General features: G+C 39.7%; 1 protein-coding gene across 1 annotated transcript; it reads right to left on the bottom strand.

The window, feature by feature from the left end:
* Positions 1-1,234: 1,234 nt before the first annotated feature.
* On the bottom strand, positions 1,235-18,075 carry LOC117420473 (neuromedin-U-like). Its single transcript, XM_059012969.1, has 11 exons — positions 17,907-18,075; positions 16,170-16,424; positions 12,418-12,458; positions 10,739-10,786; positions 10,570-10,629; positions 8,200-8,229; positions 8,045-8,095; positions 5,124-5,198; positions 2,546-2,599; positions 2,163-2,201; positions 1,235-1,428 (listed from the first exon to the last, which is right to left on the bottom strand). The coding sequence occupies exons 1-10, from the start codon at positions 18,073-18,075 to the stop codon at positions 2,166-2,168; spliced, it is 819 nt and encodes a 272-aa protein (XP_058868952.1). The 3' UTR covers positions 1,235-1,428; positions 2,163-2,165.
* Between the last annotated feature and the right edge of the window lie 54,014 nt (positions 18,076-72,089).

Raw genomic sequence — 72,089 nt, forward strand, 5'->3', positions numbered from 1 at the left:
CCTTGTCTCCTGTACACCTTTGGTACAGGGGTGTGGCTTTGTGGGTTATGTGGATGTGGCTTGAGGGGTTATGTGGGTGCATCTTCCGGGGTTACACTGGTGGCCCTCTCATTTCTCCCCTCCCCCCCCCCCTCTTTTGAACACATCATAGGAAACGTGGCCGTTTAGGTGTTTTTACAAATTGTCAACATATACAAAAAAATAAAAAAGTGTGCTGTTAAGACAAAAAATTATATTTATGTGAAACTTGGACACATAAATGCATCCTGCATCCTGCTACAGCGCTATCTGAAGTGACCTGTTCATACTTGTGGCAGAGCAAGAGATCTGCCTGTAAATAGTGTAGTGTTTTATGGTGTTTTGGTGGTGGTTGCCAGGGATAGGGTTAATTCCTGTCCCTGCCAAAAACATGTGAGAATGTGGCTGCTCCTTAATTGAATGATTACGTGCTAATTGGGAGCAGCCACATCACCTAAAAGGAGAGCCCAGGGCTCTATTTGGGGAGAGGAGTTTGGTGAGTGTGTACTGTGTTTTTGCACAGTTTGGTTTTGTGTTTATTTATTTATTTAGCAGATGCCTTTATCCAAGGCGACTTACAGAGACTAGGGTGTGTGAACTATGCATCAGCTGCAGAGTCACTTACAACAACGTCTCACCCGAAACACGGAGCACAAGGAGGTTAAGTGACTTGCTCAGGGTCACACAATGAGTCAGTGGCTGAGGTGGGATTTGAACCGGGGACCGCCTGGTTACAAGCCCTTTTTTTTAACCACTGGACCACACAGCCTGTAGTGAAGGCGAATGCCCAGCCTACATTGTTGTATTTTTTTAAAATCTTTTTGTATACTATGACTGTTAATAGTGATATTTTTTTCCCACAAACACAACAATGAATCTGGTAAAAAAAAAAAAAAAAAGAAAAAAAAAACTTTTATATATTGACAGCCCCAAAGCCAGATCCCTGTACCAAAGTTGTGTCCTGTAATAAGACCCTTGAAGCACGGCCTAATGCATTTTAGACTTAAGACTGACAAATGATAGAAACATATATGAGCTGGAACAACACATGGATAAGTATAACTGTATATTGTTCTCCTCCTACTAACATTCTCTTTATGCCCATCTAGATTAGTTAATCACCATAGGCTTTTACTTCTGTTCCAATAAAAATAGTTTTTAAGTGCTAAAATGTGACAGGCACAACACCACTAACAATAAAAACAGAAGGTTTCAGGATGCTGATTTTTAATTTGAATAACAGATTATATTTAAACAATCAATACTTGAACCAAAATGTATTTATTTGATTTTGTTTTATATTCAAAATGGATACATAACAAGTCTAGAGAACAGTAAAGCTTGTAAGGTCCATTTGCATTGTATTCTTCTCCATTCATTTTATGTACAGGTGTCCAAACGGACAGAAATCTGTGAAAACAAAAATATATAGTTTTCATTGAAAAATGTATGTGCTATTCAGTACTAAATTGAGGAATGTACAGAACATATAGAGGGTGGTTGATGGTGTTACTGATATTAAAATGGAACAGTTAAAAATATAAAACTAAAATGCATTCTCAGTAATCATGGCACAGGACACTGGAGTCTATTATAATGATCTAAAGAGTGGTGGATCCAAATACTGCCACACTTTATATATTAATCTAGCTGGGGTTTGCCTTAGAGGTTGTTTATTGATACACGTTATTGATAACTGTGCATAAAAGTAGGTTTTTTGTCTTTTCCCCATTTAGTAAAAAAGATTGCCACTTTTGCCTGTTAGTCTGTATTAGAACTTTTGTTTCAATTAAATTATACTATCACCTTATTCATTTAAAATTTAATTTAAAATGTAATGTACAGTAATTTCAAAAGGGACCCCACAGTCCCATCCCAGGCCTCAGTGTCATCATATAATTTCTAATTACACATTTAAAATGCAATATATTTCGTATCCCTTAGAAGAAAAAGCAGCTGTGTTTTGAAGCAGGCACTGGCTAAACTTGGCCACAAGGCCCATCAATATATCAACATAAACATCTCCCTTACAAAAGTTAGTTTAAAATTTTAGGTATAATGAGGGCAAAATGTTTGCCTAATTGATATAGTTTCTTCTAAATGTTAACTTATAGTCTGTAACTGAGTTCAGGACATGTCTGTACCTTTTAGTCAAAGGTTGTTGACCGCTTTCCGTTCCTTGGCTGTAAAACAGATTTCATAGCATTGATTACAAACTAGTTGACAGTGTATTAAGCAGTGCAATTATTCTGCTTTTTTTTTTTTATTTAATGATCATATAGTCCATTGTTTTTAAACCTATTTTCATTTAGGCACTTTCAGTATTGGCCTATAAGAATACCATTATGGTCATTTAGGTAACCAAATATATATTCTGGCAGTGACAACAAACATTACATTAGATACAATTATTTAACTGTCAGATGTGTAATCTATAAAGGGGTAGGCTAGGTTGCCTTACCCCCCCCTTTACAATCCCATACACATTATTCAAGACTACCATTTAGCATATACTACAGTAGCATACCCTAAATAAGAAGTATCCTCTGCTTTGAATTCCTCCAGGTCCTTGAAGATCATCCTGAAATGGTAGAACATATTTTAATACATTGTGCTATCACTGGTTGTAAATGGAATACAACTATTTGCTTTCCACTGAGCGGTTCTAAATTCAGATTTTGAAAAGCATATCATTTTCTAAGGCCCACAATTCAATATGGCAAGAATAAATGTAAACTGCCAATAATCAGCTTTTTAGCAGGACGTTTTGGTAAATCTTTAAAACTACCATAAAACAAGGAATAGCAGAGAAGCCAAACTAATATATTGTTGTACAATACCATCTTGCAATCAAGTAAACTGACTCATAATAATCACTATCCTTTAAAGTTTACACTACGCAAACAAAACTCAAAGAAACTGAATTCTATCTTATTACATTAAGGACAGGCTCAAGAATGCTTTGTTAATTCTGAACATGCAGACCACAAAAGTAAATGATCAGTGTTTTTATCAAGCTTCCCACACCAAGTTAAATTGGTTTAAATAAATCAAGACACTCCCAGACAGCACGATTTAAGACAGACCACTCAGATATATTCCTACAATTGCAGATTGAAAAATACACTCAACCAAAGTACGGGTTAACCCTTTCAGTTTGACCTTGCAGGCATTTGGTTTTCTAAGCAAGACAATCCAGCACCATCAAGATTTACAAATTTGCTCATGAGTTCTATTACATGTAATAATATCCATTGCACCAAGATGCATTATCTTCCCTAATGCCAACACATAATGAAACAGTCAGTCAGCCCTAACATATACAAAGGCCCTCATAACACAGAATTCAGTTAAGTGGAAGTTAAACCTGACTGGGAATGATGTGTACTGCATTGTTTGGTATTCATGTAAAGAAAGTGGCATTACATGATAAAATATCAACAATGTAATGTCATTGTTGACATCCTTGTGTTAAAAAACAAGTAAACAAATAGTTTAAAAAATTGGTTGGGAGAATGGGCAGCAGTGTGGAGTAGTGGTTAGGGCTCTGGACTCTTGACTGGAGGGTTGTGGGTTCAGCCCCAAATGGGGGACACTGCTGCTGTACCCTTGAGCAAGGTACTTTACCTGATTGCTCCAGTAAAAAACCCAATTGTATAAATGGGTAATTGTATGTAAAAATAATGTGATATCTAACAATAACATTTGTTACAAGATATCACATTATTTTTACATACAATTACCCATTTATACAGTTGGGTTTTTACTGGAGCAATCTAGGTAAAGTACCTTGCTCAAGGGTACAGCAGCAGTGTCGCCCATCTGGGATTGAACCCACAAACCTCCGGTCAAGAGTCCAGAGCCCTAACCACTACTCCACACTGCTGCTCAGTATCATCTTAGTAAGTGATACTGAGTTATGGAAAAAGAGAACTGAAAACAAATGGAAACTGCATGGCCTTACAAGAAAAGACAAATTAATGTAATTAGTTAACAAAGAAAAGTAAACATTTATTCAAACATCTTTGTACTGGTCAACACCAATGTCACGCTACAGTATTAGGTCATTTTCTCATGTATGCCAAATATTTTATTATAAGTATGATGACATGTGAAATAGTGGAGAGACTGAAAGACATAATGTTAAGATGAGGGAAATTGCTCTCTTCGCTACTTATTACTGGGGCATCATTTAAAAACAAAATTACAAAACAGTTTAGGTTTTCAAGGTGTGTTATTTGGTGACACAGCCACAGGTATGGCATCATTGAGGAAGTCAATGACTTTTGTGTTATGTTGTTGTTCCATGTTATCCTGTCCATTTCACTAATCTTTGCTACTAATGTCTAATTGAGAACAGACATTACTGCTAATGTAGGAGCTCCACTAATGGCATATTGGAAAAATTTGCCATGGTTTAAAAAAAAAAAAAAGCCTTCTTTATATTGTAAGTGTAAATGGTTGATCTGAAATTTAATTTAATACTGCCTCTCTTACTAAAAACTCTTTGCTACACATTGAACTGTAAAACTAAGAGTTATACACAAAATCATATTCTGTAGCTAATATCGCTTCCCTTTTGCCTTTGCTTCTGTTTTTACTTTTATTGTATTGTTATTCCACTGGGAAAGTTCAGTCCAATTCAATACACACTACTAATGCTGACTAAACTTTCTCAACCAATGAAAAAGGTGTAATAAATTGATCTCCAAGATTGAAGCCAAAAATGTGTTTACACTGTAATTAACTTCTTTAGTTTGCCTACTTGTTTCTAAATATTTTTTAGCACAGCTCTCTACCTTTTTGATACATTATTAAAATCAACACCTGATTAAGTGAGACTACCATATGAATACATTGTCTCCCTTCATAAAATAGACATATTTGTGTATAATTACATATATCTTGTTGTTTTACACCAAAAAAACATGTATGTATTGAATCCCTCATATTGTATTTTTAAGGAAACAAATTCCTTCACTGTCTGCTGTTTTTAATCAAAATGGATACATTTTGTTTGGAAACACATTACTGTAGTCCGACGATTTATTGAGATTTTACCTTGTGATGACATAAAAAATGGGAGCATGCATAAGGTTACATACGTCATCTCTGAATCTCTTCAGTCTTCTCACATGGAGCTGGGGAACAAGTTGCAGCAAAGGATGCAGGACAGACGACTGAGAGGACATGAACACAGACACATGAACAACCATGAAGCTACTGCTCAAGTGCTGTGACAGCATCACTCTTCATATACCACAGGGACATTATGCAAGGGACAGAACAGGGAGCTCAAATGTAAATCAGTGAAGTTGCAGCTAGACCTTGGAATTCTTGTTCTACTAGACAAATGCATTAACCCTTGCAATGCTTACCATGGCAACAGGACATGGTAATTAGGTAAAACATGAACAAGTAAATCCTCACCTGAAATGGTATGGTTTCTAACTGTAAATTATGCCTATTTTTGATCACATCTTGGACTAAATTCTCAGTTATTTATTCCAAATTGTCATTAGCACATTTTTTTCTGAAATAAACTATTTTAGACTAATCACAAGCCCCTAAATGAAGTGTCAGAGTTATTTATTTCTGGGTTGGTGACTTTATTGGGTGTGTTTCTACTATGTAACAAAATCATGTTTTGGAGTAAATGGGTTTGAGAATATAGCCCCACATGTTGGGGGTTGTAAGTAATGGAGGTTTCTGGAGGTTTATGAGGTTTATGGATTAGAAATGCCATTTTAACAACTTTTCTATAATAATTCCATGATAAAACCAAAAAAGGCCTATTCCCAGGTTCCAATTAGTTTGGATGAGAGAGGTTTTGCTCTGTCTCACTAGATGTGCAGTTTCCCCTTTAAGTTAGTGATGGCTAGAGAATATCTAAAATGCAGTTTTGCCCTATTTGCACAAAACAACAAATTGTTGGTCAAATTCAGAATTTTTAAACACCAAAGTTCATTGCTGACTTTAATCAGCATATTATACGGCACATATCAAGACTGTTTCATGTTCAGAATATGAAAGGTCAGGTTTCTTTAAAATAAATGTGTTTTATTGAAAGCTACATACTTAAGGTTCACATTGATTACCTATGAATGTAGGATTATTTTAAAAAATATTTAATTCAGTGCCACCTTACATTTTATACACCTGCAGGTGTAGTTATTGCAAACATACATCCAAGATACAACTAAAATTTTAACAAAAAAGATTTTCAGTGTTTGTCTTTTCCATTAAGGTGGTATTAGATCATCCATAACTACTGAACACTCAAAACTGTTAAATGACATTAAATGACAAATATTTCAACATTTCAACTCTAAGACATTGAAAGACTTGTAGGCAAAACATTTGCCATTGAATTTATTATGGTTCTTTTAGTGTTTCTAAGATGTTATTAGAATTGTATATAAAGACTATAAAAACAGCTTTAAATAATTTAATTACTGTGTCTTCCTCTCAGCAAATTTGTACAATTAACAGAAATATTTAGAAAAAAATAAAATCTGTCCTTTTTAAAGAATTTCTAAGGCTCATGTTTGGCAGTAGCACATTTTGTACTGCAAGGCATGAATTCAATAATCCTTTAACAAAACACTGTTAAACTACACAATAAAGTGTTTTAGAAATTGTATTTTTTTTTTTTTACAAATAAATGTAAAAAGACACTGGACAATTATTCCATAATTGATCTAAAAGCTCAATTGCTCAAGTAAACAAATTCACAGCTGAGTATGACAAGGTTAGCACATATTATTATTATTATTATTATTATTATTATTATTATTATTATTATTATTATTGTAATAGAAGATTTTGCGAAACACTATGTTTTGGTTTGAAAACATTTTTGCTAAATCTATTGATGATGTTTAAGTTTATGCATATTTAAATGTTTTTTTACAGACTACAAACACAATTAGCTGAACACACTTGACCCTTTCATGTTAGTACACAGAGCTCTAGCAAAGCAACACCAGTCATGCAATTCAGGTATTCATGCTTTTTTAGTGAAAAGGAAATAAACAGCCACAGCATAATGGCAAAGCCCTGAAACATGGAGCATTGCTTCAGCTGACAAGTAATATATAGAACTACTGTACTTTAACTACTGTGCTGTTGGAAACAGTGGCAGTTCAACTATGGCTGTATTCTTTTCACGGTTATCACAGATTTCACGATTTCTGTGAAATGTACCCATTGCCGTGTAGTGTGTAGTTCCCTGTGAAAACTTCAATTTTGGAAAGAATAGTGTAAATAAACATATTTTTGTATCACTTATTGACACACTACCTGTTACATCACTGCATTTAGGACCCTGGCAGTGTGTTTAGTTTGTTTCCACTAAATGATTGAACACTCTGCATAGAGCTGCACAATTCTTTAAAAATGTCTTCAATGAAAAAGACACCAGCTGCATCAAAGATCAGAAATATTTCTGCTCTGTCCAGTGAAAGAAGGGGACATTTCACATGTCTGTTTTTTTTTTTTTTTTGATAATTCACTGATGGTGAAAATATAATTTATTTAAAATGTGGACATAAAAAATAAATATTCTACAGTTTAGCACTTACTGTTTTTCAGGTAAGCATCTAAATATTTAGGATAATTTGTTATTACATATTATTACATAATTATTATTACATAATTTGTTATGTAATAACTGATTTTTAGACCATGAAATGCAGTGAAATAAGCAATTTTTACAGTGAAAAAATACAGCCCTAGCTATGGCTAACAGTGGCAGATGAGAACAAGGAAATAGGTTATTTTTTTCTGTAAAGCTACAGTGTTCTCTTGCACAAACTAGAGTCAAATGACTACAAAAAGTCCAATAAAAATCGAAATAGATTTAGATCAAACTATTTCATTTATATAAGAAAGTCATATAAGTAAACCCGCTGGAACTAAATGATCACATCTGAGCATCTGAACAAGTTAGCAACTGCAAAAAAGATACTGTATCTTTAAAAATTAAGAAAGGGACACACTGCCGAGCATGAGCGTCACAACTTACCATAAAGTCTGAGTTGCCCGAGTCGTGGGTCTTAGAATAATGAAACAAGAACTGTACAAAAAAAGTAGAAAATTCATTTTACTACAGCATTTCAATGGCATTTACTCTCAAATGCCTTATACACATTCATATTATGGCATGCCATGTTTGCTTACCCTTTTTGGGTGATCTTTCCCTTTTAGATCCTGGAAAATAAAAAAATAAAAAAATATACAGTATATATTATATATATATATACTGAGCATCAAAAGAAACGTATCACTTATATTTGGATAAAATTCACTAGATGTAATCAAAAAATGACAAAGTCTGTTTTAGAGCAGGTGCAGTGACTAACAATTCTGCTGATGCTGCAAAATGATCTGTCAATCTTGGGCAGGTGTTGTGACTCTTGGTCTCCCAGATCGTGGCCTGTTATTGACAGAGTATGTCTGGTTATACCGTCTTGCCGGGCTTGAAATTGATACTATTAATAATAGTGATATGTTTCTTTTGATGCTCGGTATTAATAACTAGGATGTTCACAAACTCAACAGGATCCTCTGAGAATTCTATGCTGCAATGAGAAACTTATTTATGTATTTGTTCTGTAACAGCTATATTTAAACAAAATATATAAAATCATATTTAGTACACAACCTTGTCTCACTTACTTTCTTGACTAAATCATAAAACATATATGGACTGCAGACATCGGCTCATAGTTGGAAACTAAAGGCCCCTAGGGAAGAACTATAGTTACCTCTATGTAGCATTATAGTCCCCTGTTGGTAACTATAGTTCTTCCCTCGGGGGCCACAGTTTCCCACTATGAGTCTCCTCTCCAGTCCATATTTACTATATATAAAACTGTTACAGTACAGATACATATTTCTATTTGCCGTTACAGTATAGTTATGTTAATACAGTATTTCTAATTGTGCCATTTTAATGCATTTATATTACCAATTATTACCTAGTGCTACTGTACATAGATATAGTTAAAAAAAACTGATAGCTCAAATACAGACAAACAGATAAACATATGGATTGATCTTTGGTCATTGAAGAGTAAACTCTGTGGTTCCTATTTTGAAGCAAATAAGTGCAGATTTTCTGTTAGGAGTGCTGCTTCAGCTCTCTGATAATTGTATTAGAGGTAGATAGGGCCCTGGGATATATAACAATGATAATGTACTAGTAGCCTAACATATTAAATTAGGTCAAGTCCATGGAACACGCTGTTTTATCAGCAGGTTGAGTGCAAAACATTTTATTTTTTCCCCTGTTTTCAAATGTGCGACTAACAGTGGTGGTTAATGGCCAGCTTTGTGGGTAATTACAGTACCAAGTGGCCTCTTTTGGTTTTTAATTGTGCAAAGAGTTAAGTTCAATGCTAGAAATAATAATCTAAACTGGTAAAATATAGAAGCTCAGAGTGAAGATTATGACAAATTAATTCAATTAATTAATGATTTTTTTTTTTTTAAGTAATAATTAGCAGGTGCTGTATGTGCATTAGCAAAAGTCAGAAAACAGGAAAAAAATAATAATTGTGCCAGTGTTAAATATGTTTTGTTTTTTATCAAATAAAGACATTAAGGAAACCAAGAAGTAGGAAGGAGTCAGATAGAGCAAAATGAAAGAACACACAAAGAAACAATATGATTAACTTGTTTCCACTGTCATCTATTCCCTGTTCTACTTATAGTCATTACCATACCCAGACAAGAACACCAGTTCTCTAAATATAATTAGTGGAGAATAACTGTTAATTCCTTGAAGGCATATTTAGTTGGAGTGATAAAAAATAAAAACCTATCACCAAGCCAGGTACATTTTCATTGCATTTTGCATAAATTAGAGAATAATTAAAATCTGATGACTTTGTAATACTGTAGGCATATTAAAATTTTAATAATAATTATGTCAGTGACAAACACCCCCCACCCCAGCTGTAAATACAGAATGTGAGCTAAAAAGGAAATTACCATGACCTACACCAACCTATATGTATGTGTAAAAATGTACTGCAAGTTGACATAGAGCTTCTTCCACATACTAATGTAAATCTATAAGAAACAAACAAAAGTGGACTACGGTTTTGCTAGTTCCGTTGGAACAGGTAGTGTTTTGTGATGTACTCCAGTTATGGATTCTGACTCCTGCTGATGATATGAGTTTAAGAGCTTTATAGCCATGAATGCAGATGAGCATGGCTGTTTTGCATAGTAGTTACGACGCTTGCTTGTGTTGTGCATGGTCTCCAGATCATGCCTCAGCCCAGTTACACCTTCTTCAGTGTACTGGAACTGTAGTGGAGTGTTTTGAAGTTATGGATGCTTCCATTTACCCCCAGATTCTGCTCAAGAATAACTTCCTCAGATTGTTGAAGACTTTCCTGCACATCATCCCTTACAATACCCTCAAGGTGTGACATTATCCAGTACATGTCCTGGTGTGCCTTAATGATTCATTCTAATCTGGCTGGTGTTACAACCATACTTCTAGATTATTACAATAAAGTTTAATTAAATAAAATGTACCTGAGACTTGTTTATAATTCCCCAAACCATGTAGCACAGTTCTTCAATTGCTCTGGATGCCTAGCAACAAGACACAAAACAGGAAAGGGATCAAAGAAAAGCCTATCACTGACACCTTTCGAAACAGAAACACATTTTCCATGACAGATACAGTTCTAATTTAACTCACCTGAGACTGAGGGTCTGTGGAGAGAAAAGACGAACACACATCCTCTATCTACAAAAGAAATGACCCATTAATTCATTCTCAAGAGGTACAGTATGAGGAAGCTCTTATGAGCTTTGGGGTATCAAACCTCAGCAGACAGATGTAATTCCAGTTAGCCTACTGTAATTAACCTTGGTTAAAATATCACTTGAATATTCCAAAATGTTTTTATTTAATGGGTACAGACATAAAACACATTGCAATGACACAATTTTCAAAATGTACACAGTACAGTACACATCTACATGGTATTCTGGTATAGGTAAAATGATTACAAACATCATAAAAGGTACCATTTTTCGTATACTAACATGAAACAGTTCAGCTTTTTGAAGTAATACATTTCCATAACGCACTATCATCTTGTAAAATCAGTAGGCAGAAAGAGAATGTAAAATTGGAACGGTGAAGTTTCACATAAACCCTTAAAGACAGTTGTAATGACAATTGTTTTGCTTACCGCTTTGATTTACCATGTTTGCCTGTGCTTTACCATGCTGTCACTATGCATTTAGTAAACTTTAACACCTTTGATATGTTTTTACTAAGCTTTGATAAGGGAAGTTCTTTAAAACAATAAATCAATAGGTTTCTTTCATACGTTAACTGAATACTGTATTCCTTCGAATTTAAGATGCCCTCGAATTTAAGATGCAGCCCAAATTTCCCTCCCTCAACTTGAGAAAGAAATTAATCAAATAAAGATGCATTTAAAATGATGCCTTTACTCATATAAGAAAACAACGGAGGCAGTTTGCTGCCGTCTGCTGTCACACAGGGCATTACAGTTATGTGCTGCTTCTCATTTCCAGTGGTGATTACTCACACATGTTTTTCTCCCTTTTTGTGAACTGTGGTATTGCTTGGCAAGTAGAAAAATATGGGGGTCTGATCAGAATGGAGCCTAATAATGAAATACTGAAATTGTAAAAGCTTCTCTTCGAATTGTTCAGGAAGCTAATAACAGGAAGCTAATAACACTTTGTAACAGGGAGGATCCTGTCGCTGGTTCATCTGTGCTGTTGCTGTGGTAAACAGGAAGGCTTGCCCACTGAGCTGATTGGGAGATCCTGATTTGCTGGGGGCCATCCACTCTGCAGGATAACAACTACGGAACTCTTCAACTGTTAGTTGGTTACGTTTCTGTTTGTGTACTTGGCCAGTCAGATCTTTTGATGGCGATTTTAATACATGCATCAATATACTGTACTTGAATTTAAGACGTGGGCCATTTTTGAGAAGAAAAAATTGGTTTCAAAAGTGTGTCGTAAATTCAAAGGAATACGGTGTTTGGTTTGATAACATTTTGATAAATGCATTATTCATTTGATTAAGTTGGTTCCAGCATTATTCTAATTATTACTAGTTATTTAACAGGTATTTAACATCTCAACAAGAAGCCCACACTGTGCTCTGGGTCAGTAGTTCATCTGTCCTTGGCTTAATTGGTGATGATAAAATATTTATTGATTCACAATGTCTGACCTTAGTGTTAGGTTTATTTCCTAGGAATAAAATCTGGGTAAAAAAAAGGATTCCTTTCAATTGAAGGATGCATCTTGTAAGAACTTATTTTTCATTCAGTGCAGTAGCTGCTAGGAGGTTCTCAGTTGATTAGGGCTGTAGAGATTCACACTTACCTCATTCCAGACTTGTAACTCCTGTAGTGATGCTGGAGCACCTGGAATGGGAAATACATATTGTAGCAATCTCGGTTAATGCAGGCAGACGCATCACACAGGGCGAGGCAATCCACACACGGCGTGATGCGCCTGCCTGCGTTAACCGAGATCGCTACATTGGTATAAGAAGTGGCCGCAGGTACCCCGGCACACACTCGTTGGACTGTAGCCTGGTGAGCAAGTCCGGGGCAGACTTGAGGCTGGCAGGGGAGAGTGTAGCGTGCACGGGGGAAGGCAGCAGCAGGGCTGATAGGTGACATAATCACTCCACGCACAGGCGGATGGGCGGGCGCAAATCCGGGACCTCTCGCCCTAAAGCATAGAGCAGATACCGCTGTACAAAAGAGCTGCAAGAGGTCCTGGGTTCGTGCCCACCCTCCGCCTGTGTATGATTACATCACCTACCAGCCCTGCTACTGCCTTCCCCTGTGCACGCTACAATATGTAACACTAAATATTATTATTTTTATTATTATTTTATTTCTTAGCAGATACCCTTATCCAGGGCGACTTACAACTTACACTTGTTACAAGATATTATATTATTTCACATTATACAGATATCACATTTTCATTATTAAATACATATTTTTTACATACAATTACCCGTTTATACAGTTGGGTTTTTACTGGAGCAATCTAGGTAAAGTATCTTGCTCAAGGGTACAGCAGCAGGGTCCCCCACCTGGGATTGAACCCACGACCCTCCGGTCAAGAGTCCAGAGCCCTAACCACTACTCCACACTGCTGCCCTACAAATACATATGAGATTGTTATATCCTCTTGCAACCCCATTGTAAAAATATATTTTTAGGTTAAAATGAACAAATTCCTCTGGCCTGCAGAAATAAAAAAAAAGATTTAATTTAGAATGGGACTTTGCTCCATGAAATATAATTAGGTGTATTTTGAAATGCTTTCAAATCGGCATGACACACATACATTAGTAAATAATTTAACTTCACCCTTGAGGAAAACTGGGTTGCGAGTTTATCTAACTCCTGAATGATTCAATCCTTCCTCGAAAGTAGCACCATCATTTTCACAATAAGAGATGTCTGAGTGATGTCTGAGTTGCCTGAGCGGTGGGTTAAGAATAACTAAATAAGAACTGTACCAAAAAGCTGTAAATCCTGAAGTTGTGTGTGTGTGAGTTCAAGTACAGTGCAGTAAAAGTACTGCAAACCAGCATCTGCCTGTATCAACATTAATCCGGTCCATGCCTCTGCTATGTGATATTTGATTTAATGCAATGAGAAGGGTCTGCATGGTAGAAAAGTGGATATTGACCTACACCTTCGGGAGTATGTGTATTGTGTATAAAAGCAACATTATTATTTTATCATTAGGTGTATCATTATGATTTATTATACAATATTATGTAAAATAAATGTGTCCCGTCATTGGACACATGTAGTGCTGAATAATATAATACCTAATATTTTAAATGGTGTTTTAATACTAACATGTTCTATAGTTTTTCAGCTACATTTCTCAACTTGGATAAATAAATAAATAAATAAATAAATAAATTAATTAATAAATAAATATTTGCCTGTATAAACAGGTTCAAACAAATTTAATGTAAACTTCTATAATTCAATGAAATAAAAAAGTGAGAAAACAAAACTGCAAAAATATGAACAAAACCTAAAACCCACCAGGTGTGACTCATATATACAGATGTCAAAGTCTGGCACCATTCCAGGTTTTGTTCCAACCTTTTCTGAGTCTTCAAAACACTTCAAAACTATTTTCAGCTGAATCATCTTTAATTGACTATACAAGCCCAAGTACAGTACAGTCATGCTTAATTGTTCTGTTATGCCATTATGCACAAAATATTGAACCAGAGAAAAAAAATATTTTCAGAAAAATGGTTCAGCAACTCGTACAGCCAGCCAGTGACTCATACAAAATGGTGCTCAAACATGGCCATTCCAATGGAAGGCATTAGTATTCTTTAATAGATAATATGACCCATTTTGTCTCACTCTCTTTTAGGTGATTTTTTACTTGTTGTTTAACTTTAAACATCACTTTATCAACCATATTAAAACTACAGTGTGTGGCATTTGCTTTAATTTTCTCTTAATTTTGACAAACAATGTAGTGTTTAGGTGAGAAGACAACCCAGTTTTTCATTAGAGATACTTTTTTTTACCTTTACATGAGCGAGGACATTAATTAGACGTGAACAGAGGCACTCTACACAAAGAGCCAATGAGCAAACACACCTCAAATCTATATGTCTTACAGGGCATATTTTTTTGCATTACTAAAATGTCAACAAATTCTGACATTTTGATTTAAATATGTGCATATTAACATCATATTTTGTTCAAACTTAAAAATTTCTTATCACTTGTATTTAATAGCCTGTCTTTGATAGACAACTTCAGAAATATAAATGTCAAGAATCCTGATTTAAACCCAGTATCAGATAAACCAATCAGACTAATATCTCACAGTAATATTTCATTATTTAATTTCTTTGCTTCACAAAACAAAGTAAATATTTATTATAAGTACTTATTGTTGACATGATGTAGCTTCCAGGAGAGATACTACAATGAAGTGCTATAACATTCAGTGTCCTACCCAGTTCCACCTGTTATATCATTGATGCATACTTGTCTGTGTACAGTACTTAAAATGTAATTTTTTATTAAAATCTTCTAAAGCTACAAAAGGGAAAATTGGGTTCCATTTGGGATTGTGGGGTGGGGGGTACTTTGCATAAAATGATTAACTATGACTATTTAACAAAGTAATGTTCTATGCATGCAGTTACTTTGGGATATATTGCCTGGATTTCTCTGAATTAATTTGCATTACTGGAGAGAATGCAAATAAATTAGAATGCCATACATTTATTTCGTTTTTTACTTTAATTTAAGTCAGTGAACCTGTACTTGACATACCAACCAAATTACCAAAAAAATATAGATTTAAACATAATCAGCTTTATACAAGGTCCATATTCAACAATTAGAATCCAGCTGTCCCAGAATAAATGTACATTATGTGAGACAGAGGTAGATATATTTTCTTTAACCCTATTTATTTTCCTGGTGGATTATAATGTTTTGTTACCTTTGGAAGAAAATTCCAATACAGTAATTTGCATAAACCTAACTGACCAAATATACGTTATTTATTATTCATTAGAGATAACTCAATGTACACGGATTTATGTGTAATTGATTGTAGGCCATTATTACCATTATTATGTGTTTATTACAGTTTGGGTATCGCAACAGATGGGAATAATCTGTAAAAAATACATTTGTGAATTACCTTTCAATCTGTCTTTTAATATGTGTTATATGGAAATGTTGATTTAAAACAAGATTAACATAGAGATGAACCAAGGAAAACGTAAACAATATTACTTTTCACTGTGTCAAACTTTGTTTCTTGCTTACTCAATCCAAATAATTTCTAAAACTGAGTTTTTAACAAATTGAGTGACTTTAGAAACTGTATTAGAACATAATAAGGGAAAAATAAAATATAAAAAGTCTTGAAACAGATTGAAGTTTTTTTTTTAATGCATTACCATCAATAGTTGCGTGCATTGAATTACGCAAGTTCATTCCTAATAAACTAATACAATTCCCAACATTCAACTAGTGTGTAAAATACAATAATGACATGAAAGTTAAAGCACTGCATGTGAACCGCTGCTGGATATATTGTAAACTTACCTTTGCAGGTAGGTGTCGTTGAGATGAGGATGAGAAGAGTCAAAGTTATAATACAGTGCGGATTCCTCATTGTGGTGCTGCTGCTGTTGCTGCCGGTGTGCAGAGGTCTCTGCTGACAGAGAGTGGAACTCAGCATCATTAATTCTCGTTTAGTGACAATCTTCACTGTCTCATCAAATCTGCTGGCTCCCTTCTCTGTTTCAGTGTTGTTTCTTACTATCAGACCAAATTTAAAGCTCCTGGCCACACCTTCGACTCGACAGCAGCACCAAAACGCGTCACATCAATTACAGAGAAACTCCGCATGGAATTTTTTTCACGGTTATCTGACCAGTGATTCAACATTCACACGTAACATTTAATTATTTGTGTATTACCGGTATGAAATAAATGCAGATACACAGTAAAAAAACAACAAAAAACCCGTCATGAAAACAATTATTTTCTAATTTTAAAGCTTGGTAGTTAGTAATTGCCAATGGATTTTTTAAGTTATGTATTACCATATTTTTATATTCATACCACGTTATTTATAAGCAATACATTTTAACGTTACCTGTTTGCTTCTAAGTTTCTCTGAAGATGTTGGATACTGAATACAGTACAGTATTTTAATTTGATCAAACATAAGAAAGCTACAGTTAGCAACACGTTTAAGGTCTAAGTTGTGTTTTTAATTGATCGCTTGGGTTGAAAATTATTTTCGTCCAAAAAAACGTGTATTCTAGATTACTTTTATTTAACATAAAATCAACAATCTTATTAAGAAGATTGCATAGAATCGCCAAATATGTAGGAATATAGTGAAGATAACCCAAAGAACAATACAGTACTTTAGTAATAACTTAAGAAGCATTGCAACTTCAAAGCAAATGTATATGTATTATAACACAAGGTGGAATGAATATAAAGCATAATGAAATGGAAATAATATACTTCAGAATGGACAAAGCTTTGCAATGAAATGATATGCAGTAGAAATAGCGACAATACATACGCAGTATGCGCATTACAAAATAAGAATGATATGTGTAATGGGGGTACAAACCCAAAATTAGGCACTCTGTGAGCGAGCATCTTTATCAGTGTACAAAAGAGCCAGTGTCCCTTTCACAAGCAGTTACAGAGCCAACTCATATCACCTATAGGGGTCAGAAACAGAACCTGCATAGATTCATGCACTGGAATAGATGCAGCCTGTTCTGATAAGAGTAAAGCTATACCGTTCCATACTTGGTTTGCCAGTTATTTGCAATGGTTTCACTATGCCTTTGCTATGCTTTACTACACTTTGCTATCTATTTACAATGGTATACCACAGTACAGAGATGAGGGACAATGTCGGTTAATATAGTCTGGTTTGGTGAAAAGGTTCCCCTCCCAGTTCTGCATGCTCACCTGAGTCCTGACCTGAACCCCTCCTGCCTTTGGGTTCTGGGCTTCTCTCCAGCAGTCTAACTAGGGCATTGTATAATCTGAGCATAACCTCTCTAGACTTGTAATCCACGCTTTTTTGCAATATAGCCTAACACTATGTTTGCCTTTTTAATTGCCTCACCACATTGGCAAGATACTTTTAATGATGACTTCAGTATAACCCCAAGTTCCTTTTCAAAGTCCTTGTCTCCTATTTCCATCCCGTTCATTTTATACTTATAACATGGATTTTTATGACCAATATGCAATACTTTCTATTTCTTAACATTAAAATAAATGTGCCCAAGTTTGCCCAGTTACAGATAAGGTCCAAATCCCTTTGGATCATCTGGGCTGCGGATTCAGAGTCCACTACTCCCCCAAGTTTGGTATCATCTGCAAATTTGACATTCTTGTAAAGTGTATCTTGGTCCAAATCCTTTAAACTTGGTCCAAATACTGGGACTGTCTGGCCCCAAGGAGCCCCCATTAACAAGTAGAAAATGCATTAATTTACCTGCACAGTATTTGGCTAATTTACAAACCATACTGTGCACACTACATGTATTGTGAACGATAATTTAATGTGCACGATAATGTCAGACCACAGTGATATCAAAAGCCCAAGCAGTCCAGGCATATCTTTTGGTCTGTAGCTTAGTGTGAAGGTGGAGGTGGCTTACATTGACCGAAAATGAGCGATAAACAGACACAACATTCAGCAGGGGACAGGCAGAGGCAACTTAAAATGAAACTGCACTGCTTACCTTTTAATTTTAACATGTATTCCTTGTTTGATGTAATAAATAAATAAATAAATACATTAAAAAAAAGCCTTTCTCCTTTAATACATATACAATAAAAGTCATGTTGTGCAATGGCATATTTTTCTTTTTGTTCTGCTTACTTGAGAAATATTGACTGATGAGACGTAGCCTCAATTCTCTTCCTTGTTCGCATTGTCACCCTGCAGAGCAGGCTCCATGGATCTGGGTGCCAGTGATATGTGAGTACAATCAAGCCTACTTTCACGTCCTGTAAACCTGTCCTCTGTGTTGGAAATTTAATATAATTCCCTGTGAACTTTAGCAGGGCATGTTGTATTATACACATGAGTAGCTACAGCTTTAATGGCAGGGAGCATGTGAATCCAACTAAACACAAGTGTGCAGTTGAGGGCCACCGTCAGGGGGGGGGACAACCCTTTCAGTTGTCCTGGGCCCGAGGTCTGGGGATGCCCGGCCCAAACTTTATTTATTTATTGTTTTAATTGTATTGCCAAAACACATTTCCTTACAAGTGCTGGAAATATGTTCTTATTCTACACCAAGATTCTTTTGCATTCAAATCATACCACAGGTTTGCTCGTGAGCATGCGACAGACATAGCACACATACGTACCGTCATCGCATATGCATTATGCTCGTGCTCACTCAGTGCTTAAAAATTATGTTTGACTGATTCAAAACATGTACCATCATAAATCGCGAAAAGAGAGAAAGGAGAAAGAAAAAGGTAAATAGGAGCTGAGAAGCAGGAACCCTATCTTAAAATATTTTGTAAGTGATGTAAATAAGACAAAAACAATGCGCTTTCACAAGGAGAATGTGCTGGTGGGCCTGGGCCTAACAGCGTGGAGGTAAACACTTTGTTGGAATCTGACACTGCTCACTCACCGCAAGAAAAAGCTCACTAAAAGAACATCCCCAAAAGGATGCAAATGACTTGTTTTACACAAATGACTCAGGTATGTGGCCAAAGAGAGAATAACTGATTTTGAGAGGCAAAATATCGTCAGGTGTTGTCAAACAAGCCATGTTGACCTTACGGAATTAGCTAAATCTATACAATTATAGATTCTGATGGTCGGTCATTCCCTGAGTATCTTCTATATTCAAAATTGCCAAATGGTCGGGAGAAGGTAAAGAGAGATTGGTTAACATGGAGCAAGAGTAAAGGAGCCTTATTTTGCATCCCTTGTTTGCTGTTTTGTAATGAGCTAGAGACAAAAATCTTGTAGCGCACTGTGCAAAAAAGAAGGGTTCAACATGACAACTAGCAAGTGCCGCAAATTATATACTGTATGACAAACTTCCTGAGAAGAGAACATGAGAGGAGTAGTCAGCATCAGCATTGTTACTGGCAATGGAGAAACCTGCAGCAGGCTTTACAGGGTAGAGGGATCGACAGCCAGAAGCAAATACAATCAGAAGCAGAAAAGAACAAAGCTTTACTAGAGAGACTTTTGGATGTAATGTTGTTTCTAGCATCTAGAAATTTGGCATTTCGAGGAAGTAGTTCCACAATTAAGAATGTAGACAATGGCAATTTGCACTATGACCCTGTAGCAGGGGGAGACCTGTGCTGACTCGTCTGGTGTATTCGAAGTGCTGCAGGAAGAGGGCAGCAGCCGTTCAATATCTGCCTGTTGGTCACAGCAGTGACACGGACAGGTGGGAGAGAGGGTGTGTGGGCTTTCCTTCTCTCTGAGTGGCTGAGAGGCGGGTCTTGGGGGGATTGCTGACCCTATAAAATAATATTCTGCTGTTCCCTCAGCTCTGCCCTTTTACGAGACGTGCGGACGCTCTGGTCTGGAACTGTGACACGGCCGGGAAGGAAAATCTGAAAAGAAAAAAAAGAACACAACGAAAGAGAATAGGGGTAGCGGGGAAAACCATGGGCAGACCTCAGTGCAGCACCTTTTATTTGTAGTTTTGATTACTGTGTTTTATTTTCCTTTTTTCTTTCGCCTTTTGCTTATTCTTTTGTTGAGCACCTGTGAGTGCGCCTCCACCTGTAAACTGTACCGCCTCTGGTATAACTGTGGTTCTGTCTACCATCGCTGGTAGACAGACCATGGTCAACAGCGCCCTCTGTGGGCTGAAAAGGGGAATTACCCGCCATTAATAAGACTGGGCACCTGTGTGGTGTTTCAAGTTCACCTTTTGTCTCCCCTGTGTCAGTGAATTACCCACCACCCTTCCACAGACCCCCTTCTGCGTGATCACTTACAAATGGTAAAACAAAGTCAAGAAAAGGGAGAAAAAATGCAAGCTCATTATCCTGGGAAAGTCAGAACGAATGTATTGAATTATGTGGTCAGCATGTTTTGAACACGATTCTGACAGAGAGTAATGAATTTATTTATTTTTCTGTGATATGTGATGCTACTCCAGACTTCTCCCTACAGAGCAAAAATGTACTTATCCTGAGGTACATGCATAATGATAAAGAGGCCAGCGAATGGAAAATGTACGAACATTTTATTGAGTTCACTGATTTTGCAAAAAAAGAGTGTGCCGGAAATTGCAGAAATGCTGCAACAAGGATTGCAAAAACATGGCATTGACATCGCTGATTGCAGAGGACAAGGTTTTGACAACGGATCAACTATGTCCGGAAAAGTCAAAGGTGCACAAACTCATATCCGTGAAAAACACTTGCCACATATTCTCCTTGCACTTCTCATTCTCTGAATCTAGTTGGAATGCATGCTGAAACGAGGTGGAGCGCTCGAATCAAAGCAAAAGCAAAGCACCTTCCCAGCATTATTGCAGCTCTAGATAGCATCGTCGAATCTAGTAAACTGTCTAATGAAGCTGTAACACCACCGCTGGTCCTGGCTCCCCTCCTGCAATCGCCTCCTGAGGGTCCGCTGCCGCCGTCGCCTCCTGAGGGACCACTGCAGCCCTGTCGTGCATCGCCTGGGGATGCCAGTTTGCCATCACCCGGGGATGCCAGTTCGCCATCGCCTGAGGATTCCAGTTCGCCACCGCTCAGGGATGCCTGCCTCGCACCGCCCAGGGATGCCTGCCATGCACCGCCCAGGGATGCCTGCCTTGCACCACCCAAGGATGCCTGCCTTGCACCGCCCAAGGATGCCTGCCTTGCACCGCCCAAGGATGCCTGCCTTGCACCACCCAAGGATGCCTGCCTTGCACCGCCCAAGGATGCCTGCCTTGCACCGCCCAAGGATGCCTGCCTTGCACCGCTCAGGGATGCCACGCCCGCTCTGCTCCGGGATGCCACACCTGGATTGCCTGGGACTGTCTGTTGCTCCGCATCACCTGGGGCTGCCTGTTGCTCCGCATCACCTGGGGCTGCTTGTTGCTCCGCATCGCCCGGGGCTGCCTGTTGCTCCGCATTGCCTCGGGCCGCCTGTTGCTAAGCACCAGTTACAGGGTACGAGGGAGAAGTGGAGCTCCCGCTGCCGTCTCCATGGCCAGGGGCTCCCCTCCCGAGTTCGCCTCCCGAGGGTCCGCCGCTGCTGCCGTCACCTCCCAAGGGTACGCCACTGCTGCCGTCGCCTCCAGAGGGTCCGCCGCTGCTGCCGTCGCCTAGGGTCGTCGCCAGCTCTGCTTCTCCTCGGGTTGCTGCCTGTCCTGCTTCACCTGGCATCGCCGAGGGTCCTGCTTCGCCTTGGGTCGCCGGGGGCTCTGCTTTGCCTGGGGTCGCTGCTGGTCCTGCCATGCAGCAGGAGGTACTGTGGCTGGAGCCCCATGAAGGTGAGCTGCCGGCCATGAAGAAAGGGGGAGGAGGTCAGGAGACCAGCTCCTCCAGCCGCACTTTCGCAGCAGGAGAAATTGTGGTCGGAGCCGCATAGAGGGGAGCTGCCAGCCATGAAGAAGGGGGGGGGGGGGGTCACCCCCAAAATTTCCTTGGCCGGAGGAGCCGGCCTGTGCGCGGTGCACCGGGACGCTAGAGCTGTTTGGGTGGGAGGAGGACGTCCCGCCGTGGCCGCCCCCGGAGACACCTTGCTTCCCCTGTTCCTGGGCCGGGACTGTTAGCCGGGACTTTGGGACTAAGGGGGGAGGTGGCCATTGGGGCATGTGTGCTGCGCACAAGGGGGGGATATGTAACAGGGCGATCAGCCCTATACGTATTATTTATTTATTTATTTTTAGAACGGGGTTCCCCCCTCCGCCCCTGTGCAGATCATTGTTTTGTGTTTGTTTGTTTTATGATTTATTTGTATTTATGACGGTGAGGCACCGTGTGTTTATTTGTATTTATTAAAAAATGTATTTACGGCGTAGTCGTGTGGGAATGCGTGACTGTCAGCTGGTGATTATTGAATTAGCTGGCAGTCACGCATAGTAATGCAACCTGTGCAGACTGTGGCCGAGGGGTAATGAGAGAATTGATAGCCAGTTAACCCCTCGGCCAGGATATAAAAGACCTGCTGTTTTAGCTGCGGGGGGGGGGGGGGCGGGGGGGGGGGGTGGGGGGGTATGAGGAGCGAGAGTGGAGAGAGCGAGCAGAGAAAAACAAAACTAAAAAAAAATGATACAGGAACATTGAAGGCTACAGCCCAGCCTGACCTGTATGGTTTATTTATACTTTGTGTTCGTGACTTGTTTTTGTTTACCTGTTTTATTTTTCGCTCTGTGAGCAAGTTTCTTTTTGTTTAAATCTTTTATTTATTTTTGTTATTTAAAAATAAAACAGCGTGCCACGTCTTTTTCTGTTTAAAACTACAGTTTGTAGGGGCTCCTGAGTGGCGCATCCAGTAAAGGCACTCGCTAGAGTGCAGGATGCGCTCTATAGTCTGGACGTCGCCGGTTCGAGTCCAGGCTATTCCACAGCTGACCGTGGACGGGAGCTTCCAAGGGGGCGGCGCTCAATTGGCCGAGCGTCACCCGGGGGGAGGGAGGGTTAGGTCGGCCAGGGTGTCCTCAGCTCACCGCGCAGCAACGACCCCTGTAGTCTGGCCGGGCGCCTGCGGGCTTGCCTGTAAGCTGCCCAGAGCTGCGTTGTCCTCCGACGCTGTAGCTCTGAGGCAGCTGCACGGTGAGTTTGCAGTGTGTAAAGAAACGGGCGGCTGACGGCACACGCTTCGGAGGACAGCGCGTGTTCATCTTCGCCCCTCCCGAGTCAGCGCAGGGGTGGTAGGGGTGAGCTGAGCCTAAAAAAATAATTGTGCATTTCAAATTGGGGAGAAAATAATTTTTTAAAAAAAAACTAATTGGCAACAACTAAATTATTAAAAAAAAAAACAACAAAAAAAAAAACTGCAGTTTGGTGTCAGTGTTTTTAGTTCCTGCTTCTGTCTGACATCACCACCCAGCCATCCTGTCACAGAAGCCCTGTCCGAAGCACAACTTGCTTCTTCAGTCTGCACTTTTTCGTTAGACACAGAAGCAGACAACATAAATGATCTACAAGAGGAGATGCTGTTTTTGAGAAACGAGTGGAATGCCATTATTTCTGAGTAATGTATTTACTTTGCGTTAGTGAATCAGACAAAACAAAATTGGTTTGATTCACTAAACTGAATGAATCAAACGAATCAAGTCAGTAAATTGAATCGAACTGCACATCACTAGTTTTCAGGCCAGAAAAAGAGGTTTAAATAGCGTGCTGTGGAAGGGCGTGGGTATTCACTAACACGGGAGACAGAAGGGTGTACTTGAAACACCGCACAGGTGCCCAGTTTTATTTATTTTTTTTTATTATTTTTAATTTTTTTTTATTTTCAAGTGCGTGTTCTAGCCCGCAGAGGGCGCTGTTGTCCGTGGCCTGAATACCAGAGATGGGAGACAGGACCACGGAAATACCCACAGGTAAACAGTCCCGCTGATGCACTCACAGGTGTCCTCAAATAATAATAACACCAAAAGGCGAAATCAAAAAGAGAAAATAAAACACATGAATCAAATCTACAAAGAAAAGGTGATGAACTCAGCAGCGTTACCCTGACCATCGCTACCTGCACGGCCCGGGTCTCCGTCCTACACTTGACCGCTCCCTCAGCCTGCATGCTATACACTTATGGGGTCTGTCCAAGGTTTCCCCGCTATCGTTATTTTTCTTTTCTTTTCTTTGGGTTCTTATGTTTTTCTTTTCCCGGCCATTCTCGGTCTTGGAACAGAGCTTCCGCTAGCTCGTTTGTTCGTCTTTCAAGGGCAGACCTGAGGGAACAACAGAATGTTATTTATAGGGTCAGTAAGCCCACCAATGCCCGCCTCTCAGCCACTCAGAGAGAAGGAAAGCCCACACACCCTCTATCCCACCTCTCTGTGTCACTGCCATGACTGACTGGCAGATATTGCAAGGCTACTGCCCTCTTCCTGCAGCACTATGAACGCACCAGAAGAGTCAGCACATATATCCCCCGTTACACGCGCTTATCAGTGGTTAATGTCTCATAGTTTCCATACATACTAATAAATGATCACTTTAATGCACACACTAAAATTAAACGTCCTTTAGTAAATATGGGGCACAGTTTGTGTCATGCACTGTTTTGTCCACGAAAGGGCTTTTATGCACAAAATACATTACAACATGCATTTCGTCCCACAATATGAAAAACAAATGTATTTAATTTCGTCCACAAAAGGCAAAAGACAGTTTTCAGTTTGTAGACCAAAAGGTAAAAGAGAGTTTTCATTTTGTGGATGAAATTAAATAAAACTTTTTCATTTTGTGGATGAAATTAAATAAAACTTTTTCATTTTGTGGACAAAACACACTTTTCCTTTGATAATTTTGTGGACATAATGAATAGTCAAGTATACATTTGTCCACGAAAAGCAAAGTTATCAGTTTCATCCACAAAATTATTTAACATAACATTGTCATTTTGTGGGATGACGTGCATATTTTGTGGGGTTAGAACTCATTTTGTGAGACAAAATACACATTTTGTGCACAAAATACAATTTTGTGGGACGAATTACACATTTTATGGGACAGAATGCTAATTATGTGCGCAAAATACCATTCTGTGGGACAAAATACACATTTGGTGGGACAAAATGCTAATTATGTGTTCAAAATACCATTCTGTGGGACAAAATGCTCATTCTGTGGGAGAAAATGCATTTTTGTCGGACGAAATGCACTTCCGTGGGTCACATGACTATTTGTGACATCATCATGGCCAAAAGGACAAAATGTTTGTCTCACAAAATGAGTTCTAGCCCCACAAAACATGCATTTGTCCTACAAAATGATAATGTTATGTTAAATAATTTTGTGGACGAAACTGATAACTTACTTTGCTTTTCGTGGACAGAATGTATACTTGACTATTCATTATGTCCACAAAATTATCTAAGGAAAAGTGTGTTTTGTCCACAAAATGAAAAGTTTTATCTAATTTCATCCACAAAATGAAAACTGTCTTTTGCCTTTCGTGGACGAAATTAAATTCATTTGTTTTTCATTTTGTGGGACGAAATGCATGTTGTAATGTATTTTGTGCATAAAAGCCGTTTCGTGGACAAAATGGTGCATGACTCATAAGTAAATACCATGTGAATACAACTCATCTCATTATTCTGAGCTGGATGCTCATTTAAATACATCAGCATGCATTACCATAAAAATCACATATTCATTTTGATTTGTGTGAAGCACTAAATTTAGTGCTCACCATAATATGCCAAGTATCGCACGCGATAATGAACAAAATTGCAATAGTAAATACGGAATCATTTGCGTGCACACTAATGGCAATTATGATACACCATAAAGTTTAGGCCCTTTAGTAAATGAAGCCCAATGGGCCTCATTTATCAAGATCTTTACACCAAAATGCATTTCTACAGCACCTGTAGAACTCCTCTGTTTGTATCCTGGGACACTATCACCCTTCATGTAAATGTGCTTTATTTTGCTCTTATCTGCCCCCTATTTTACTGCATTTAATCCTGTACTTCAGAATACTGTAACCTGTAGTACTTTGTATTTAATCATATCCTGATGCAACTATCACTATTTAATCATATCCTGATGTAACTATCACTATTATCTGCTGTATTATTGAATTGTGGTTTGTCACACTTGTACTTTGCTTGAACAAAAGTTATTGTATTTCTTGCTCTTATTGTATTACTTGTATTGTAACACTTAATGTATTTGCTTACGATTGTAAGTCGCCCTGGATAAGGGCGTCTGCTAAGAAATAAATAATAATAATAATAATAATAATTTCACATCATTTTTTAAAAATGTTTAAACCCTTTTTTAAAGGAAACCCCAATGGGTTTTAGTTGGCACTATTGAATATTTAAGTATCTTTTCATTTTTGTAAGTCTGGGCTCAAATCAATGAGTTAGGTGATCTCAAAAACCACAACCTAATTAATCAGAATTAGTAGTGTGTGATAATGAAAAGTCCAAAACGAAATGGCGGGGGTGTTTTGGTCAGGATTGAAGTGCACAAAGTGGTGGGGAGTAACTCAGTGGTTTTGCTGGAGAAGTGACAGATACCTGTCCTTTGTTTATTCAGGGATTGCAGGCTATGTAGCTCTTGATCCCAATATGGATAGTTGTTTAAGTGTTGTAATTACCCCTGGCAAGCACTTAACAGTCTTGGTGCTAGAGATCCCTAAAAAAGACCTTTTATTGTGAAATGTATCAACTTGTAATAAACGTACACGGCAATGTATATCCAGAGGTACTGCGTCTGCATCCAGTGGGAACCGATGACGCATTTCAAAGGGTTGTTATTCTCAGGGGTTGGCAGAACATCTGTCTCTTCAGCAAAACAGAGATTAGAATCTGTTGAGGAGAATACTTTAAATCAGCCAATCCAAAAGTGAACTGAAGCTGCCTGTCTAAACAAACTGGAATGTGAGCCAGTCCTGGTTTAGAACACACCGAAACATATATATATATATATATATATATATATATATATATATATATATATATATATATATATATATATATAGTGAAAGATCTGTTTATTTGTTGGTAGTGGCATGAGCTGATCTCAATGCAAATAAAAACACAATAATTAAACAGAAATTGTTTGTCCAGTTCAGATTAATGCTGAATAAGATGTCTGTGTTATAAAGTGCCATACACACACATATATATATATATATATATATATATATATATATATATATATATATATATATATATATATATATTGTAATATAGCGGGTTGTGAGAGATGGCAGGGAGGGGGTTAAAACCTCCCTGCAAAGAAAAAAAGAAAAAAAAAACATGTGAAAATGCACCTTTTTGTTTGATTTGTGTTGCTTTATTGTTTCATTTAATTTGCTAATTGATTTCTTAATTGTTTTATTATTGATTATCATCCTCACCTGGGCGTTATTGGGGGAATTAGATCCAGGGGGGTGGGGGGGGGGGGGGTTTAAAAGGGAAGCAGGCAGTCTGCTCGAGACGGCTGGATAGAGAGAGGCAGATGAGGTGCTCTGCTTCTGAAAAGTCGTGGGAAGTAAGTGTTGGGATTTTGTGTGTGTGTGCGACAGGTAAACGGCTTAGCCGTCCTGCGAGGTAGTCAGGGAGTACCTGTTTAGTAAGCGCTCCAAGACGGAGTTAGGTTTTTGTTTTGTGTTTTGTTTTATTTTGTGTGTATTAAAAAAAAAAGCGCGTCAGCGCTGGAAAAATCTACTTCTTGTGTGCTGGGTCGTGTTTTTAAAGGGGCAACGAACCGAGTGAGTGCGAATTTGTTACTATATATATATATATATATATATATATATATATATCTATCAAAGAGCCAGCTGCACATACACTGTAGAAAATGGTGTATTTAGAAATTAAAGAAACAAACAATGAGTTTTATTTGGATTCAAGCGTCAAGGCACATTTCCAGATAGGAATGCAATCATTTAACTGTATACAACTCGAAAGAAACTACTCAGGACAAAATTGAACTGCTCCTTGTTACAAGTAAAATGTTTCTTACTAGTCTTATGCCATGGGGTATGAAGCAGGGGTATATAATTCCGGTCTTTGTTCCACTTGTGTCTATGCTCATTTTTTTATTGAAAACACATTTTACTATGATTAAAAAGTAGCATTATTTGCCATTTTTAATAAGTTTAAATTCATCTATAGATTACTGTTTTAATGGTTACAAAATGTACAAGAAACTACTCAACACAATAATTTAACTTTCACTTCCAGCAAGTAGTTTTTTGTTGTTTCTTGACTGTTTATTCATTCCTGTCAGTAATAAATCAGGGGAAGTCAAGCCTAAAGTATTAAACTGAGTATATAATATACTGCACCCAATGAGATTTGCATTTTACTTCAAGTACCTTTCTTTCTTTCTTTCTTTCTTTCCTTCTTTGAGCACATCATATACAGTATGTCAAAAGTAAAGCTATTTGCTATGTCCTGGAAAATGCCTTTAAGAAAATTGTTAGTTGTCTAGGCCGGGACACCATCACAGCAGGTATTTTAAGGTAGACAATCAATTCAGGAGTGGTGCTCTCTGCATGTTTCTGTAGCTAGAAAACGATGCACTGTACAATGTATAACAAGAATACGTACTGTAAGAATGTGCTATACTTATTTTTAATAGATATAATGGACACCACCTTCAGGCTTGGTGAAATATTGACAGATATGACACCTGAAGGGAAACACAAATAGCTGAAATTGAGACAATTTCTTTCATTCAATGTCCAACGGGTTATCACTTTATAGTTTGATAGGCTAAACAAATCTTAGCTAGTTCATGCAATTCAAGTGGTGGGATTGGAGGACACCCACTACCCTTAAATTCCACTGAGCTGTTGTGGGAAGTCAATGCAGAACATAACTGGGCATATGAATTTGGGAAAAAAGGGGGAGGGGTCATAATAACTAGAGAATTGTCAATGTATTAATATAGTCAGACTTACAAATCAGATTCTCATCAATCTTGTTTAAGGGAAATCCATCTTTTCAAAATCATAACGTAGTCATAGCGAAAAAATATCTGTCAATAGTCAATACCCTACTATGTCTTAGAGAATTTTTAAAGTCCTGGGCAAATTTGAGTTTTGATGGATCTCGCCAATGATAGCTGTTTAAATGTCTGCAAAGGTGAATTTGAATGTGTTGATTTTCTGTTGACCAAAGTATAAATCATTTAGGTTGTTTTTCTTTTTTGGTAATTTTGTTAGGTTTATATACTGTAATTTATTTAGTACCATTGTAGTGCCTCCTAGGTTACACAGAGGGCTTACAGTAAGCGTTGCGGGGTCCAAATCAGTAGCTCATCTATGCCACTACCAGTTTTACACCAATAGAATTTAAGTACATTTGGTTAACATCCCCAATTAAATCACTTTTAATAAACATTGCACACAGGTTTGTTTAATAGGGAGGTGGTGAATAACTGATATAATCAGAGGACAATGGACACACAGGCAAGAATAAAAAGTCATAAAATGTTTATTATCATAGACTCTAATGTGTGTCGATATAAGTAGGATAGCAAAGTTCATATAATCAACAAATTACTACAAACAATCAGCAGCAGCTTCAAGAGATAAAGCAAATCCAGCAGTGTGGTAGTGTGCTGTCCTGGATTGTTAAAGTATATAAGAAAATATAAGCAAACTAACATACATATAAATATATCAAATAAACCACCACAATTTCAACCAATAATACACAAACCCAACAAAACCACAAACATGCAAAGTGCAAACTTTGACAATATTTAACAATATGTAACCATTACAGCACGCACAAAGCGACACTTATTATAAAAGTAATATGTTTACAATAAAATGTATGGAAGTAGTTTACTGGGTGAGTTATCATCACCCACTGACACAGTACAGGTGTAATTAATTACATGGGAACACAACCTTTTTAACCTGTCCAGATGAGGATCATTAAGGAAGCCATTTGCTGAAATGGGGGGAAATCAGAGGGACCGTCCTAAAAACAAACAACAACAAAAAAAATTACAAAATATATTGTGATGGTCCAAGCAGGACCGCCTGTTACCTTTTCTGCAGTTGGCATTGTGCCAGCCCGCCTTGAGACTCAGCTGGCATTGTGCCAGGCCACCAATTTGGACAAGAGGAGGTTACAACCAAGTCAGCACGGGGCGTATATACAGCAAGTAGCGCAGTGAGTGCATTGGCTGTGTGTTGCTATACCTGCAATTGCCTGCTGAACAAAAAGCTTTCTTTTTCTTGAATCTCTGTGCCTACCCACACAGCTTGTTACAGTACGACGCACTACACCATCTTGGCAGTCTCTGTTTTAGAAACCAACTTTGGTCAATCTGAATTTGTAATTTGTAGGATTTAACTACATGTCTCTCCAAACTACTTCAATTAACAAGTAGCAAATATTTAATAACTAGTTCCAAACAAGATTGCAGCTCAATTTGTGTTTCAAGTTTAATAAAATGAGGTCCAAACCCTTAATCATATGAAATAATGTTAGTCCAGACAACCCTGGGATTAAATTCCAGCTCTTCAGTGCAGCTGTTGTCAGTAAAGGGATACAATTATTCTACATCTGAATGACTGATGCTTGTTGAAAATGAAGCCAAATGGCTGAATCCAATTATGTTGTTATGTTCTATTTCTTCATTTTTGTTAATCCATTCCCAATTGAATCTGGTCCATATTTGACTTTTACAAAAGCTGCTCTTGTATAACACATATAAATGAATTGTTTGCATGCATGCCCACTGTCGGCTCATAGGGCACTTTCTGTCACCTCATAATGCAAGATGAGACCACAGTACAGTTCTGAAGTACTGAACCACACTCATGCAGTGTAAAAAATGGACTCAATTCTCCTTTTGAAAAATGACATTGATATTTTCCACTCAGTTGTTGAGTGTGTAGACATTACAGTTGCATATCCCTAGTGGTAATTTTTAAGTCTTTTCAGAAGCAGCCCCTGTTGTTATTATCGCAGATCTCCATGTTGAGTTCCATCAGCTTGGAGCCGGCCTCCGACAGGTCCTGGTTGGAGCACACAATGGCAAAGCTGCCCGTCTGCCCCAGGGTTTGATGGCGGAAGTAGATGTGCAGCAGGGTCTGGACTTCGTCATCGTTGGCATTACCAAAGATCCCATTTGGCCACATAGATCTGAGTGAAGAAGGAACACATGAAGCCCGAGATTAACGTATCAGAAGCAATCCCGAAATTAGAAACATGAGTCTGTATTGAAAGAAACCTACTGCATATCCTTCTAAAATCATAATGTTATTACCCTGAATACTTCTGCAAAGAAAAACAGTGTTCCAAGCAAGCTTCATAATAATGGAATAAATCAGTATTTTAAGCATTTTTTAAAAAATTATTATTATTTATTTCTTAGCAGACACCCTTATCCAGGGCGACTTACAATTGTTACAAGATATCACATTATTTTTACATACAATTACATAATTTTTTACATATTATTTTTACAAACAATTACCCATTTATACAGTTGGGTTTTTACTGGAGCAATCTAGGTAAAGAACCTTGCTCAAGGGTACAGCAGCAGTGTCCCCCACCTGGGATTCCAAGAGTCCAGAGCCCTAACCACTACTCCATTTTTGTTTTCAACTGCAGTATTTGGTTTCAGTGTTTTTACTTCCTGCATCTGGCCTGACGTCACGTCAGCCATTCCTGTCACACGTTGTGTCATCGTGGGATAAACCACAGCCTCCGACTCAGGCCAGAGGATAAGGGTACTGCAGTTTTCTTTTTTTTTTTTGTATATAACTTTTTGGAAGAGGAGGATGGGAAGGAAGAGCTGCAGAAAGCAGCAAAAGCGGCAGCAGAGGCAACAGCAGATTTGCGATGTCGGGCACAGGTTGCCTGACTACTACCACTCCCCACCTCAGGAAGAGGAGGTAGAACCGGGGCTACAGCCACAGGAGGAGGTTGGCTGGGAGGCCCTCCTTCGCAGCATCGGTGTGCCCCCTCCCACCAGTGGAATACCTGCTGCGCCCATCGCCACCAGGAGAGGGAGAGTTCCTGCTGGTTCCGCCTCCACCTCCGTGGGAGGACTGTGTGTCGCTCCCACCTCCACCAGCAGAGGGAGAGTACCTGCTGGTCCCACCTCCGCCAGCAGAGGATGAGTTCCTGCTGGTTCCGCTTCCACCTCTGTGGGAGAACGACTTGCTGCTCCCACCTCCACCAGCAGAGGGAAAATACCTGCTGGTGCCACCTCCACTGCCGTGGGAGGACTGGGTGTCGCTCCCACCTCCACCAGCAGAGGGAGAGTACCTGCTGGTTCCGCCTCCATTGCCGCCACCAGCAGAGGGAGCATGCCTGCTGGTTCCACCGCTGCAGCCAGAAGGGGAGGAGCCCCTGCCGCCTTCGCAGCCAGAAGGGGAGGAGACCCTGCCGCTTTCGCAGCCAAAAGGGGAGGAGCTCCTGCCGCCTTCGCAGCCAGAAGGGGAGGAGCCCCTGCCACCTTCGCAGCTGGAAGTGGAGGAGCTCCTGCCGCCTTCGCAGCCAGAAGGGGAGGAGCCCCTGCCGCCTTCGCCAGGAGCAGAGAAGCAGGAGCTGCCTCTGCTTCCACCACCACCACCTGAGGGAAAGGAGCAGGAGCTGCCTCTCCCTTCAAGACAGGACGGACCGGGACAGAAGGCTGGCGGTGCGCAATTGCCCTTGCATAGGCTGCTGAGCAGTGCAAGGGGGAAAACGGCCGGGTCGCAGCGGCTGAGAAGAGGGCCAACCTCAGCACCACCGCTGGTCCTGGCTCCCCTCCTGCAGTCGCCTCCAGAGGGTCTGCTGCTGCCGTTGCCACCTGAGGGACCGCTGCCGTCCTGTCGTGCATCGCCTGGGGATGCCAGTCTGCCACCGCCCGGGGATGCCTGCCTTGCACCGCCCAGGGATGCCTGCCTTGCACCACCCAGGGATGCCTGCCATGCACTGCTTAGGGATGCCACGCCTGGATCGCCTGGGGCTACCTGCTGCTCCGCATCGCCTGGGGCTGCCTGCTGCTCTGCATCGCCTGGGGCTGCCTGCTGCTCCACATTTACATTTACAGGGTACGAGGGAGAAGTGGAGCTCCCGCTGCCGCCTCCATGGCTAGGGGCTCCCCTCCTGAGTTCGCCTCCCGAAGGTCCGCCGCTGCTGCCATCGCCTCCCGAGGGTCCGCTTCTGCTGCCGTCGCCTCCCGAGGGTCCGCCGCTGCTGCCGTCGCCTGGGGTCGTCGCCAGCTCTGTTTCTCTTAGAGTTGCAGAGGGTCCTGCTTCACCTGGGGTCGCTACCAGTCCTGCCATGCGGCAGGAAATAATGTGGCTGGAGCCCCATGAAGGGGAGGGAGGTCAGGAGACCAGCTCCCCCAGCCGCACTTTCGTGGCAGGATATAGTGTGGCTGAAGCCCCGGAAGAGGGAGCTCTTAGCCACAAAGAAGTGGGGGGTGGAGGACATTCCACCATGGCCGCCCCCAGAAACACCTTGCTTCCCATGTTCCGGGACTTTGGGACTGAGAGGGGTGGTGGCCGTTGGGGCCATGTGTGCGTCGCACAAGGGGGGGGGAGGATATGTAGCAGGGCAGTAGTAAGCACTGTTGATTAAATGTATTTGTTTATTTTTAGAACAGGGTTTCCCCCTCCGCCCCTATGTTATTTTGTATTTGTTGTTGTTGATTATTATTATTATTATTATTATTATTATTATTATCGATATGTATTTATGTATAGATGACGGCAAAGCACCATGGGTATTGTTTTTGTATTTATTTATTGTTTTGTAAATATAGTGGCGTAGTCGCATTGGGTGTTTTTATTATTATTTTGTTTAGTAGCGTGGGTGGGAAGCCCCATCCACAGCAGTTTAAAAACCTTGTTCAGAAGGTGGCCATCTCCCGAATTAAGTGATTAATTTGATGCTAAATCGGGATATGGTCACCTGCATAAAAGCCTGCAGCTCGCTGCACTCATGGTGGGTGTTAGAGCGGAGAGAGCGAGCGAAAGGAGCGAGAGAAAAACGAAACTATAAAACAAAACTAAAAAACTAAAACATTAAAACGTATAGGAACAGTGAAGGCGACAGCCCAGGCTGACCTATTCAGTTTGTATTTTTGTGTTCCTGATTTAGTTTTGTTTACCTGTTTTATTTTCGCTCTGTGAGCAAGTTTCTTTTTGTTCAAACCTTTGATTTATTTTTGTATTATTTAAATAAAACGGCGCCGCCGCGTCTTTTGTTTTCAACTGCAGTATTTGGCGTCACTATTTTTACTTCCTGCATCTGTTCTGACGTCACGTCTCAGCCATTCCTGTCACACTCCCATATAGTTCTCATCTTCTTAGGGATCAGGGTTTTGTGCATTATATTGTTTTAACAACATCAGCGGCAGGCTGACTAATCCGATGAAGAGGAGCGATGAAACTTTTGTTAAGAGCGCTGGTTTTTTGGCGTTTAGACGGTTTTAAAAAAAGCACACTTTAATTAAGAAAAACAAACAGGCACAAAATAAACATGAGGGCCAAAACTAGGGTTGACACCTGGCCCCATAATCCCGGAATACTGCGAGACACAACAGAATTTTGAAGTTGCCTTTAAACTGAAGGAAATCAACACATGAATTGAGCGCTAAACCTTTGCTAAATTGATTCTGTTGATTAATTATCTCGAGGCAGCATGACAATACAATAATAGCTTTTAACAAATGAAATAAATAAGTACCATCATCAATATTTATTTATTTTATTAATAGTTTTAAATATATATATTTTAAATTTTCTTTATCGTTTCTAATAGTATATCGCCTTCTCCCGCTGAAATCATTAATATTGACCAGCTGTTCACTATTCCTGACACTAGACAGTGAACACCTGATCAGTGTTATTATTTAAGTGGGAGAGTCAGTGTAAATTAGGGCTATACATTACTAATTAAGTTTTTAATATTGATAACTGAAATACTAATTTTACTAAATAAAGTATCTTGAATAAACCTACACACATGTTTATTCAATATGCTTTTTTATTTTGTAAGATTTGTATTATCACAGTGATTCAGATCATTTAGAAGCAGTATAAATTAAGCAAGTGTTTAGTGCTCAATTCCCGTGTTTATTTCTTTCAGTTTAAGGGCAACTTAAAAATCCTGCCCTCAAAGTGTTCCGGAATTATGGGGCCAGGTGGCAACCCTAGCCAAAACAAAGATTCAAATAAAGCAAAAATACGTAGGCTGGTCATTCGCCTTTACTGCTGTTACAAGTAACACACAGGTTCACACAGTTACAGTTACAGTTTCACTCACCTAACTATCTCCAGTTAGCACTCAATTACCTAATTGGAGAATGGCTGCACCTGTGATTGTTGGCAGAGACAGCATTAACCCTATCCCTGTCAACCTTACATTCCCACACACACAATTTATACAAGCAGGGCTTTTGCCATGCCACAGTCCATTTTATGTGCATAGAGTTCTTTTCTGCAACAAAAACATTTATTTTTTATACGGTTCATCATTTTCAAACTGTATATTTCCTGCCTGTCAGACAAAAAAGTAGTGTTGCGATTTAGCACAAATTAACCCCGGTAAACAGGTTAGATCAGGGGTCTCCAACCCTTGTCCTGGAGAGCCCCTATCCAGCAGGTTTTATAGGTGTCTTTACATCATCAGTGACTAAAGATCTGGAACACCTGTTAATCTTGACTAATTAAGCCAATAATTGGTTCAATTAAGTAATTGAGAGATTGGTTGAAATGAAAACCAGCAGCCACATTAGCTCTCCGGGACCAGGGTTGGAGACCCCTAGATTAGATGAATCAAATATTCTGAAAATGCACATGGTCTAAACCAGTGGTTCTCAACTCTGGCCCTTGAGATCCATTCCAGTCCTGGTCTTTAGTCCAAGCAGGTCCTAAATTAGTTAATTGCCTCTTAGAGCTTCCATTAACTACATTAGAACCTGCTTGGAGTAAAAAGCTGGACTGGACTGGAACTTGAGAGCCAGAGTTGAGTAGCACTGGTCTAAACTATCCCTTTAAGTCATGTTCTTTACTGGTACTCATAAACCTGTTTTGTTCATTATACTCTAGAAATCAATTCACAATGATGGTGGGTATCCAAACAATTTACTTTTTTTTTCAACAATAGTAACTGATTGTTTTTTTTTTGTTGCTACTGTAAGTTTTGCAGCAAAAATAATAGATTCTGTTGAAGAATAGTTATCTTTAGCAATGCAATACAAATAATTGACAATATATTCCATTCTAGATTATTTAAAGATACATTAAAACATTAACTGAACAATGTAAACAATTAAGTTTTAACCTATTGTCCTTGCCTCTTATAAACACTGTGGTCTTCAGACTATACCTCAAAATGGGAAATGTTACTAGGTCAAATGAAATATTTCCTATACTTGGGGACATTGCTGGTTATCCAGGTACACTGTAATATGAAACAGTTGTCTTGAAGAGGGGAAGTGTAGATTACCAAGATAATGAGAAAGTGCAGATTATCAAAGTAATAGGAAATGTTTTTCTAGCATATGGAAAATGCGGGTTGCTCAGATTAGGGGAAACTTTCCCAGGATTTGGGGAACGTTGCCCTGTATAAAGGATATCATTTTTTAAAAATGTTATGGATAGATTTTATGGATACAAATGTGCACAAATGAAGAATTGAGATGAAGAACCACACTGCATATGTGCACTGAGAAATCAATATCATACCAAATTTAGGTTCTTGAAACAATACTCCCAGGTTCCATTATATCAATCATATTTACTATTCTGTAGGTGAAATAGTGGCAGCTATATACCCGATGGTATCTATACAAAAAAAGCACTCTTAAAACCAAATTCATGGCTTAAATCAATCTCTACTAAAACTGCACATACTGTTATATGCTTTTTCATCTGAACAATTCAAATATTAAACTAATATGTCTAATAAAAGCCCTGTTATATGTATAAATAATCAGTTATTCATCCCTGTGAAAGCCTGCTGTCATCTTACTGTCAATTTACCTGTTGTGATGATTATCCAAACTGTACCATGTGTTTTGTAATCCTAATGAAAGTGAATTGAAGAGGGATTCCACTTCTTGTTGAGTGCTGAATAATAATGATAACATATGGGTAATAAATTATAATTACAGAATGTTCTATTATCAGTAAATGAAAATTACACTTCACTGCAATATATTGAGATTTTAGTGATTTACTTGATCCACCACATATTTTGGAAGCCTTTACCATTATAAATAAAACTAGAAGTTGCAAGCAACTTGATGGCTTCCAAGGCATTCTTGTTCCTATCTGTGTTCCATAGTAATCATGACCCTATGTGCACTGTCTAAGGAGTTATAAGCCAGTTTTTCATTTCACCTTTAAGGAAAGGTCAGAGGTCACAGGCAAATACATCTTTTGATAGCGCATATGTAGTTTCCTATATGTGTTCCATAGTAACCCTGACCTTATCTGCACTTTGTAAGGAGTTATAAGCAACTTTTACATTTGACCTTTAGGGAAAGGTCTGAGGTCACGGTCAAGGCAATTTTTGAATAGAGCACATGTGAGTTTGTATATGTTTTCCATAGTAACCATGACCCTATCTGCACTCTGTAAGGAGTTATAAGCTAGTTTTGCATTTGACCTTAAGGAGAGGTCAGGGGTCACAGTCAAGGCATTTTTTGAATAGAGCATACATGGGCTCCTATGTGTTCAATAGTAACCATTACACTATCTGCACTCTGTAAGGAGTTATAAGCTAGTTTTGCATTTAAACTTAATGAGAGGTCAAAGGTCACGATCAAGTTATTTTTTTAATAGAGCATATATGGGTTCCTTTGTGTATTCTATAGTAACTATGACACTGTCTAAACTCTCAAAGGAGTTCTAAACAAGTTTTGCATTTGAGCTTTAGCAAGGTAATGTGCAAATATGTGCAATTTGGCCACAGCTGAAATTTGGTTTCACATCTGTACCGTAAGAGGTTTTGGAGAAAAAAATGGCCAATATTCATGAAAAATCCAATATGGCTGCCAAACCATGTGACCTATGACTTTGTTTGGCCAATATTCGTGAAAAATCCAATATGGCTGCCAAACCATGTGACCTATGACTTTGTTTTCGCTCTGACACAACTTCCTAAAGGCCTCTACCACCACTCTATGAATACTGCAATATGTGCAAATATGTGCAAATTGACCATAACTGAAATTTGATTGGCTAATGGCGGACATGTTTTTTTTATGTAGCTACTTGCTTTTAACAGACTTAATAGACAACCTTGCCAAGGCTATGTATGCAAAGTTTCGCTTCAATCGGCAAAACCGTTTCATAGAGGAGAAGGCATTTGAATATTTGACAAACCAATATGGCCGCCAGACCATGTGACCAATCGACTTCTCTTGAACAACCGTAAATCTAGGCCATGAGGGTAGTCTATTGCACCAAGTTTCACATCTCTGCGAGAAGCGGTTTCAGAGAAGAAGATTTTTTTTAAATTGTCAAAAATTCTCGATAAATCCAATATGGCCACCACACCATGTGACCTATGATCTTCATTTTAGCTCTGACACGACTTGCCTTAGGTGCCTAACACCCTACCAAGTTTCATTAGTTTTCGTGCAACGGTGTTGATTTTACGGACATACGAAAATTTGGCTTGGAAAATCCAATATGGCTTCCAAATCATGTGACCAATCAACTTCATTCTTTCGTAGAGCCGACTCTTTTGTACAGTGCAAGAGATCCTGGGTTCGCGCCTGCCCTCCGCCTGGGTGTGGATTGCCTCGCCCTGTGTGATGCGCCTGCCTGCGGGAACCAAGATCGCTACATATGCAACTATGTAATTCCTAACTCTTAAGGCATGGTCACATGGGCGACTTTTGTCGACGGCAACAAGGGGACGACAGATGTTGCCGGCTTGTCACCTTGTGTAACCACTGTGGTCAACACCCCGGGCAACACACCGGCAACATGTCTCCCACTTTAGGACGATGTCCTATTTTTCAGGCGACAAGGGCAATATTTTCAATACCAGCCAACATTTGATAGTAGTGTCACATGATAATAAGGATACAGACCATAAAGTCAGACAGACAGTGTATATAGTACATTCCAATTCCTGAATTTTATCCAATTAATTATATGTAGTCTATAGATATGCAATACAGTGTGTATGTGGATAATCGAAAGTTAATGTCCATGATTACAATAACATATTTAAGCTATAAATAAAATTCTTACAATAATAAAATACACATTATTTTAAAAAATACGTTGTATTTTAAATTAGTTTGCTGTGTATGCAGTATGCCTGTCATTCCTACATTAAACCCCAATCATAACATCTTTCATTTTAACAGTAAACAAAGTGAAAAAAAATGTAAAAATCTCAAGTCTGCTGCCTTGCTCTCGAAAGCCTAGTTTTGAAAGTATTGAAAACATTGTTTAGGATAATAAATACCGATATATTCATTATGTTTGGCATATTAAATATGTAGACCTACTAACTAAGTAACTCTACTAATGTACACCTTTTTATTTAATTAAGAAGGAACTACAGGTTTGTTAATGTAATTAGTACCTTTTTATATCGTAGGCTTCCTTTGCAGCATGTTTACGTCTTATAATAAAAAGGTGCATTATGATTGGGTTGCATTATGTTGTTGCCTGTGTGTTGCCAGCTTGTCGACTGCATGCTTGTCTCTCATCTGACCACCGCAAACTGCAAGGCTACACAGGCAACAAATGTGTTCCTCTTGTTGCTGTCAACAAAAGTCGCCCGTGTGACCAGGCCTTAAGGGATACTTCATTAGTACTATCTAATTTCAGTTGCATAATCATTCGATGCTGTATGTAATTGTAAGGCACTATATCCAGTGCTAAATAAATACAATAAGTGTGGATTTGATTTACTGTACCAGCAGCACAGAATATGCAAAACAGGATAATAATATACTGTTCATACTTTCTGATTCTTAATGTATACATTGGCCTCAATGGATATGATAAGCAGATTTCTACCACACCGTTTCATCAGGCTTACATGTTTTCTGAGGTTAAAAAAGGGAAAATAAGTGGTCCCAGGACATGGTCGCCTGGTGTACAGATCAGGAGAGCTCAGGTTTGCGTCCTGGCTGTGCAAAGGCACGGGTCTGCCCTGGGGATACGAGAGGGATTCCACTGGCTCTGGCGCTCCCTTGGCTTAGGGAGGTAAAACCAGTAGAGACTATTTCTCCTCATTGCACTACAGCAGAATATATTGATATATAGTGACCTGGTGAGCTCAAGGGGACACTTGAAGGGCTGGCTTTTGTCCTCCAGAGGCTGGTAGTTCTCCGGCATCCATTCTTGAGTTTCTAGTGTAATTTGGCAGTTGGCTTGGTCATGGTTGACAAGAAGGGCTTGAAAACTTTTGTTTGACACTTTGGTTTTATACAGTCTAATAAAACATATGCCAATATGACTGCTTACAGTTTACATTTTCTTAAGCACACAAATACTGTATCTCATTATATGAAGGATACATGTTCAGTTATATTTGAATAAATGTCATGACCTTTTCCAAACAAGAAAATGTGACAGAATCTTGGAAATATCAATGGTCAGAATGATTTTGCATAGTATGCTGCAAAAAACTAGGTGGCCTTTATTATCTGCCTAATTAGCTTGCTTACCTTAGGGATAATTTGTGAAGACTGCCATTCACTTGTCTGATTTAATACACTATGTAGAAACCTAAAGGTACATTTGAAAGTTTATCTTGTTTTATATCGAGAGTAATATGGTACCAAATGAATAAGAGTGTTTCATGTAAGTCTTACATGTTCTGTAACTGTGCTGTCAGTTTCAGTCATGTGGGTAGACTTCACAGAGAATAGACTGTAGCCGCTCGTGTGGCATTTAGATTTGTTTTCACTCTATATTATTTTGGAAAAAGAAAGGTCAATTCCCTAGATGTTGCATGTCCAATAAATGTGTCAATTTCTGGAAAACAATGCCCCACTGAGTCTTATTATTTTGTGCATTCCCTCGGGGACCAAAAAGCAATGAGTTCAGTGATTTCAAAACAGTAAAAGACTCACCTTAAGACAATTTATACATCTCACCGATCCCCTCATTAGCCTTCCAAAACTCATTATGTTCAATAATGAGAATCACAGAGGGATAGTTTTAAACCAGCAGCATCAGCGTCAGACAGTGGGGAGGAATCATTCGTGAATGTTGCCTGTAAAATGTATACAGTATTTATATATACATTATTACAGGGAACATTTATATTATTCCAAGTGCTCAGAAGTTTTGAACCTTGGATGAATCTGACATTAAATATGTCTTGGAACTGGCTGATAAATGTTGACATACAGTAAAGTATACAGGTATAAGATTAAAAATAGATCAACAGTGTTCTGTTCAAACCTTTTAAAAATAGGTACATCATATCTAGAATTTATAGCTTTTATTAAAAGGCTATTTTGTCAGCTGTGCAGCTTTTATGTGCTTTTTTAAGAAGATATAAAAGTATTGGGACGTAAATCACGTAGACACCGGTAGACAAGGAGAGGGATGGATATATAGATGTGTAATCGAGCACAAATTTATTAAACATGAGGTTTTAGTGGCTGAACAAGTTAGCCTATGTTACAGTATTGCCTCAATATGGTCTCTGCATTTCACGTTGTGTGAAAACCCTTGAAACCCTTTGGGGGGCATGTTTGTGCTAAGGAATAGAGGCTGGTCAGAAGACTACTAATCAGATTTTGTATAATTTCAGTTATTAAATACTGACTTCATAACAATCGTGTTGCTTGAATCCATAGGCCTAAATATTATTTATTTCTCGCACCGATAGCTGTAATATCAAACTTCGACAACTATCTCTTCCAGCTTTAAAGGTCTCACAGACAGACACATCTGGGATTTTGTTATGATCATTTATCAGGAATTTAAGTATGCAAATGATTCATTATTATTCAGGTAACATTTTGCAATGAGTCAGTAGAACAAATCTCTAAATCATTTATATGGTAAACCACTGATAAATGGGTTTAATAAAACGGATTGAATTCCATTTTTGGCAGAACTGCTTGTGTAATTTTCCCCACAATTCCCTTTGGTAGCCCCTAGCAACCATGTAAAAAATCTCTAATAGGACCAGTTATTCCTTAGGAAAGTAGAGTAAAACCATGCTTCGCTAAGCATTGTACCTGCTTAATTGCATCCTGCAAGGCTTTCCTTTTTCCCCTGATGGACAAAGTGTGTTTAAATAACACCGGAACTACTTTTTTAGCAGGTGTAAGGGTTCATTGCAATTGACAAAAAAAAGTGTTGGGTTGGGAACATCAGGCCCTTCTCCCCCTTGAAGATACAGAAGAGCAAGCAAAGCAGTAATGAGGGCTGTGATTCACTAAACCAAAGTACTTGTTCATCTGTCAACCTTTATTCACAGGGTCATAAATGAGACTTCATTAGAGGATACATGACAATAAAACATGTATCTCCCTGAGGTGACTCAATAAATGAGTGTCAGCCTGAATGAGTCATTGTTCTAGTGATAGAGCTGCTGTGTTGCTGACTACATTTGTGAGACCTGACCTTGTTTGACCTTAACGGATTTAAGGGTGAAGATGATGCACTCTTTGAAAACGTGTGGCATGACACCTGGTTTCTCTGTCAAGCTCAGAGTGTTTGTAATAAATAAATAAAAAACACACACTCTATGCAGTCGTTGGCCGGACTTCATCTTGCATTCGTTCCATTTTACTTCTATACACAACTGATAACATACTGTTTGAATTTCTCTTGACTATCTTTATCACTGTACCAAAGTGTTTTTTTTTTTTTTTTAAATATTTTTTAAGTATTAAAATACATTAAAGAGCCAGTAGCATGTCTATGAAAGTTCTAACTTTGTTGTTTTCTATCTTTCCGGATCACTTGAAATAATTTTCACTACTTTTTAGCAATTATGATCACCTATCTCCCCCAAACATGGTTACTGTGTAAACATTCCTTGATGCCATCCCAGAATTAGCATATTCATTCTTTCCATTCAAGGAAGCAGCAAAGTGCACCTGTGTGATGAGACAAAGGGGTTTCGGTTTGCAATTCAATCTCCCAACAGTAGAAGGTATGGAATTAACCCTCATCCAGATCAATGACTGTGACGCAAGTCACCTTTATGGGGGGCGCCATCTTGGTGAGGGGTGGAAGAACGAGTATGTAAATACCTGCCACTTGAGTAATGTGAAGGTTAAGAACACCTGTCATATATGGATTGCTGTTCCACTGGCTACAGGGGTGCGCTGCTGTGCTCAGGGTTGGTCCTTGAAAATACAGGAGTCTGTGAAGCCAGAGGGAGGAGGGGTTATTTTTGTCATGTAAGTGCTGACTGTTTGTTTTGTTTTGTTTCTTGTTTTACTCTGTCCGCCCTGCAGAGTAAGGAAACAATGAGTCTGTCCTCAGCTGACAGAAGGCAGCTAAAGAACACACCAGCACTATTTTTTTTATATATATACATTTAATCCCTCACTGCAATCCCCTTACAACACTGCTTGGACTGTCTCTTGTTGTCTACACACCCCATCGTATCACAACCAGATAAAATTTAGCAGATGCACGCATTTATTCTCGATAGTTTTCCTAAGCTACAGACAGTATCTCTGTAGGCTGCTAGGCTGCAGTTGATCTGGCATCATGTGCAGGAATTAATTTAACATTGTATGCAATGGATGTGTTTTCCCAGTGACACCAATTCAAATACAAGCTCTTGCTGGCCATAGATTACATCTGGGATGTAAATGATGTATGAAATGCAGTTTTACACATGCTTTTACAAGAATTTTGAAACAAGTCATATTTGCAAATAGGGTCTTTAAAGATATATTTATTTTAGTCAAACCAGCTGGTTATAGAGTGGACCATGTTGTTGAATGGCCACAAGGCGTATGTTCAGAAGTTCATTAATAAAGTTAAATACCTTTAAGTTTACTTCCATGAGTTGTCTTTGAGAAGGTCTGAAAAGCCACTCTAGTTGGTAATCCTGCATATATAAAATAAAGTGTTAAAAGCAAATCACAACAGACCATAAATTCCTAAAGTCTCCTAAACAGAGAAACTCTTTCCATACATCCACACACTATGACAATTATGAGTTGCTCTATGTAAAGGAAGCATGAGGCAGAGTAACCTGTGACATCTGGTTGCAATTATCTGTGTTTTACAGGTTGTTATTCTGTTTCATTACAGAATCCTTACAGTATGAATGTAGGTAGGGGATAGATCAGGCTCGGTTTTGTAGCAGTTGTTTAATGGTCTATACTTGCTGGAAACAGGAACAAGTGACAGTTGTGGGGTTGTAGTTCAAAGGTCAGCCTAATTTAGCTTACAAATTATTATAAATTGATTTTTAAACTAAGCTGAAGGTTTCCAAAAGCTAATGTTTTGTATCTTCAACCAGGGGGAATGCATTTCACAATCTCCTTGATAGGTGTCCTTTAAGTTGTATTGTAACATAGATCAGTGTAACCAATTAGTTTCTATTGTAAGGATTCCAGAAAAATACCATTGTATAAAAAACTTGTCAGTAAGTGAAACACTGGAACAAGTTTTTCAGTATAATATTTTCAGAACATGAAGTGAAAGGTGGGCGCTCTAGGACTAGTTAGCCAATAAACCTAACAGAATAAGTTAACGACACCTGTGCAAGAATGTCAGTGGAGAACATGAACAGAAACAACAGCCAATAAAAGTGCACATCCCTGTGCTGAAACTTAATTCCTCTGTTCCAGTGATTCCTGCTTGATTGACTGACCATCAGTCTACCTGTTGGACTGCTGTTAATTAAACAGTGGCTACTGGTAGCGCCTTAAAGTAGAATGTCAAATAACTAACCTAACCAAAGAATTTCACGCCCCTGATGGGTGGATGTATTATTATATAAGTAGTGTTTAGTAATGCTGCAGGTGCCCCCCTTTTTAAAGTCAATTCTAAAAGTCCATGCAAAAGTCTTGGAATCATTGGGGAAACTGTGTTGCTTTGTGGGGTCTTCCCTTGTTTTGCTAGGGGTCCTGATTCTACTGTATGATCCTGAAGCTCCAGCAGTTCCTAAAACTGGCCCCTAAAGGAGGTTCCCACGGCTACTGTTTCTGATCAGGTTCTCCACTCACATTCTTAGGCAGCTGTCGTAATCAAGAAATATTCCCAACTAAAATGGTTTCAGTTGATGCCTTGAATCCTGTGTATGAATCATTCATTCACTGCTGTCTTTTTATGTTGATATGTTGCCTATAGTGTTATCAGTGTGTCTCAAATCATTTTTCTGCACTAAGTAGATCTTTATTAGGCTGTATTTCCATACTAATGAGATCTGTTTCACAGCACAGTTTTGCTAGACAAAAAGGAAGCATAGTTTATGTATTTGTTTCCTAGTTGAACAGGGTTCCTGAACTTGGAATGGAAATCCAACCTAATGAATGAAATTTGTGATTGACAAAGATCTCCATCATCAGAAGGCACTGTCATTCCTGTGGCCTCTGTCTGAAAATAATCATCCAAGTTATATACAATCACACTTGAATTTAGCAAAGGCTTTTAAGTAAAATAGCAAGTCATGCAAGTAATACTTCGAAATGTATAATGACATATACTTTTCTAAATGGTTAATCTGTTATTCAAATGGAATCCAAAATGTGTTTATGTCATAAAAAGCTGCATAAGTAATTTTTAGTTATGATAGGAAATGAAATGGATCTATATACTTTGATAGAGGGTGGAATGTAAGGGTACACTTGTCAGGAACAAAATGTTTCATTAAGAACAGTCTTAATTATTCTATGGGCAGTTCTGGTACAGTATGCCTGGCTCGGTAGAGATGCCAGGCTGATAAAAGGAACTTATGACAAATAGAAAGTGTTCATTGGCAGGCAGTGGCACAGTCAGGATTTTGTTTGTGGGGGGATGGAGATTTTTGCAGATACGTAATAATTTATAAAAATGTTTCTGTAAGTAAAAATGAACTACACTCCAAACTTGCAATGAACGTTTCACCTCACAGTCACATTTAGATCCACCACTGCAGTTATCAAACATACAAATTAAATAACAGCAATAATAACCTACCTTACCTGATGTTTAGATCCACCTTCTGTTTTTCATTGCAAACTTGTCGAGTGGTCTTGGTTTTACAACAGTTGTTTAAAGCATAATTTGCACAGGACTAAAAAACAGGTGTCCTCAGAGTTAGTCAAAAACAGAGGAAGTCTAGTAACCTCCCATACATGGATTAGGTCTTATCAACTAAAGTCTGCAAGTTCAAAATGAAATGCGATGTTGTGGCCAGTGAAGCCATTTTTGTGGATGATTTGTAAACAATGAACCAGGTTTAAATAACTAATTTCATTGTACCTTCTTTTCCAAAGGCTACAATAACCATTTCGTCCTTTGAGCAATACAGTAGGCTACAGTTGCATTGATAATTTCTTGGTAGTAACATTATACTGGGTGCAAATAATGGTATATCATTTTAGCAATACAACAAGTGTTCCATAAGGTTACAAATGGTTAAAATAAGTGAATAACTCTCATTCATAACCACAAGTAAGAAATTAACCCTGGTCCTGTACACTCTCTCTGTATCGTCAGCGTACCAGACGCGGTGTGTTAAATGTCTGTTTCAAGGTAATTAAAACTATCTTTTTCCAAGTGCAAATTAACTCCTGATAAATGATGACAATTAACATGGATTCCCACGCAAACAAAAAAAAAATCACAAGAAGCCCTGCTCATTAAGATATTAACATTATTTCGTAAATCAACATAATTTCACACGTAAATCACATTAGGACAATTATTTAATAACGAAATATGCACAACGACCGCTTGAAAATGCCAAAATCAATGCTACATACCGATTTCTTGATTAACACCCCTTATGGAAAAAACATATATTTTTAATATATGGTAGAAAAGTATGGTCCTTATATTTTTCATATATAGAAATTGGCCCCTTTTATATACATTTAAAATATATGGGATATATTTTAGTCTGTAATCCATATGTTTATTTGATATGTTGAAAATATATGGTGCACCGTCTATTTTCATTAGTCTCTAATCCATATAAAATAAATAAACTATTGAGCACCACCAATGTTTTAATTGCCACCCTCTTTCACCCTGTTCTGTCAGATAAACCCCTTTTACACAGGATTTGGTCCAGATTTTCACCCCCAACTGCCCTGAATGATTTACAGACAGAAATCATGCATGAACAGTTTCATACACTGTATCTTCAAAATAATTTAAACACCATTTAGATGACACATTAGCTGCTAGCCTATAACCTAATGGCATTTCTATGACCGGTGTTTATAGATTTTGTTCAAATCCTATATATTTTAATTGGTTCTCACCTAATGCATTTTCCTCCATGCAATGCTTTCTCTATGTATTGTTATATAACTGCTGCACATGATTGTATGTACCGGTACAACAATAGCAACCAAATAAAAACAAGATGGCCTTTGCCATTCTGATGTAGATGTCGCTGCTTCTGTGCATATTCCTCACAGTGAACACATCCTAACAGGTTTATTAATAACAATTGAATATACACAGTCCAATAAACCATTGACCCCTGTGCCATGGGAACCATGCCTTCTAATTTTTGTACATTTTAAAAAGAAACCAAGCTTACAGACAGTGTTAGTTTAAGTCTAATTGAGCACATATTTGAAAACATTTTAACATACAATACAAATGTATGCTTGGGCGATAACAACAGGGCACATTTAGATGGTCCTCAGAGAGTTCTTTGGAGTTTTTCTTTTTACTTTTCTGTAGGTTTAAATGGTGGTTTCAAGCAACATTGTCTGCCATCTATACCAGTCAACTCTTTCCATAGATTCCCAATATAAATGTAAATGAGCCTTGCGGCTTGGGTTCATTTTGCCCTTTTAAAGCACAGACCCAGACACAGAGATGGAGGTTTTTGAAAGCGCTTGTGCTCTAACATTTTTAATAACACAAAATAAACAAAACAGAAAATAAAAAACCTAGCTCTATACGAGCACTACCTACCACAGACAGGAACACACACTAATAAGCCGGACAGCAAAGCTGCTTACCGGACTAAACAAAACACAACAAAAACACAGTTTCACACAAAACACTCAAAAAGGCTTTCACTACCTTTCCTGTTACAGCTTTACAGCACAGTCAGGCTTCTACACACACCAGCAGCCCTGGCTGCATGCTTTTTAAACCCTGCATCTGGCACTAATTTACAATAGTTACCAGGTGCAGGTGATAATTAACACAAAACCCAATAAATACACGTTTGCACATGTTTTTCGCAGGGAGGATTTTAACTCCCTCCCTCCCTACCTGGTTACAATACATAAAGCATATGTTTTAAATATAAAATATTAGCTCTCAACCCTCATAAGTTCTGAATCTGTAATTGGAGGGTGCCCAAGAAGCACTGAAAAGGGGCTATCTCCTGGATACTCGCTGTGCACACACAGAACTGTGTTCTTATAGTTCAATAATGTGTCAACATTTTACCTATTGGTGACCACGATGTTAATGCAATGAAGGCAAACATAGAAAAAAATGCAATGACAGCAATTCTAATTATTAAGGAAGGATAGCCAGAAAGAAGCATGCCTATTACAGAGTGAGTAGCGGGTTTCTGAAAAATATAGCATTATATGTCCCCACTGTTTAAATAACATACCTGTAATTTTTCTTTTCATTATTAACATCCTGACAACTTTGTTTCAAAGTTCTTTTCAAAATGTCCACTCTAGTACACTCAGGTATGAGATCTGTCCTCTAAATCACTGCAGGAAGAGCGATTAAAAAAAATAACAAGTGCTCTGGCTTTCCTGATCTGTACCACATCATGGATCGTTATTGCTGTGTTACCTGTTTGACAATGTGGGCAATAATCCTTACACTATCACTGCACCAGAGAGGATGTCATGAGTGACTATAATTAGTTGTATTTGTACTTGTTATGTTTCACACTATTTTTGTTCATGGCCCAAATGGAGGCACTTTTGTTGCTTATTTGATTTTTGTGTTATGTATTTATTTGTTAAGTATGTGTTACTATTTGTAATACAGCATGGGTGAATAGAAGGAGAAATCAGTCCCATTCCCTAATTCCAAATGCAGCCAGGTGTTTTCCATTTGCACCAATTAAATATCATTGACAGTCCATTATAAAAAGGGAACTAAAAGTACAGGAAGGGGAGTGTGAGGTTCCAGGGGGACCCGAACTGAACCGAACCGAACCAAACCAAACCAAACCAGGGAGGCTGAGGGAGGGCTGAGATCGGGATGTACGCAGTGATTGACCAGGGACACAGAGGTAGTGTGGTGATCAAGTGCTATTTGTTCTTCCATTGTAGGATCCTGCGTCGTGGTGCAGGGGTGGGGGGGCCAAGACTGAAGGGAGCTAACTACAAGCCTTATACTGGGAGAAGCCAATGGATTATGAGGTTCTTGGATTGGTCACCTTCAACTTTACCTTTCCATGTTGGCGTTTCTACTGGGACAGTGTTTAGCGACCAGGATTAAGTACAGGACCTACAAACTGAGTTTTCTAGGCCTTTTGAGGCCCAGGTGAATATACTGGAACTTTCACCAAAACTGCTGCTTATATTGTTCAGGACTGTGTTATGGTAATATATTGTGGTTATAAGGGTTATAAAGGGTTATAAAGATATTTATAATACTTATCTGGAATGAATAGTATATAGTATGAGGAAAACCCTGAAGGACATTTTGAAAGGAGCTTTGAAACAGACTTTGAAGTTATAAGTGTAAAAAGTTGTCCGGATGTTTACAATGAAAAGAGAAATTTCAGGTATGTTATTTAAGCAGTTGTAGCAACACATGGGGATGTGTAATGTTATATTTTTCGGAACCCTGCTACTTACTCTTTGTTAGAAAGCCTGTTTATTTGAGAGAATTGGGGCCCCCACCCAGACCTGTGTGTCACTGGGGCAGCAGTGTGGAGTAGTGGTTAGGGCTCTGGACTCTTGACCGGAGGGTTGTGGGTTCAATCCCCAGTGGGGGACACTGCTGTTGTACCCTTGAGCAAGGTACTTTACCTAGATTGTACCTTTACCTAAAAACCCAACTGTATAAATGGGAAATTGTATGTAAAAATAATGTGATATCTGTATAATGTGAAATAATGTATAATGTGATATCTTGTAACAATTGTAAGTCGCCCTGGATAAGGGCATCTGCTAAGAAATAAATAATAATAATAAGAGTTTGCCATTTTTATGTTTTCTTTTTTTATTGATATTTACTTCAATTTATTCTCTTTTATAATCAGTGAAACTATCGATCCCTGTCTCTCTCAAACTTCCTGAATGCAGATAAGCTAAGGATGTAGGGGGAAAAGAAATGTAGACCTTCAGGTTCAAATTTGAAATGTGAGCTCCATAATGCCCTTTTTTTAGGAACCGTGCCAAAAGCTTGAAAAATTAACGAGTTTCATCCCTTGTTCGAGGCTGTTCGATTTTCCAGGAGAATGTGTTTGCAGCAGCTCTTAACCAAAAGGTCTTTCTAGTACAGTCTGAGTCAACCATTTTAGTTTTTTTTTGTTTTTAAATCCCTGTATATTAAAATAATCATGTGCCAGCAATGTGAGTAATCAGGTTCCTGCTAAATCTGCTCTTAACTCAGACTTATAAGGACAGTTTTAGGGTCTCATTTTTTTAAAACCAAACCTGTAGTGACAATGTTGCTTGCCATTATATTTAGCACACTAAATAGCAAGGGGGATACACAGCTAATACATTCCACCTTATATAAGAATTATTTCTGCATGATAACCTCAAATGCAAATACACAGTTTAGAGCACCTTAATAAGATATGTTAAATTGTACTGTTCTTACTGCAAAGACCTCCAAATGCAATCTGCTTATATAGCAAACACCAGCATTCTAATTCTTACCCAGTGCTTTAGAAAAATGTGTTACTGTAAAAACCACTTGGAGAACTACTTTGTAATTAGTAAGACACACTTTCACAAAGCAAGTCAACCAATAAAACAACCTACTTCAAAAACAACTGTGGACAGATAAGGCAAAATGTTCAGTGTGGTCCACTTATCCACTGGCATCACCACAAATAGATATAAGTACAAGGAACCATTTAAAGTACTTAAAGCTTAACCCCTCCCAGTACAATACTAATAAGAAGTGAATCAACTGCTGGCTTACAAATTACCCTATGTTCCTAATGTAACCTCTGGCTAGAGGCTGAAAAGATAATAAAACCTTCAGACCCCCCTCAAATGAATGAAGGATAGCAGAGACAGCAGTGCAGTTAAAAAAGTTAAGTTCCCTTTCAAGTTGAAAATAACCATCAAGGTATGGGATATCGCCATCAGGCAGTAGGAATTGGCTGAGCTTTATAGCAAAGCTGCCGGTAGGCCTCTGCGCGAGCTGACGTGTAAGCCCGCCCCCCCCCCCTGGAAGCTTACATTACGCAGCGCACAGAACACCCTTCCTCTTTTGCCTTCAGCCTATGTAGGACATTGAGCCGGTAAGTTTTTCTCTCTGAGAATTTCTTGCATTACTACACTGTACTCATTAGCTTTCTCCGAGTTTATTTCAGTGTTCGCTCCGCTGAGCATTAATATATATATACTGTATAATATATATTATTTTCACTCTCACACTTTGCTTCGGCACTGCGTTCTATCCGCGTTGGCACTGTCTTTCTTACATATTATTATTTGTGTTATATTTCTGTATATATTACATTTTATAATATTATACATGATACTATATTCTTTGGGTTTTTTGTATTGTCTGTTCTCTCCCTTTAGAGTAATAGAATAGAATTTAGAGGACGCGTTGTGAGCTCGGCCTTGGCCGTGCAATTATTTGCAGCCTCGGTCTTGCCTGCAGTCAGACCCAGTGTGGAGTCTGCTGCTGCAGTCACTCCAACAAATACCACTCGCGGATTGTGTAACATCTCACTGCGTGGTAGCTGTAGGGCTCTAGCCCATCTTTACAGTGATTATTTGCACTAGTTACAGTGCTGCTGCAGTGCCTCTAATAATTTTTTTTTTTTTTTAAATTCCCATTCAATACATAAGGAAGATAACCGCCAACTGCATCTATACAGTTGCCCCATTAACAACATAGCAGGTAAGTATAGCACAGCACCATTGTCTTTTTAGACTCAGACACTGTACTAGCACTTAGCGTCTCCGCTCTGCGGGTCAGCTGACGCTTCGGTGTCCAGTCTACGCTCAGTACTTGCGCTTCGGCGTTTTTCAGTGTCAGTGCTTTGGTGCACCGCTTTGGCGCTCGGTGCTTAGCGCTTCAGCGCTTGGGGCTTGGCGCTTTGACGCTCGGTGCACGCACCTTGACGCTCAACGCTTCGGCGCTCAACGCTTCGGCGCTCGACGCGCGGTGTTTGGCGCTCGGTGCACACACCTCGACGCTCGACGCTTCGGCGCTCAACGCTTCGACGCTCGACGCTTCGGCGCTCAACGCTAAGTGCTTGGTGCTCGGTGCATGCACCTCGACGCTTCAGCGCTTGGTGCTCGGTGCATGCACCTCGACGCTCGACACTCGGTGCTCAGTGCACGCACCTCGACACTCAAAGCTGCGGCGTTCGACGCTCGGTGCTCGGCACTTGGTGCACGCACCTCGACATCGAGGCTTTGACGCTCGACGCTCAGTCCTCGGTACACGTTCCTCGATGCTCAACGCTTCGGCACTCGACAATCGGGGCTTGGTGCTCGGCAACGCCTCGGCGTTTGGTGCTCAACGTTTCAACGCGTAGTATCGGTGCTCTCAACCAATCGAGACGCGACGCTGCGGCGATCGGGGTGCTATAAATATGTCCGGGTTCCACCGTTGCGTCACCTGTGAGGCAAAATTGCCGGCAAACGACCCACATGAGGACTGCGTGGCGTGCCTGGGTCCAGAACATGCTGCGTCTGCCTTAGCGGACAGGACGTTCTGCTCATTGTGCGCAAATTTCCAGAAGCGCACTCTGCGTCAGAGGGCAAAGAAAGTGGTTGGGGGTCATTCCCCCTCCTCAGGGTACTCACACACCCTGCCGTCTTCCTCGGCCACTCCGCCAGTGAAGCTACGGCTGTCCAGGAGTCCCTCTTCCCAGCTTACTGCTGGCCAAAGATCTCCGGACACCAGACGCACGCAGGAGCGTTCCCGTAGCCTACATATGCAGCCGCAAGGCCCTTCCCCTCGCAGGGGCCGCCCCTGCTGGACCTCAAGATTTCGTTCGGGGTCACCTCGCTGAAGGGGACGATCTCGTTCCCCTCGTCAAGACAGGCGATACAGTGAGCTCACCTCTAAGATTTCCCAGTTCATGGACATCATGATGGGCCGACTGTCACTGCTCATGTCTCTAGCCAAGACACGAGCAACGGACGAACTTGTCGGGCCTATTGTCAACCAGGCCACGATTCCCCAGCAGCCTCCGTCTGTCCCAGTCATGCAACTCCAAGGGGAGTGGGATATGGATGCTATCTCTAGTGATGCATCAGAGGGGGAGCCTCTTCTGGAAGAGGACAGCGTAGAGGCGGAGGTGGTCTCTCACCACTCAGAACAAGAGTCTGAGCTGGAGGTGTTGGACACTAATGACCCCTTATGGTCATTGGTGGAGCGAGCAACTCGCCATCTGGGGATTGACTGGCCAACAGTAGAGCAACCTCGGCGATCTCTTTTTGAGTCGCCCTCGGCACCATTACAGCAGGCCAGGATGCTCCCAGCCTTTCCAGACTTTATTAAGGAGGTGCAGTCCACATGGGTGACCCCGGCTTCCTCCACTGCAACTTCATGAAAGGCTTCCGCCTTTGCTATGCAGGGAGCTAGCGAAGCAGGGTTGGCTTCTTTCCCACCAGTTGACGCTGCGTTCACCGCCCTAGTGATGACACCAACGCTCTCGGGGCTGGCGAAGGATCCTGCGTAATATTAGTAATAGATGAAGGGAAATCTCCCTCTACACTTAAGGTGTATTTAGCCGCCATATTGGCTTGCCATGTACGCATTGACGGTTTATGACCAGGTTGCCATTTTCTGGCATCTCAATTCCTAAAAAGCGCAAGACGCTTGCGACCTCCTAGGACGACCAGTTTACCGTCATGGAGCCTTGACGTGGTGCTAGAAGCCCTTACCAAGGCACCGTTCGAGCCTCTCCACAGTGTGGATATGAAGCTTGTGTGTATGAAAACTGCGTTTTTGCTATCAGTGGTATCAGCCAAACGCGTGGGCGAGTTACATGAACTATCAGTGCATTCATCATGTACTCGTTTCGCAGGAGACGGTTCTAAAGTCTCCATGCGTCCAAATCCGGCCTTTTTGCCCAAGGTCATATCCCTGTTTCATATGAACCAACCAGTCGAGTGGATGGCGTTCCAACCAGTGAAACAAGAATTGAATGAGGTATCAGACAGAATCTTCTTTACTTGCTAACAAAGGAATGTTTATGCTCATCAAATGTGCAGAGAATGTAAACTGTAGCTTTATTAGAAACTCTCTCCGACCATACGCTGATCAAGTAAACTTAAAAATAGAGAAAATAAATTAATACACACACAAAAGTGAACATGTAAAGTAAAACACAGCAAAACTCCAAAACCAAAACCAAAGCAAACCACAATTCTTTAAACCATAATAATCAAATGATAACGTGCACACAAACTCAGTTTAAAGTGACAGTTTATCCCGATTGATAGCAGTTGGAGGAACGTAGTTCCAACAACCAGAGTAAAAGAATCTTTGGTAGCTTTGGTAAGGGTATTCTCATGAGAATTGTCTAGTAGTAATGTTAAATCAGTGAGCTAGGCACTGTAAGAGAAAAAATAAAAGAAACAAAAGAAATAAACAGACTGTCAAAAGAAGCAGTATACAATAAATACAGTTCAACAATAAAATAAAATACAAAACAACGGTAAGAGAAACAGTGGCTGGCACTCCAGAATTCTGCAAACACAAACGCAAGGATTACAAAATAATACCAGCCACAGTTTATAAAGAAATCAATATACAGTGCCTATAGTAAGTATTCACCCACCTTGGGTGTTTTCACAGTTTGTTATGTTACAACCTGAAATCTTGATGCATTTAAATGGGATTTAAATGAAAACGTCCAAGGGAGGTGAATACTTACTATAGGCACTGTATATATATATACTCAACACTTTGAAGAGGCAAGAGAAACAACAATTAATGAAAAATAAAAAAAAACTGAAATGTCTTGGTTAGATAAGTATCCACACCCCTGAGTTAATACTTGGTAGAACCACCTCGGGCAGCAATTACAGCTGTGAGTCTTTTGGGGTAAGTCTCTACCAGGTTTGCACATCTGGATCATGCAATCTTCGCCCATTCTTCTTGGCAAAATTGTTCAAGCTCTGTCAAGTTGGATAGGGATGGTTGGTGGACAGTAATCTTTATGTCTTGCCACAGATTCTCAATCAGATTCAAGTCCGGGCTTTGACTGGGCCACTCTAGGACATTCACTTTATTGTTTTTAAGCAACTCCAGTCTCCCACATGCCTTTTTGCAAATTCCAAGAGGGATTTTATATGGGCTTTTTTCAGAAATGGTTTCCTTCTTGCCACTCTTCCATACAGGCCAGCTTTGTGGAGTAACTGAGCTATTGTTGACACATGAACAGTTTCTTCCATCTCAGCCATGGAACGCTGTAGGTCTTTCAGAGTTGTCTTTGGCCTCTTGCTGGCTTCTCTGACCAATGCCATTCTTACCCGGCTGCTCAGTTTGGGAGGACGACCTGCTCTAAGCAGATTCTGGGTGGTGCCGTATACCTTCCACTTCTTAATGATCAACTTTACTGTGCTCCAAGGGATATTCAATGCCTTTGAAATCTTTTTATACCCCTCCCCTGAACTGTGCCTTTCCACAACTTTATTCCAGAGTTGTTTTGAAAGCTTCTTGGTCTTCATGGCAATATCTGCTTTGAATGCACTACCCAACAGTGGGACCTTACAGAAACAGATGTATTTAATCTGAAATCATGTGAACCACTGTTATTGCACTCAGTTGGACTCAATTTAACTTATTGTGTGAATTCTGAAGGCAATTGGTTGCACCTGAGTTTATTTAGGAGTGTCATAGCAAAGGGGTGAATACTTATCTAATGAAGACTTTTCAGGTTTTTATTTTTAATTATTTTCAATTGGTGAGTGAAAGCAATAAATTCAAAAACAAATGGGTTGTAGGGAGAAGCCGTTAGGCAACTTTCACACGATTTGATTGGCTCTTGTAATACTTTATTTGCATATCTCCCTACAACATTTGTTTTTGAATTTATTGCTTTCACTCACCTTAACTTGAAAGCTACTTGTTTTATATATATATATATACACACACACACACACACACATATATATATATATATATGTGTGTATATATATATATATATATATATATATATATATATATATATATATACACACACACATACATACAGTACTGTGCAAAAGTTTTAGGCAGGTGTGAAAAAATGCTGTAAAGTAAGAATGCTTTCAAAAATAGACATGTTAATAGATTATATTTCTCAATTAACTAAATGCAAAGTGAGCGAACAGAAGAAAAATCTAAATCAAATCCATATTTGGTGTGACCACCCTTTGCCTTCAAAACAGCATCAATTCTTCTAGAGGTTAAAAAAAAAGTTTAGGTTACCAAAAACTGAAAAATAATGTACATTTTATGTACAGAGTTATACAAAAAGGCCTTTTTCAGGGAACAAGTAATGGGTTAACAACTTACAGCTGTTCTGCAGCAATGGAAGTAAATTAAGCCTTGAAAGTTGTTGCTAACAATTCCTGCAGGTGTCCCAACTTTTGTTGATTACTTACAAACCCTCTGTCTGTATAAAAGCAGTGTTGGAACAGACTGTGTTACTACACCCTCTTAAGCATTATTTGGACAGTATTGTACTACAGGAAGTAGTATATTGCTCTCATAATGGTGAGAAAAAGGCAATTAACAAAGGAAGACAGACAGACCATTATAACCCTTAAAAGTGTAGGTCTTTCCTTTAGAGAAATTGCAAAGAAAGCCAAGGTGTCAGTGAGTACAGTTTCCTACACCATCAAAAGGCACTTGGAAACTGGAGGAAACTCTGACAGGAAGAGGTCTGGCAGACGCAAAGCCACAACAGAATCAGAAGACAAGTTTCTGAGAGTCAACAGCTTGCGTGATAGGCGGCTCACAGGACAACAGCTTCAAGCACAGCTTAACACTGGTCGAAGTAAGCAAGTCTCAGTTTCAACTGTGAAGAGAAGACTTCGAGCTGCAGGTTTGACAGGTCGATTGGCAGTAAGAAAGCCATTGCTAAGATGGCAAAATAAGAAAAAGAGGCTTGCCTTGGCCATGAAGCACCGCCAGTGGACTACTGAAGACTGGAAGAAGGTCTTATGGACCGAAGAATCAAAATTTGAAATCTTCGGTTCATCACGTAGGGTTTTTGTACGCCGTCGAGTAGGCGAAAGGATGGTTCCTCGGTGTGTGACACCAACTGTCAAACATGGAGGAGGAAGCGTGACGGTCTGGGGCTCTTTTGCTGGATCCAGAGTCGGCGACTTGCACAGAGTGAGTGGCACCCTGAACCAAAACTGCTACCACAGCATTTTGCAGCGCCATGCAATACCCTCTAGTATACGCCTAGTTGGTCAGGGGTTCATCCTACAGAAAGATAATGACCCAAAACATACCTCCAGGCTATGTCAGTACTACCTTAGAGGAAAAGAACAAGACGGTAGGCTTCAAATCATGGAATGGCCAGCACAGTCTCCAGACTTAAACCCCATCGAGCTGGTTTGGGATGAACTGGACAGAAGGGTGAAAGCAAAGCAACCTACAAGTGCAACACATTTGTGGGAACTTCTGCAACAGTGTTGGGAAGAACTTTCCGAACAATATTTGATTTCCATTGTAGAAAGAATGCAACGAGTGTGTTCGGCTGTTATATCTGCAAAAGGTGGCTACTTTGATGAGTCAAAAATTTAGATTAAATTTTGTTAAACAAAACGATTCCATGATTTCTTTTTTATCTCCAATTGTTTATTTGTTCTATGCTTTAATTTCAGAGTACATTGAGACATTAAACTGCGTAAATTTCAATAAAAACTGGAAAAATGGAGGTGTTCTAAAACTTTTGACCGGTAGTGTATATATATTGTAAGACAGCGGGTTGTGTGAGACAGCAGGGAGGGGGTTAAAACCTCCCTGCGAGAGAAACATGTGCGGGATGCACCTTTTTGTTTGATTGTTTCTGCTTTTTCAGTTAATCAGTTTTGTTAATTGTCTTATTGTTTAGTTTAACTGTTTTATTATTTAATTATCCCCTGCACCTGGGCAGTAATTGAGAATTGGGACCAGGTGCAGGGTATTTAAGAGGAGCAGTTAGACTGCTAATGGCTGCTGAGTAGAAGGAAGCAGAAGAGAGGTGCTCTGCTTCCGAGCAGTCCAGAACAAGGAGTAGCAGTGTGGAGTAGTGGTTAGGGCTCTGGACTCTTGACCGGAGGGTCATGGGTTTAATCCCCAGTGGGGGACACTGCTGTTGTACCCTTGAGCAAGGTACTTTACCTAGATTGCTCCAGTAAAAACCCAACTGTATAAATGGGTAATTGTATGTAAAAATAATGTGATATCTGTATAATGTGAAATAATGTATAATGTGATATCTTGTAACAATTGTAAGTCGCCCTGGATAAGGGCGTCTGCTAAGAAATAAATAATAACAAAAAAAGAAGTGCTGTGTTAGTGTGTGATGCCAGGTAAACGGCTTAGCCGTCCTGCAAGTTAGTCAGGGAAATTACCTGTATAGTTAGTGCTCCAAATCAAAGTTAGGTGTTTGTTTGTATTTTGTTTTATTTTTGTGTTTATTAAAATAATAGTGCGACAGTGCTGAAAATTCAATTTCTGTGTTTCTGGGTCGTATTTTTAAAGGGGCACGAACCCGTGAGTGGTGCAATCTTTCACTATATATATATATATATATATATATATATATATATATATATATATATACACACACATACATATATATACAGTCACCTCCAAAATTATTGGCACCCCTGACAAAGAAGGCTGTATAAAATAAACAACACAGGTAATGAGCTATATTTTATGCTCAAATATATGGGAAAACCATATTCTTTTATTCTAATACAGTTGCTCAGAGAAAAAGTTTTTTTTATTAACAAGTAATAAAAAAAAATCTCAAAAAGATAGGTGTCAGAATTATTGGCACCCCTAAAGATTCTTATAAGTAAAACCAAACAAAATTAAATCTGCATTAACATTCTACTTCTTTAAATCTATCTCAGTCTTAAGGAACTGTATTGTGGCCTTCCATGGCTTCCTGTTTCACTGGGGTATAAAAATGAGAACACGCATATGAAATCCATTTGTCATCCATCACCATGGGGAAAGGCAAAGAACTCACAAATGAAAAGAGACAAATGGTTGTTGACCTTCATAAATCAGGCAATGGGTACAAAACAATAGCTAAAAAACTAAATATACCACTTACCACTATTAGGGCAATAATTAAGAAGTTCAAAACCACTGGAACAGTGGTAAACTTGCCTGCAAGTGTATCTTACCCCCACGCACAGTGAGGCAGATGGTTTGGGAGGCAAAGGGAAATCCAAGGGCCACAGTTGGAGAATTACAGAACTTGGTTGCATCTTGGGGTCACCAAGTCTCCAAATCTACAATTAGACGCCACCTCCATGCCAATAGGTAATTTGGAAGGGTTGCCAGAAAAAAGCCTTTACTGAGAGCAACCAACAAACGTAAGCGCCTGGAGTTTGCTAAACGGCATTGGCATTTCGTTAGGAACCGGGTGCTGTGGTCAGATGAGATGAAAATAGAGCTCTTTGGCCACGCACACCAGCTGTGGGTTTGGCGTCGAAAAAAGAATGCGTGTGCAGAAAAGAACCTCATACCTACTGTAAAATATGGAGGTGGATCTTTGATGTTATGGGGCTGTTTTGCTTCCACTGGTCCTGGGGCCCTTGTTAAGGTCAACGGCATCATGAACTCTACCCAGTACCAGGACATTTTAGTCAAAAACCTGGTTGCCTCTGCCAGGAGGCTGAAACTTGGCCGCAAGTGGATCTTCCAGCAAGACAATGACCCCAAGCACACATCAAAATTCACAAAGAAATGGTTAATTGACCACAAAATCAACATTTTGCAATGGCCATCTCAGTCTCCGGAATTGAACCCCATTGAAAACCTGTGGTTTCAATTGAAGAGGGCAGTCTATAAGTGCAGACCGAAGGATATCAAGGATCTAGAAAGATTCTGTATGGAGGAATGGTCTAAGATACCTCCCAATGTGTTCTCCAATCTCATTAAACATTATAGAAAAAGACTCCGTGCCGTTATCCTTGCAAGGGGAGGGTGCACAAAGTACTGAAAACAAGGGTGCCAATAATTGTGACACTTCATTTTTTTTGGAAATAAATTTATAATTTGAGAAATGTGTAATTTTGGTTGATTCCATTGCATCATTAATAAAGTCAAATATATTCCACATGTTGGAAAATTAAAATATTGCTAGTACTGGTATTATTTATTTTATACAGTCTTTATTGCTTAATAATTGCTAAATTTTGGTTTCCTGTCAGAAATATAACGCTCATTCATGTGGTTTCCATGCAAGTTTTTTTTTTAACTCGAGACATTTAAACGAGAAAAATGTCTCATGTAAAATGCTTTTTTAGGGTTTCTATTCGCTCAGTTTATTTTACTCGAGTAAACCGGGCTTTTCACCTGACGTGATGCAAATGAATGGGAAAGGTGGGGGGTTGATATGCAAATTAACTATGTGTAAAGCACTCATGCTGTTTTTGGAGATTACTAGTGACATTTTGTGAAAATGTAGTTTCCTTGCACAGAGAACTGGTGCACGAGTGAATCTAAGCTGTTGTAATAAAGCAACATACCCTGTGCCTGCTTGGTTAATAATGTGCTTTACTGCTCTTGACCAAATAGTTTTTCAATTAGAGGAGGCTCGTGATTGTCAGAGATGCTCTCCTTTCTTTTAAGTTGTGTTGGATTTACTGCTGTGTTAAATATTAATGATGCAAACAAATAAAACACAATCAATACGTTCATTTGCAATTTTATTTGGTCAGTTCTGAGAGGGCATCAACAACTTGGATGTTGTTGCGCTGTTTTGGGCGATCGAGCTGGCTCATGACATCCATATGGAGGGCAGACGCGCGTTGTCTTTGGATATAGCTGGGATCAAAAAAAGGACAGGAATTAATTCAATTAAGCAGCTCATTTGCTCTTCATGTTTAACTTTAGCATAGTTTTTACAGCAAGGGTATTCTCAAACATCTGCTTTAATACTATAACAAACGCATAACGCAGTTCATGGTAAGTGGTTTTATACAGAACTGTAAACCCACAAGATATATACAACATGACAGGCCAGACACAGCAAAAAACAATAATAAAAAAAGACCGCCCGCATTAGCATTGAGGTCAACTACTCCACTGCTAACCATAAAATCACCCATCAGCCACTACTTTCTGCCAGTTGTTATTACTACTTTCGGTCAGTTGCTATTGGAATCCACAATAACAACTGACCTAATCCCTTGCAATGTTTATAGTTAAGGATAAACACGCTCATTAACATTTACATGTGAAATGCGGGTTTCCATGCGAAACTGGGCGTGGTTTTCCTGTGTGTTTTGTCATTTACACACGTAAATGAGATTTACCCTATCCCTCTCTTTGGCCGTTTTTTTCAGGCACAAACCTGATTTACCCAAGTAATTCTAACAAACGTGCACGCGCATTGCCATTTCACGTGTAAATTGACCCACATGGAAACCCCATGATTGTTGCGCAAGGAAGTATGGTACCTCTTGATACTGGTTGATGAGAGTAACGCTGTTTGTGGTCCCCACTGGACAAATAGGAATGTTAATTGCTGAGAATTAGCTATATGCTGAAGGATAGCCTATATATTTGGTAAAAGTAAAACATAAACAAATAAATAAATACATTAATAAATATTGAAATAAATGAATACATAAATCAATACATACATTTATTTATTTCTTTATCTTGAAATTTATTTATTTTTCACTATCAGATATAAACACTGCCATTTAATACTGTATGAAACGAAAATAAATACTCACCAGTTCTTGTTCAATTGTATATTAGTGAAGATTTTTGTACATAAAGGTCGTCATGCTGTCATATATTTTTGCTTTCAAATTTAAAAAAATATATATTGTGACCTGGACAATTGCTTTGTTGCAGTACTTGTTGTCTATTCAGTTTGTCTCATCTGTCTTTTATGTTACATGTATTGTAAGGGGAATGAGTCACACAGTTACTTAGCATGGGAAGGGGGAGTGAGTGAATGAGTGGGGAGAATGTGTGTGGCTGTTTTCAGGGATTACAAAGCATGGATGTGACTGGTTGATTAGCCGGACAGCAGCAGGAAACAACAGGAGGTTTTATAAAGTGGTGCATGAGCCTGGGGACTGGAGACAGTCCAGGCTGAACTTGAATGAGAAACTGTGGATGCAAATGAGCGAGCGTGTGAGCTGTGACCGGAGAGAATATGCAGTGAAAGTGCCAAGACTAAAACGTAGGGTTATTATTTTGGTGCCATGAATTCCGGCCCATGACAGGAATTCTCTTATTTATTTATTTATGTGTAACAAACACATTTTTTATGTGAAAAAAATGTAGTTGCTATGAATGACACTTTCATTGAACATACATACTTTTGCACACAACTTTAACGTGCATATATATATATATATATATATATATATATATATATATATATATATATATATATATATATATATAAGGCAGGATTTGAACCCTAACTAGTCACACTTTCACTTTTTTTATAACTTGTATCAAAAACACAAGCTAAGTGAGAAGAAATAATTGGGGCAACCTTGGCCAGCACCAAGCAAATAGGCACAACTGTAACAGCAGTGGGGGTCAAGGTTGCCCCAATTGTATCTACTAATTTGACTTGTGTTTTTTTTTTTATATATAAATGTAGTCGTTGCCAATTATTTTTATTATTTTCTCCCAATTTAGAATGGCCAATTATTATTTTATTTTTTTAAGCTCAGCTCACCGCTACCACCCCTGCGCTGACTCGGGAGGGCGAAGACGAACACACGCTGTCCTCCAAAGCGTGTGCCATCAGCCGACCGCTTTTTTTCACACTGCGGACTCACCATGCAGCCACCCAAGAGCTACAGCGTCGAAGGACAACACAGCTCTCGGGCAGCTTACAGGCAAGCCCGCAGGCGCCTGGCCAGACTACAGGGGTTGCTAGTGCGCTGTGAGCTAAGGACACCCTGGCCGACCTAACCCTCCCTCCCCCCAGGCGATGCTCGGCCAATTGAGCGCCGCCCCCTGGAAGCTCCTGTCCACGGTCGGCTGTGGAATAGCCTGGACTCAAACTTGCGACGTCCAGGCTATAGAGCGCATCCTGCACTCCACGTGGAGCGCCTTTACTGGATGCGCTACTCGGGAGCTTTTATTGGCTTGTGTTTTTGATGCAAGTTTGATCCGCTTTTGTTGTGCTTGAAAAACACAAGCCAAGTTAGTAGAAACAATTGGGGCAGCCTTGACCTCTACCACTTTTACAGTTATTCCTATTTTCTTGGTGCTGACCAAGGTTGCCCCAATTGTTTCTTGAAACTTGGCTTGTGTTTTTGATATATCCACTTTAAATGGCTGAGCATTTTTGATAACTTGGCGTTTTTTCACATTTCCAATGTGTTTTTGTTCCAGATAACCATTTACCCTGTGACACTGACATTGTACATATTAGTCTTTGTTGTTGTTAGATAACCTGCAGAAAGAACAGTGAAGGCGATAACTACAGTGGTTCAGGAGTTAATACAAAATACAATATGGCATTTTTATTGGCAGCATTGCACTTTTTTCTACATTTGATGTTTCATTTCTCAACAAAATTATCCCCTTTGTGGTACATTGAAAGGAAAACGAGACCACAAGACATACCAGTTTAATTGTATACAAGACTGTACAAATATGATTGTTTCCAGAGGAAAGGTGATGTCATTCAGAAGGATTAACTTTCCTGCAGATTTCCACCCAGGCTTCCACAGATGTTCAAAAATATAATCTACTTATTTTAGTGAAATGGTATAGGGTACAATGTTGCAGACAGATGTTGAGGAAGCCGTGGAGACAGACGAAGATGACTACGACAGCCCATCCAAGCAGACACCGTATCCCATTTCCCAGAAAGTCACTGCCTGTGCATCTTTCACCAGACAGGACCTTTCCCTGCTCCTCATAGGTGGCAACAACTGAGCCACAGAAATCCCGTGCAGTAGCTGCAGTCATCCCCCAAAGAGCCGGCAGAGGGTGTGCGGACCCCAGAGACCACATATCAAGCGACAAGATCAAGCAGCAATTGCCGCTAGCCAAGCAAGACACTGCTGAGGAAATGATCTGGGAGATGACAGCTGTCTGGGCAATCGAGATCTCTGACAGCCCCTGGCCTGTGCTGGTTGTATTAGTTAGGAAGACAGCAGCCTGCGCTTTTGCATATACTATCAAAAATGTAATGCAGCGATCTGCAAGGAATCGTAGGATTGCAGTGGTTTAACTCATTGGACTTGAGAAGTGGATACTGACAAGTTGCGCCAGCCCCAGAAGATCGCCCCAAAAACTGCTTTTATCATTGGCCAGGGACTGTGGCAGTTCAGAGTTATGCCGTTTGGACTGTGCAATGCTCTGGCTACCTTTGAGCAGCTTATGGAGCGAATGCTTGCCTCTGTTCCCCGCAAAGCATGTGTGGTGTACCTGGATGATCTGCTGCCAAGAAGGGCTCTGCCTGCACCTGGGCAAATCTCACCTGCTATGGAGAGAGACCTGGTTTCTGGGATCCTGAGAAAGTGCCTGCTGTGCGGCTTAGCCCACTCCCCACTCTGTCCGAGACATGCACAGTTTCATGGGACTGGCCTCATACTACCACAGCTTTGTGATTGCTGGGGGCACAGTTCCATTGGACTGTGAAACAATTTTCCAGACACTGCATGAAAGTCTGATCCAGGCCCCTGTCTTAGCTTTTCCGATTTCTAGGGACCATCATCTTGGACATGGACGCTGCTGATGTTGGGACTGGTGCTGTCTCAAGAGAGCGAGGAAGGAGAGTGGTGGCCGGTAAACATGAGTGGAATTATTCTGTCTCCAGCAGGGAGCCGTCATACAAGTGGTGAAATACTTCTGAACCTACCTCTATGGCCATGATTTCCGCCTCCGGACAGACCACACCTCCTGGCGCTGGCTGCTTCGCTTCAAGGAGCCAGAGAGACAAATACCCTGGTGGATTGAAGCACTGCAAGGTTATGACTTTAAAATGGAACATCGAGTTGGGCGGAGCCATAACAATACTGTTATTCTGTCCCTCAGACCCCGTGCAGAGCTGGAGTGTTGTTATTGTGACAGGATGGAGCAGGGTGAGGCACAGTGGCAGCAGGACCTTCAGGCGGAGATGGCTACCGTCAGGTTAGAGGTTTCCAGCGAGGTGACAGAGGCGAAGTTTAAACAACAGCAAGCTCAAGGCAAAGAGCTAGCTGCTGTCATGGGGTGGCTTGATACTCCTGGATGGACTGCTGTTCATTAAGTAACCATTTAGAGCCTTACAGCATTTTTCACCCTTAGAGAGCTTTTATAAATAAAATACTGCAATCTTTTAATGTTTTCATAGGTTTTGGTTTTAAGACAAGGACTGACAGTACTGTCAAATGGGGAAGTTAATTAACCTTATCAATATGGTATAATGTCAGTCGCTGACATTATTGCTTTTTCAAAGCACAGGATATAAATCAGTAAATAACTATGGAGCAGCTGCACATAAAGCATTTTATTTATTTATAAGTACTGCTACTACAGTAATTTCACAGCATTTTTGTTTAACTGTCTTAGGGCAAGGAAGTTGTTTATTCCAAGGAATCTAAAAGCTGAAATTACAAACTAGTAATTACATAGCAGCCTTTTTGAACTTGACAGAGTGTTATCTAATGCCATCTTTTAATTAAATAGGAGAAAAACTTAATACTCATTTAGACTAAAATCATAGCAAACACTGAAATACATTTACTACACATCTGCTTACTATGTTAACTATTTAATTGAATTATTTACAAGCAGTAAGTCTCAGATGAGGTATTCTGCCACAAATGAGTACACAAACAACTAAAAGAAACTGCTGCTGAAAACTATAAATAGCCTTGCTAAAAGGTGGTCAGGATTTCAGTTCGAAGCGACAGACAAGCAAACCAAGTGCGAGAAGGAGAGCGGGTCGGGAGAGGGGAAGAGGGCATGGGCTCGCCCCAGGTTCGGCTGCCAAAGCAGGGCTGAAGCGAAGCTGAAGCGTCTCGTCTCCCAGAGAAAGCCGCAACTCCTCTCTCAGCAAAAAAAGTAAATACATTAGGAAAGATGACCACATAAGGGTTATTCCACCAAATATTGATTTCTGAACTCTTCCTAAGTTAAAACATTAGTATTGTGTTGTTTAAAAATGAATATGAACTTATTTTCTTTGCATTATTCGAGGTCTGACAACACTGCATCTTTTTTGTTATTTTGATCAGTTGTAATTTTCTGCAAATAAATGCTCTAAATGACAATATTTTTATTTGGAATTTGGAAGAAATGTTGTCAGTAGTTTATAGAATAAAACAAAAATGTTCATTTTACCCAAACACATACCTATAAATAGTAAAACCAGAGAAACTGATAATTTTGCAGTGGTCTCTTAATTTTTTCCAGAGCTGTATATATATATATATATATATATATATATATATATATATATATATATATATATATAATATCTATATATATATATATATATATATATATAATTCTGCATTCCTCAATATACTATATTATGGAGTGCTATGATTGAAAGAGAAAAATAAGTTGCCTTGTTTATTTTAGCTTGTTGCTGTCAATAATGGTCTGTGTATGGCGAAAGAGATATCTCCATGACTGCCTTCCTTGTGGTATACCATGTGACTAATACCATTTCACAGGCTCCTGTTTACCCATTTTTTCTTCTTGTGTACAGTTGACCGAAGGATAATACAACAACCAAATATGTTACAAACCTAGTGTGCAATAAACCACAAGCTTAATTTAAGGATTCTGAACACATGTTAACATTATTTTATATTTTCTTTTCACAAAATGGCACAAATGAAAAAACAGTGTAAATAGGGTAGTTAGCAGGGAAGTCAGTTTTCCATTTTTCTACAAATCAATTAATTCAGTGAAAACATCCTTCTAGTCCTGCTATGCCCTTTCGCATTGTGAAAGAAAAACATATAGCTATATATAGCAGAGGTCGCAAACTCGCGGCCTGTGGGCCGGATCTGGCCCACAGACGTATTTTGTTTGGCCCTGTGGCAATGTGCCTCGCCCCTGTGAATGCCTGCTGGGTCCACTTCTACCAGCAGAGGGTGAATGCCTGCTGGGTCCCTTTCCACCAGCAGAAGGTGAATGCCTCCTGGGTCCCCTTCCACCAGCAGAGGGTGAATGCCTGCTGGTATCACTTCCCTGACCGCCATCATCACCCCAAAGAGGAGAGGAGCAGGAGTTACCTCTGCCTCCATCACCACCAGGGGGAGAGGGGCAGGAGCTGCCTCTCCCTTCACCAGAAGAAGTACCAGGATGTGATTCTGGCATTCCTCAGCAACCACTGCATAGTCTGCTGAGGGGAGCACAGCAGAAAAAAGTCCGGCCATGGCGGCTATGAAGAGGGCCAGCACCGCCGCAGCCACTGCCACAGTGGCCAACCACAGCACCACGACTGGTCCTGACTCCAGCACCGCCCAAGGATGCCTGCCTCGCACCGCCCAAGGATGCCTGCCTCACACCGTCCAAGGATGCCTGCCTCGCCGGATCACCTGGGGCTGCCTGTTGCTCCACATCACCTGAGGAGACCAGCTCGCTATTGCCGGGAAATACCTGCCCTGGAGGTAGTTTGCTGCTGGTCTCCAGGGATTTGCTAGGGTTGGAGGAGCCAATCTTAGCGCTGCCAGCACGTCTGCTGACAGCTTCACTGTTGGCAGCATTTCCGCTGCCAGTGGTGCAACGGGAGGAGCCAGCTTTGGTGCGGTCAGCAAGTCAGTTGACCTCCTCACCATTAGCAGCTGTTCCACTGCCAGGACTGCCCTGGCTGAAAGAAGCCTGGAAGCTGTCAGCAGGTCCTCTGACAGCATTGCACCTGGCAGTCTTTCCGCTGCCAGAGGTGCTACGGGAGGAAGCAGCCTTTCCGCTGCTGGAGTGTGCCACCCTGCTGTCAACAGTTACGCTGACAGCATTGCCAGTAGCAGCCTGGCTACTGGCAACATTGCCACCCGTGAACCCCTTGAAGTCCCTGTTCTTGGCCCAGGACTTTGAGCGAGACTTTGGGGATTTTAAGGGGGGAGGTGGCCATTGAGGCCATGTGTGCTGCGCACAAGGGGGAGGGGTATATGTGGCAATGTGCACCTCTGTGTGTATTTTTGTGTTTTATGTTGTATGTTGCGTGAGTTAATGTTGGTGTATTGTAGGTGTATTGTAGTTGGTACACAGAATATAATGTGGGTAATGAGCATGAGTATTTAAAATGTATAATTGTATTTAGGCACGGGGATTGCACTTCACTTCACGTGCATTTAAAGTACTTAATATATGAACACAGAGTTTTCACAGATTAGTTCACGTGCTGGGATTCAAGTGAATAATTAATTGGTAATTGAATCCCAGCACAATTGTATATATAGATGCACATTTTACTCACTCAGGGTTGTGTGTTCGGTGAGTGGAGAATGGGAGTGAGGAAGGAGAAAAAGTAAAGGAAAGGAAAGGAAAGTGTCTTTGACTCACCGTGTTTGTTTGTCTGTTCATACACTGTCTGTTAACTGTTTTATCGTTTTGTTTGTCTATTTATTTTGGCTTAAAGTGTCGTGTTCTGTTTTGTTCAACCCTTTTATTTATTTGTTTATTAAAACACTGAGGGCTGCCGCGACTCAGTTTCATCACTACTGCCTGTGTGTCTCTGATTCTTTCTGGCCTGACGTCATCCACTACAGCCTGCTTGTCACAGGCCCACACAGTGTTTTTTTTTTTTTTTAAATTGAATTAGTTGCCAACATTTAAAAATCGGAAGATTTCACATAAAAATCCGGATTTCCGGCTTCTCTTGAAAAATCGTTAGATCTGGCAACACTGGGCCTGCATTCTCGCATGGCAACAATTGGCTGGAGCTGAGTAGCGTCTGCCGCCTTTAGACGGGGCATGTGCTCTCCAGTTCGCCACAGTCTCCACCACTCCCTGTTGTCTCCCCAACACTGAGGCCGAATGTCAGTTGCCATTTATCATCGCGCTTGCACTGTTGTTTTTCTTATAGTAGAGTTAAGATGAAAGTGAAATATTTCTTGTAACCATGTCTCTATCAAAAGTGGGAAAACGAAAGACAGACCGAGAGGGCCGTCTGTTTCAAGAAAAGTGGGAGAGAGCATATTTCTTTGTGGAAGTGAAGAATATTCCTATGTGTTTAATATGCAAACAAAGTGTGTCTGTGTCGAAAGAATACAACTTAAGACGCAATTATGAAACAAACCATAGTAAGAACTATGACCAGTATACGGAAAAGATGCATGATGAAAAACTTAATGAACTGAAAAAAGGACTGAAATTTCAACAGGGTTTGTTTTTGAATGCAAATAAAATAAGTGATGCTGCTGTGAAATGCAGTTATGTATTAAGTGAAAAAATTGCCCGGGCATCAAAACCTTTTACAGATGGCGAGTTTATAAAAGAGTGTCTACTGAGTGCAGCAGAAATTATATGTCCCGAACAGAAACAAACATTTGCAAATGCAAGTCTAACCGGGAATACTGTGGCTGAGAACTTACAGGACAAGTTGCGTGAAAAAATTAAATATAATTTGTGGCGTTTTCTATTGCAGCTGATGAGAGCACAGACATAAATAATACCGCCCAGTTAGCTATAGCTATTCATGGTGTCGATGAGAATTTTGATGTGACCGAAGAACTTTTGGACTTATTTTTATGTGTTGAGAAAAGTCTTGAAAAGTTTAATGTAGACTGGTCAAAATTATAAGCGTGACTACAGACAGTGCTCCTGCGATGGTCGGTGTTAATGTCGGACTTACGAAACTTAAATCCAAGGTGGCAATGTTTTGCAAGGACATGGAACTTAAGTCCATTTATTGCATCATCAACAGGAATCGCTTTGTGCTAAAAAGTTAAAAATGGAACACGTCATGGACGTAGTAATTAACACTGTGAACTGGATACGCTCTCGTGGCTTGAACCACAGACAGTTCAATGCTTTGCTTGATGAACTGGATGCACAATATGGTGGTCTGCTGTACTACATGGAGGTTAGGTGGCTTAGTTGTGGCGTGGTGCTGAAGAGATTTTTTGAATTGTTGAAAGAAATCGACTTGTTCATGTCATCCAAAGGAAAATCCCCGCCTCAGCTCACCAGCGAAGATTGGATCAAAGACTTGGCCTTTTTGGTTGACATTACAAGCCAGCTAAACACTTTGAATATTTCTCTGCAAGGGCGTTCACAAGTAGTTACACAAATGTATGATTCGATTTGCTCATTTCTAGCAAAATTGTGTCTTTGTCATTTGGCAAGGAATAATCTGGCCCACTTTCCTACACTGAAATTGGTTTACAGAAATGAAAGTGATGGCTTGAACTACATTCCCAAAATTGTGGAGCTGAAGACTGAATTCCAAGAAAGGTTCTCTGACTTCAAACTTTATGAAAATGAACTAACATTGTTCAGTTCGCCTTTCTCAATTAATATTGATAGTGTGAATGAAGAGCTACAAATGGAAGTTATTGAACTGCAGTGCAATACGGTACTGAAAACTATGGAATACCAGAATTCTTCAAATATCTCGGGAGTAGTTACCCTAAATATAAAAACCATTGTGCATCTATCCATGTTCGGAAGTACCTACATTTGTGAACAGCTGTTTTCCGTTATGAGACTGAATAAAACTAAATATCGCTCTGTGAATGTGGTGTGTGAATAAATAACAGTCCTGAAACAGTATTTCTCCCAAAAAACGACTGTGTTTATTAAAATAAACCTCCCCTTTACTAGCGAGGGTATTGGGGGGAACACAGCTGGCTGACAAACAAAAATACAAAAACAAACAGAAAGTGTCCACAATGAAATCCTGAGTGTCCTGTGCATGAGAGTGCTCTGTAATCCACACGGGGTGTGCTGATGTTGGTGAAGGGAAGGTAGTGCTCTGTGGTCTGGAACTGGCTCTATGGCTGCAGTCCCGCGCTCCTACTCCGCCTCTGAAAACACACAACAAACAACACGTAATCCAAAAAACACAACGCTCCGGCTGGTGGCTCAGTTTCTCAGCGCAAGAGGAGGAATTGACGTAGCTGCTTCCCCTTTGTACCCAGCAAACTCCTCCCTGCAGTCAACGCATCGCCATGGTTTCTCCAATAGAGGGCTGCCCCGCAGCTGACTGCAATGGAATCGTCCTGAGTACTTGCAGCTACCGCGCCCCTCCTAATATGATCACCTTCCAGTTTCCACCTACCACCGAGGTGGCAGATCTAGGAGGCAGCTTACCTTCCCCCTTACACAGCGCCCTTTCTAATCGGGAGGGAGATTCACAGCATCTATCCTTTCTCTCTCTATCACACGCTCCCAGTTAAAAGATTCAAGACTGAATTCTGTACTGCACATCGCAACGCGAATTACAAGACCTGACATTGACA

Source organism: Acipenser ruthenus, chromosome 1 (genome assembly GCF_902713425.1).
Source record: "Acipenser ruthenus chromosome 1, fAciRut3.2 maternal haplotype, whole genome shotgun sequence".
Classification (NCBI taxonomy): Eukaryota; Metazoa; Chordata; class Actinopteri; order Acipenseriformes; family Acipenseridae; genus Acipenser; species Acipenser ruthenus.

Bases quoted from the DNA above. Each gene is read 5' to 3' on its own strand.
- LOC117420473 (XM_059012969.1), bottom strand. From the start codon at position 18,075: ATGGGGGCTCCTTGGGGCCAGACAGTCCCAGTATTTGGACCAAGTTTA. The intron at 12,459-16,169 runs GTAAGTTTACAA...TTCCCATTCCAG, and splicing joins AACGACACCTACCTGCAAAG to GTGCTCCAGCATCACTACAG. The intron at 8,230-10,569 runs GTACATTTTATT...TTTATTTTCCAG, and splicing joins GAATTATAAACAAGTCTCAG to GATCTAAAAGGGAAAGATCA.